At 36.7% G+C, this 72,089-nt stretch overlaps 1 pseudogene; it reads left to right on the top strand.

The window, feature by feature from the left end:
• Nucleotides 1-12,689: 12,689 nt before the first annotated feature.
• On the top strand, nucleotides 12,690-32,069 carry LOC132371278 (akirin-1-like; annotated as a pseudogene).
• Nucleotides 32,070-72,089: the final 40,020 nt, after the last annotated feature.

Genomic DNA, 72,089 nt, shown 5'->3' with positions numbered 1-72,089 from the left:
TTTATACATACAATCATATTTTCTGCAAAGAATAAGAATATTTAATTCTTTCTAATCTTAATGTCTTATAATGCAATGACTAGAACATCCAATATAATTCTGAATAAAAATAACAATAGTGGACATTCCCATCAAATTTATATCTTAGGAAAAACTTTTACTATCTCACTGCTGTAAAATTTGTACTATGGGGACTTCCCTGATGGCACAGTGTTTAAGAATCTGCCTGCCAGTGCATGGGACATGGGTTCGATCCCTGGTCCAGGAAGATCTCACAGCAGGCGGAGCAACTAAGCCCCTGTGCCACAACTACTCATCCTGTGCTCTAAAGCCTGCAAGCCACAACTACTGAGCCCACATGCCACAACTACTGAAGCACGTGCGCCTCGAGCCCATGGTCCAAAACAAAGAGAAGCCACTGCAATGAGAAGCCCACACACGGCAACGAAAAGTAGCCCCCGCTCGCCACAACTAGAGAAAGCCCGTGCCCAGCAATGAAGACCCAACACAGCCAATAAATAAATAAATAAATAATTGTATGACAAGTTAGAAGAGCTCTTTTGTGATTCATTTTTCTCCACATTCCCTGGAGGGCAGGTAATGCAGGATAAACAATGTTACAATAAGTAAAGATAAAGATTAAAATATCCTGTAAAGACAAGACATCCCTGGTTCCATATTGTTTATGGCAAACTAAACTATTATTTCTAGACTTCTGAGTCATGGATCCCTGTATAATATCATGTAAGCTCTAGATCTCTGGGCTATAAAACAGACATGTATTATAATCTAAATGATCCCTTCTCTGAGGAGTGCCCCATTAAAATTACTTAGTATATGAAAATACTAATATACTGGGCCAAGAGGAACACTGCTCGATGTCCCAGATCTCTCTCTCTCTCTCTCTGCTTCATCTGAACCTCCTCATTGCCTGTATCCTTGAAATGTTTAGTAAAGTTGGTACCGTATAACATTTCTGATTCATCTGAGTATGATTTGAAAATTTGATCCTGCTTAATGTTAAAATGGCCAGAAAGAAGGAAAATGGCTGTCATAATGTGATGCATTTTATCATAAATTACTTTTTCTACCTCTTTTGGGATAATCATGTGGGTTTCCTACTGTATTCTGTTAATGAGGTGATTTACACTAAATCGTTTTCAAATGTTAAACTGACCTTACATTCCTGGGATAAGCCACATCAGTTGTAATACGTGTGTGTTTGTGTGTTTCACTGCAATCTGATCACTCTGTGTCTCAACTGACATAGGTAATCTGTTAACATTTAATGTAATAACTGATATATTTGGATATATGTTGGGATTTAAATTTATCATCTCATCATTTGTTTTCTATGTCTATATTTTCTGTTATTTATTTATTTTGGACTAATCAAGTTATTATCATTGTTATCATTACTATTATTATTTCATTTTGTCTCCCCTTTAGCTTCTTAGTTTTACAACCTTTCATTATTCCTCTGGTGATTGCTGTAGATATTTTAGAACACAACCTTTAACTTATTACAGTTTACCTTAAATTAATAATCTTAAACTTCTCAAATAATGCAAAAGTATTACAGCATTTAACTCCATTTACATGATTTCTGCCTTATTGCTATGGTCACCATATATTTTAATTAAATGTGTATTTTAAAATCAGAAAAGACGTTATATTGTCATTGTTTTAAATAGCCAATACCCATTTTGAGTTAACCCTATATTTAATTTTCCTGTTTCTCTTTATTACATTTCTGTTTCTCTTACTACATTTTTGTGTTTCCTGCAAGGCTCATTTTCTTGATTGAAAAAAAAAATCCCTTTAATATTTAATACAAACAGCTTTTCTGATTACATATTCTCTTAGTGTTTCTTTGTGTGAAAATAGAATTCAGGGTTGGATGTTATTTAAGTGCTTTATAAATATGTGATTTCATTATCTTCCAGCTTTTGTTGTTTATGTTAAATAGTCTTTCATTAGTCTTATTTTACTTCTTTGAAAGTAATATGTCAGTTTTTCTCTGACTGCTTTAAAATTTTTCTCATGGTATTTGGTTGTCAGATAATAAATTTTGGATGCCTAGGTATGGTTTTCTCCATATATATCCTGCTTAGAGTTTAGACCATAGCATATCTATGGATTTGTTTGTTAGTATTAAAAGCTTATGTTTCAGTGCTTATTAAATATTAATTCTGTCAAATTCTGTCTCTTCTGCTTCTAGGCTCTCAAATATACATACATCAGAAATATTCACCATGTCCCATATGTGTCATATTTTATTTTAAGTTTTTTTCCTCCACATTTTTTTTTCTTGCTTTCCTTCAACCTGGATATTCTTTACTGACTGAACTTCCTCTTCTCTACTCTCTTCTGTCACATCTAATATTCCTTGAAGTACTTTTGTAAAATGCTTAATTATATTTATTGTATATTTTAGTATTGAATTTCCATCTGATTCACTTTTTTAGGAGATTATAGATCTTTGGTAAAATTTTCCCTATTTTTTTATGCCAGATTATCATAGTTTTATTTTCTGTGAAATAACTTCAATATCTAGATTTCTTATAGATTTTATTTCTTTTTTTTCTCTTGGTTTTGTATCCTTTGGTCTTGTTTATTGTTAAGGTTGGTAACTTTTTTATTGAATTGACAATATTTTGCAGGAAAAATATTATAGAGACTTGATGATATTATCTTCCTTTAGATAGTATTAAATTTACTTTTAGCAGAAGATAAAAAAAAGTAGGCAGATCACTTTGATCTAGCTGTGTTGGATTTTAGCCTTTCATTGGGCTGCACTCTCTCCAGTTTGCACTATTCTCAATGCTTACTCTTACTCCTAAAACACGGTAGTTACTCTGAGCAAAATTCTCTGTGGTCTAAGCTAAAATCTTGAAGTATTTAGCAAGACCCAACCTACATATTACCAACATTGTGAGATTATTTATATATGTGATCATATCTCTAACCACGTACCTGGTGATTTCTACTTGTTTTCATACAGTGTTCTTTGCACCTGCAGTATTCCTTGCACATACAAGAAACGACAAACACGCCAGGGAAAATTGTGAACAGTATTTTCCTTCCCTTTGAGATCTCAGCCCCTGAAAATCCTAAATGCCTTCACTGCCTGGAGATCCATGCTCTGTCTCCTCTGGTAAGAATGCTTCAGACCCTAAGCAACATGCTTTTGGATTGACCTTTAGGCCATGCATTAAGAATTATCTTTTCCTGAGGGAAAAGAATACGCGAACGTGAGAATCTGTGAGAAATACATCAGTGTATTTCAAATCTCTCTAGCAGAAAAGAAACCAAACCCCGCCCCCTTCAAGTTCTGTGTGCCTTAGTCAATCTCTTATGCTTTGAAACATTTCTTTTATATTTTGTGTCCTATTGTTCTGTTTTACATTCATGAAAGACCTAATCGGATATAAACTGTTCTGTCATGGCTAGATGCAGAAGCTATCATTATGACATTTTTATTGTCAAATTTCTCCTAAATAATAATACAACCAATGACCTCAGATTTGTTAAGTAAATTAAATAACACAGTAGATTCATTTACCCAAAGGGAAAGCTATAAAAGTCAAAAGTCAATTTTTATTTTTATTTTCATTATTTTTATACTCTCTGATTTCCCAAATATCTATAAACTGATGCCTCTGATTTTTGTGAGGGATGTAGAAATAAAAGAGACCTAATTTTCATCAATCTAATATCACGTCTATTTCAAAAAAAAAAGGTCATATGTTGTATGATTCCATTTGCTTGAAATATTCAGAATAGGTAAATATGTAAAGACGGAATGCAGACTGGTGGTTGTCAGGGACTGAGGGAAGGGTGAAGTGAAGAGTAAGTGCTTAATGGATATGAAGTTTTATTTAGGAATGATAGAAATGTTTTGAACTAGATAGATGTGATGGTTGCATAACATTGTAAATGTATTTAATGCTACTGAATTGCTCACTTTAAAATGGTTAATTGTAGCCAGGTCATGGAAGCAACCTAAATGCCCATTGACAGACGAATGGATAAAGATGTGGTACATATATACAATGGAATATTACTCAGCCATAAGAAGGAACGAAACTGGGTCATTTGTAGAGACGTGGATGAATCTAGAGACTGTCATACAGAGTGAAGTCAGAAAGAGAAAAACAAATATCGTATATTAACACATATATGTGGAACCTAGAAAAATGGTACAGATGAACCGGTTTGCAGGGCAGAAATTTAGACACAGATGTAGAGAACAAACGTACGGACACCAAGGGGGGAAAGCAGCGGAGGGGGGGGCGGGGGTGGTGGTGTTGTGATGAATTGGGAGATTGGGATTGACATATATACACTAATATGTATAAAATGGATAACTAATAAGAACCTACTGTATAAAAAATAAATAAAATAACATTCAAAAATTCAATAAAATAAAATGATTAATTGCATGTTATGTGAATTTTATCTCAAACACATTTTATATATGGACATATATTAAAGCTGTTATTACTTTCAAAAAATAAATAAAAGTGAGTTCTTTTAGAAGCAATAATAATAAATTACCAAAATCTGAAAAGCTACAGTAATCCTAGAACCATAAAGAAAATATAGAGAAAAAAAATTTTAATGAATTTTGTTTGAGGAAAAAGGCAAAGACTATCAAGGGCAAGGTACATAAGGAAAGACTTCTTTGAAGAAAATAACAAAAGGAATATTAGCTTGCAGTAGGACCTTGCATTGCTATTGTGGGAAACAAAGAAAAATATCAGTATTTAATATCATTCTGAGCCTTCTTATCAGTACTAATAACTCATTATAATAGGACAGTTAAGCTTTCTCATGATCCCCTGGTTAATACACAAAATTTCCAGAGAGAAAGGACATGGCATGTATGACTTTATCCATATGTAAAATGTCTTAGTACAAAATGACTATAGAAAAAAAGCCATGATTGAAAATATTCAATCAACAACTTCCACCACTTCCATATTCCATTATCTATCCCCAAATTATCCTCAGAAACTCACAATTTAGGCTTCCCAAATAACCTACACTTTATGAATACTAACATGATTTTTATATGTATGTGCATACCTGATCCCACAGACACAATCAGAAAGCGGCAACATTCATTGCTATTTAAGAACCTTCTAAGCACTATACAAATTGGCTACTTCACTACTTTTATCCAAGAAAAATTATTAAGTCAAACTAGAAATTGGCACAGATGCAGATATAACAGTCAATCCAGAGACAATATATGAGAAGACTTAGGTTAACTCCCTAGAGAGTTTAATAAGCAAGATAAGTTACAGGCTTCCACAGAATGCATTAGAGATATGTCATCCATTGGCAGATGCTTTTAAAATGAAAGCCTTGTTCGAAATGAGGGATCTGTGTGATACTAAAAGGATGCCAAGTAACACCAGAATGTCCTGGAATTGCAGAAACTACTTTTATCTCAACAGTGGGAGCATTTGACTTCTTGGAAGAGCAGTGGTTCTATCAAAAACATTGCTTGAAAATTATGGAAAAAAAAGAGAACAGTACAACATATTAATGCTCACCATATGACAAACCACATGCCATCTACATTCCTCAAGCCATATTTCCAAAGAACACTGATAGAACTAATGCAGAATATTGCAGCATATTTTATTTAGGAAAACTCATAGAACCAAATTTTTAGGTTATTTGTCACTATGGTTAGGATATTCCAGCAAGGCAGAGCAATTTGTCTGGTATAATCTATATACTAAGCATCTAAATATTTTTCATCACAAAAACCAGACCTTATCATGAATTTTAAGCTATAAAAGTGAGGTTTAAAACTAAAGAAAAATATCACCAGGAATCAAGTCATCTTCCTCAAGTCCTCATTTATTTCAGATTCTCACGGAAGTAATTAAAGAAATAAAAATATCAGGGAAAAGTCCGTACGGGCATTCTAAGCTTAAAAAGGGAATTATCCACTTTTCAAACACAGTATTGTATTAGTTTTCCACTGCTGTGTAACAACTTACCACCAATTTAGTGGCTTAAAATAGCACCCATTTGGTATCATATATCTACAGTCCAAGCCTGGCTTAATGGGAGTCTCTGCTTTGAATCTTGCAAAGCTAAAAATAAGGTGTCAGCCTGTCTTAATTCCTTTCTGGAGCATGTGTTTTTGTTTTCCCAAGCTTATTCAGCTTACACCCTTCCTTTTCTATATACTTGACCTTCTCTGTAGGAAGTTCAAAAAAGTTCTCAACATAGCTGCCCCTTTCTCCTGGGTTAGCAGGATAGTGTCTCTCTCATGCTTCAACTTCTTTTAAAGGGCTTGCCTGATTCGTCAGTCTCACCCAGGTTAATCTCACTTTTGATTAACTCAGAGTCAACTGACCCGTAATGTTGTAATAGGAGTGATATCCCATCATATACATAGGTCTTGCCCACTTTAAAGGGGAGACAATTTTATAGGGTGTGTTCTCCAAAGTATGGGAATCCTGGAAGCCATCTTAGAATTCTACCTACCATAAGATCTTAATGAAGAGTGCCCGGCAAGTAAGACAACATTTAGGGAGGAAGTAACTAGTCTTGGATCCATTGTATTTGAAATAAGTAGAAAGAATAAGTAGTGGCACCCATTATGAAATTCAGTTTGGTATGTAAAGGGACCACATATGAGAATGTTTTAGGGGGCCACTAAAAAGTACACCACGTGATAGAGCTCAGAGCTTGAATACAGAGACAGACAGGATCTCCCAGCAGAGTTTACAGTTCTTCCAAGACACTGGGATTCCCTAAAGAGGACAGGACTGATGAAGCTGGATTACTTTAACACATTCTTCTTCCTTTGCTTAAGAACTGGCCACCATCACCTTACCCATAATTCTAAGAACCCTAGAATTTTATGGCTTAACTTTATCACCAATTTCCTTGCTTTAACTTGTGCAATTACTCTTGCAGAGGGATGGTTAAAAGTGATTTTCCATCTATTACTCATATATTCACTGGTATATTATGCTGAGACTGAATGGGTGAATGAGGATGATTGCTTATTAAGGTTAACTCTAAAATTTCCTTACTTAACATCTCTATATAAACGTTTTATGACTTTAAATTTAGAAAGATTCACTTTCATTCTAAGTCTTTCAAATTTGCCTGGCCCTTGAACAAGCTAGGATCAAATTTGCTATTTTAACTATCTAAAAAAATAAGTAGAATATTGGATCCCAATATAAATGTATTATTAGGGTTTAATTTGAGAGATAATTAAGATTCATAGGTAAATCTTTTAAAAATTAAAACCCTTTCATCATTTCCGCTGGAGAGAAAAGAAGAATTATTTTTTCTATCATCTTAAAAATCCCCTTTTAGACAGCAAATATTTGAATTGCTAATCATTTCATTTTTGTTTACAAATACTTCTGTAGAAAAGTTAAAATAATAGAAGGATAATAGAATAATCTATTGTTTACATCATCACATTACAGAAACAGAACTACAGTTTAGAATTATTAAAAATAATCTACCTCACACTTATTTGCTATCAGAAAATTTAACATTCAAATAATAATAAGCTCTTCAAGTGAAGGCACTGAGACAAGATCAGTGCACATATGTAGAAATTATCCACATCTAACTTGTCTAAAGAAAGGATCCTCAGGTACAATAAATTACTTAATATCAATAAAATATCTTGAAAAATGTTGATTCCATCTTATCCTACAAGAGTTATGATTTTCTAATTCCATTTGTCTCTGGTTTTCAGAAAACCAGAAATCTTGCCCAGTGGAATGTTCAGATGAGTCAAGAGCAACCTAGCTTTCCATAAGTCTCTACCAGTTTGGTCTTAGCGTTTAAGAGCTCTGATGAGCAAAAAGAAAGTAAGAATAACTAGAGGGGCTTCCCTGGTGGCGCAGTGGTTGGGAATCTGCCTGCCAGTGCGGGGGACGTGGGTTCGAGTCCTGGTCTGGGAAGATCCCACATGCCCACATGCCGCGGAGCGACTAAGCCCGTGAGCCACAACCACTGAGCCTGCGCGTCTGGAGCCTGTGCTCCACAACAAGAGAGGCCGCAACAGTGAGAGGCCCGCGCACAGCGATGAAGAGTGGCCCCCGCTTGCCCCAACTAGAGAAAGCCCTCGCACAGAAACGAAGACCCAACACAGCCAAAAAATAAATATAAATAAATAAATTAATTTAAAAAAAGAAAAAAGAATAACTAGAAACATTAAAAATCAGCATAATTCCAGCCTCTAAGTAGTGGCAGAAGTGTATATTCTGGGCCAACAAGCAAAATTTTGCCAAAGCTCCCCACCCTCTGGCTCCAGTTAACCCTGCTAATACCATGGGGAAAAGAGGGGTAGGGGTGGGGGTAGGCTGCGTCCCCAAATACTCTGGACTTTGATGAAGGAGTTGGGCCATGAATGGTCCTCTCATGAAATAATTTTTCGTGTAGTAATTTGATTGTACTTTGTAGAATGACAATGCTGTAAGACAGAGATAGGATCCCAGGCAATAATTCCTTTAATCCTCAAAGGTTATCTGATGTCCTTCAGAGATGCCACTGAAAGGTCATCAGTAGTAATCAAGCTGGAAAGATTACTCTTGACTTTTTAGGAAGGATGAATTTCATTTTCATTTCATTTTCTAAATAAGAATCTACAGGACTTAGAAAAAGTCAACTCTTCTGAAGGATTAGATTCTTTTCGTGGTTCTTTATTGACCTCATTTTCAAAAGGCTGTTTGATTTCTAAGCCACAGTTTCTGTATGGTTGTTTTTACGTGCAATGATTCATCAACTGCCATGTGCCCCAGATAAATTTAACAACTGTTCACTATAACAGGCAGAGCCTTATTTTTAACAGAAATAATTGAAAAGGCACCAGGGGCTTCTTGAGAGCTCTGACTATGCCATTGCAAGAACACCATTTCCTGAATCAAGTCAATAATAGAGCAGCATGAGAAATAGGTTCTGAGCAACATAATTTTTCAGGGGAACAAGAGATACCATGTAATATTTGGAGTATACTTTGTGATCTTCAAAAAAAGGGGAAGTATATAAAATGTCCTTCCCAACCAAGTCCAGTTGTTTACCAGCAACATTTCAGGGCTCCATCTGCCTGTTCATGATTCCAATTATTGTAGGAAAATAACTCATGCCCTGCTCATTGAAATTCCTTGTTTTATTATATAGTGACAATATTATCTATTCTGAGCAATCTACTATTAACCCATACTGATCTGTGGGGCAATGATAATTACCACGGTATGAGAACTAGGTTTTAAAAGGCTTTGCTATTACTTTAAAATACATGCATGTGCTTTTTGTGACTCCTTTATTTCAGCTATTCAAGCAGGCAAGCATATACTCTAAATATGATAAGGGGAATGAGTTTATTTGAATGAAAATGTAATGTTTTGTAACAAACAAAGAAAAAGAATAAGTTTGTTCTTGCACATTTAGTTATTTATGTGAAGAAAAATGCACTCCTGAGAAAACTGGTAATGGGGACAGGCACAAGCAAAACATAATTCCAAAGCTGCAGTTTGAACAGCAGTTATTTTTATTGACTCTTGTGCGTAAAAATATGTAGTTCTTGATTTGTTGAAGATTGTGCCTTGAACCACTTGTTTTGTCACTTCAGTTCTTCATTTCTCTTGCTTTGCTTATACCTTCCTTTTCTTTTTTTTTTTTTTTTTTTTTCCCTACCTAATTCACTGTAAAGACTTATTACTGGGAGAGAAGATTGTAAAATGAAAAGTGGTATTGGTGAGAATAGGATTATTTTTCCTTCCTAAGGCTGAACTGTGACTTCACAGTGGCATAGTAGAAAAATGTAGGAATACCCTGTCCTAGTTTTCTAAGAAAATTGCTTTGGTACATTTTCTAAGATCAATTCATTAATAGTAGAGCTTGTTAAGAAACACTTTGCTACCCTTAGCCCATATTCTTTTAAAAATACAAATGAAATGGCCTGTCAGACTTTCCAGTCTGTTTTCTGACCAGATAACACTGTTAAATTATAAAGTTTCTTTTCATGGTTAACCTGTTTTTGCATGAACAACCTCAGTAAAATGGTTTACCAAGGATATCATAGTTATAACATGTCCATGGGGGTTGTGAAAATAAAAATACCCCAACTATCTCATAGTAGTCACCTCTGAAATTATACTATTTTATCCTGTTAAAACTGTTGCAAATGGGACAAATACACATTTTATTTTAAATAGCATTTTGCATTTTATTTTAAATAGCATTTTTCATTTTATTTTGCTTCTTTATCAATAATTGATAAATTTTGAGTGTTTATTTAATTCCTTATAATGATGCCATGGACACGCTATCATTCCTAAATTGTTAGTGCATGCTTATATAGAAACAAGAAATAAAATGGGTGACGCGAAGCATATTGAAAAGACTGCAAGTGACTTTTTGGATATGTAAATAGATAGCTGAATTAATTTCTGACCATCACAATGATAAATTATGTTCTTATTTCAAAGGCTTATGTCAAGTAAACAAAATTCTGTTTGCTCCCTTTCTTCTTACACTTTGGCTTCTTTCTCATAAGTTCTATGTCCTATTATTAGAAGAAAAATTAAATCCCTTGAATCTAAATTAGCCAAGTTATAAATCGTATTTTGTCATGAGTTTTCCAGGACTCCTAAATAGATCTAAAAGTAAGTATATTTTTATGTGTCATTTTATCAGTTATATAGATACATATTAACTTTTTGTTGGTAGTTCTCTTTACTATAGCAACAACAGAATCCCCTCTTTTTCCTACCAAGTTAACTGTCTGCCTATGCTATTTTTCTAGAAACCTGTGCTTAAGCTCAAGTTCTTAATAATTTGTTAATATTTAAAACAACACAATAAAACAACCAATATATGAATATTTCATGTAGTATATAGGCATACCTTGTCTCACTGCACTTTGCTTAACTGTGCTTCACAGATATTGAATGTTTTACAAATTGAAGGTTTCTGGCAAGCCTGCATTGAGCAAGACTATCTGCATCATTTTTCCAACAGCATTTGCTCACTTCATGTCTTTGTGTCACATTTTGGTAGTTCTCATAATATTTCAAAATTTTTTGTTATTGTTATATTTGTTATGGTGATCTGTGGCCACTGATCTTTGATGTTACTATTGTAATTGTTCTGGGGCACCATAAACTGTGCCCATAATAAGACAGCAAACTTGATAAATGTGTGTGTTCTGACTGCTCTACCAACTGGCCGTTCCCCCATCTCTCTCCCTCTGCTCAGGCCTTCCTATTCCCTGAGACACAACAATACTGAAATTAGGCCAATTAATAAACATACAATGTCCTCTAAGTAGTCAAGGGGAAGGATGAGGTACATGACTCTCACTTTAAATCAAAGCTAAAAAGGATTAAGCCTAGTGAGGAAGGTATGTCAAAAGCTCAGATAGGCTGAAAGCTAGGCCTCCCTCGTGCCAAACAGTTAGCCAAGTTGTGACTGCAAAGGAAACATTCTTGAAGGCAATTAAAAGTGCTACTCCAGTGAATGCACAAATGATAAGAAAGCAAAACAGCCTCATTGCTGGTAGAAGAAAGTTTTAGTGGTCTGTATAGAAGATCAAACCAGCTACAACATTCTCTTAAGCTGAACCATGATCCAGAGCAAGGCCCTAACTTCTCTTCAGTTCTATCAAGGCTGCAAAAGGTAAGGAAGCTGCAGAAGAAAAGTCTGAAGCTAGCAAAGTTTGGTTTATGAGCTTGATGGAAAGAAGCTGTTTTTGTAACATCAAAGTGCAAGGTGAAGCAGCAAGTGCTTATACAGAAGCTGCACCAAGTTATTCAGAAGATCTAACTAAGATAATGAATGAAGGTGGCTAGACTAAGCAACAGCCTTACATTGGAAGAAGATGTTATCTAGGACTTCCATAGCTAGAGAGTAGAGGTTAATGCCTGGCTTTGAAGGTGACTCTCCTGTTAGTGGCTAATGCAGCTGGTGACTTTAAGTTGAAGCCAATGCTCATTCACCATTCCTGAAAATCCCAGGGTCCTTAAGAATTATGCTAAATCTACTCTGCCTGTGCTCTATAAATGGAACAACAAAGCCTGAATGACAGCACATCTGTTTAAAACATGGTTTCCTGAATATTTTAGGCCCACTGTTTACTGCTCAGGAAAAAAAATCCTTTAAAAACATTACTGCTCACTGACAATGCACCTGGTCACCCAAGAGCTCTGATGGAGATGTACAATGAGCCTTATGTTGTTTTAATGCCTGCTAACACATCATCCATTCTGCAGCCCACGGATCAAGAAGTCATTTCTACTTTCAAGTCTTATTACTTAATAAGTACATTTCATAAGGCTATAGCTGCCATAGATAGTGATTCCTCTGATGGATCTGGCAAAATAAATTGAAAACCTTCTGGAAAGGATTCACAATTCTAGATGCCATTAAGAATATTTGTGATTCATTGGACGAGTTCAAAATATCAACATTAACAGGAACTTGGAAGAAGTTGAAACCAATGCACATGGATGACTTTGAAGGGTTCAAGACTTCAGTGGAGGAAGTAACTGCAGATGTGGTGGGAAAAGCAAGAGAACTAGAATTAGACGTGGAGCCTGAAGATGTGACTGAATTGATACAATCTTATGATAAAACTAACAGATGAGGAGGCACTTTTTATGGATGAGCAAACAAAGTGGTTTCTTGAAATGGAATCTACTTTTGGTGAAGCTGCTGTGAATATTGCTGAAATGACAATAAAGGATGAAGAATATTATATAAACTTAGTTGATAAAGTGGAAGCAGGGTTTGAAATGATTGACTCCAATTTTAAAAGAAGTTCTATTGTGGGTAAAATGCTACCAAATAGCATTACATGCTACAGAGAGATCCTTCGTGAAAGGGAGAGTCAACTGATGCCACAAATTTCATTGCTGTCTTGTTTTAAGAAGTCGCCACAGCCACCTCCGCCACCTTCAGCAACCACCGCCCTGACCAGTCAGCAGCCAGCAAAAAGATTATGACTCCCTGAAGGTTCAGATGACAGCACTTTTTAGCACTAAGGTATTCTTTAATTAAGGTAGGTACATTGGTTTTTTTAGACATAACACTATTGCACACGATAGACTACAGTACAATGTAAACATAACTTTTACATGCACTGGAAAACCGAAAATTTGTGTGACTGGCTTTATTTTGATATTCCCGTTATGACATATACCTATAAACATCTCATTTGAACCTCATAACAACCACAAAAGTTAAGTACATATTATTATTAAACCATTTGATAGATAAGAAAAGTGAGGTTATAAGAGGTAAATGTTATTTTTCTTAATGTCACTTAGCTGATAAATATCAGAAGAAGAACACAAATGCAGGTATTCAGACTCAAAATTTCAGTATGCACTAGTCTCTGATAGGATTTGCAAATATAAAGATGAATGAAATATGTCCTGTCCTTCAGGAGCACACAATCTGTTGGCATATAATTATGCTTAGTGTTCTGTGGGTGTGGGAAATGGTGGAAGCTTTTAATTCAGTTTGACCTAGTCTGAAAGAATTACTGAAAACTGTCATCCTGAACTGAGCCTTTAAGACTGAATAGGAGTTTGCCAGATAAAGTCTATTGGAATGGGATAGGGATATTCTTTCCCAAATAACAAAACAACATGAGGCAGGAAGGAGAGTAGACTCAATTTCAGAAAGATAGAAGAGGAATGAAATAGCAAGTGTCAGTAGATGAGCTGGAGAGTTAAGGTAACTGAGGAATTTGAATGAAAGGGTTTTTATCTGGTATGTTATAAGTAACTATTAAAGGGCTTTAAGAAAGTAAGGATGACATTGCATTTTTTCAATAGATTTCTGGTAAGTGTGAATATATTTGAGGAAATGAGCCTAGGGGCAGGAGGTCCAGTTAGTTGTCTATAAAAATTACCCAGTAAGAGATGTTAAAGGCCTGGATTAGGATAACAGGAGTAGGATTGGACAGGAAAAGATATTTGAACAAGATTAAGTGGGTAGGAGTTTACAAATGATTGGATTTGGGAATGAGTGATTCTAGGTTGATAGAGTGAATGGAAGATAATGGGATCCCCAACTGAATAAAGGAGCACATGTAAAGCCAGTTTTAGAAAAGAAAAAGTGCTTAATTTGGGACAGAATTAGTGATGTTAAACATGTTCTTATGAATTTAGACCTTCAGAACAGCAGGAGAAAAACTTGGTACTACATAAATTTGGAAGTCCCCTAAATATTTGTGAACATTAAAAATGAGAGTAAATTATATCTTCCAACAATTGCATATCACGTGAGAAGGGCAATGAGCAGAAAAAATAAATCTGAAGAACACTAAGAATTAAGTATCAGAGAAAAAAAAATCGGAAAATATGAGGAATAAATGGCACGGTATCAGTAGAGTTTCAAGAAGAAAGGGATGGTCAACAACTTCAAATATAGATAGTTTCAGTAACTGAAGGTGATATTTGGATTTGGCAAAGGTTAGAACTTTTTTGATAAAAAATCATCTTCAGGGGTTTCCCTGGTGGCGCAGTGGTTGAGAATCCGCCTGCCAATGCAGGGCACACGGGTTCGAGCCCTGGTCTGGGAAGATCCCACATGCCGCGGAGCAACTAAGCCCATGAGCCACAACTACTGAGCCTGCGCGTCTGGAGCTTGTGCTCCGCAACAAGAGAGGCCGCGACAGTGAGAGGCCTGCGCACCGTGATGAAGAGTGGCCCCCGCTCGCCACAACTAGAGAAAGCCCTTGCACAGAAACGAAGACCCAACACAGCCAAAAATAAATAAAATTTAAAAAAAAAATGGGACCTGGGAGGCATATTTAAAAAAAAAAAATCATCTTCAGAGGTTTGTTCTTCCTTTGAATCCTCTGGGGAAATTCTTCTTTCCCTAGCACTACAGAATGGTGATTGTTTTTCCTGCTTTATTAATTCTGCAATGAGGTGCAGAGAATGACGTCAGTAAGATAAGGATTCCCTGGCCCCCTCACTGTCCACTTCCGTCTTGGCAGTTTCCACTCTCAGTTTGAATCCCTGAATGGAAATATAATGCTCAATAAACAACTTCTGACTGTGGGATTTTTAAACCAAGCTAGTAAGTCACATGCAGTCTGTAATTCAGCTCTGTATGAATGGAGGACTACATATCCCAGAACACTGCTGCACGTAATCCACACACTCCTCTTGACTTTTTGCTTGTCGACAATGTTCTCTCTGTGTAGACTTTTCCTCCTAGGAGGTACTGCCATTATATTAACACCTATTTCTGTTCCTGGTGGTTAGTGCAGTGAATATACACTTTTTTTTTTTTTATTGCCTGGCACCTAAAGCCCCTCTTTAAAATGGAAACTTCGTCACCTTTTGAATCCCGGTGAGAGGAAGAGTTCAGAACTTCTACTGAAGTTGACGGTTTCAGCTACTTGCTCTCCCAGTGTTCAGATGACTTGCCTGATTTCTCTCAGATCCATTTCCTTCCTTCCTCTGCTCAGCTAGCTCTGTATCACAAGAAACTACAACAAACTTCTGGAGAGGTTAGGCCAATGGAAGGCACTGATGGAGGTTTGGAACTTGGAAGGCATGCAGAAGCTAGGCAGGGTAATTGTGTCTCTATTATTCTGTCTCAGGCAGCATCTCTGTCACATCTCGTCCATAGCTCAGTCTCCCAGGACAATTTATCCCTCAGGGTCTCAACTTTCTCTAGGCATTCCTTAACTTATTTTTAGTTCCAATCAAATCTCCCTCTCTTCTGAGCTCTGGTAACACCCATTTTTCCTCTAGCCCCAGGAGTGTTACTAGCTTCCTTTTGTTCCTTAATTTCTGGATGGGCCCACTGTCTTCCGTTTGGCTACTCAGCTCTTCCAACCCTGCATTACAGATCCAATATATTTGTAAGACTAAATGGTTTCTTGGTCTTATAACTAGACTAGACCCTGACTACCTCACTCAGCCTCCTCTGTAGCTGGGGTGCAGGTCTGTGTCTCAGAACCCATCAATCATACGCATTTACTCTGGACTTTGGAAAGGTTGCTGTTGCCATGATAAAGAGACAGCTAGACAGAGAACCCTCTCTGGCTGTTACATGAGTTTCAATGTTGGCTGCAGTGTTAGTGATGCTAGTGATGGTGTCCACTGCCCCATTCCATTATTTTCAGGGGTACAAGCTGCAGTGTCCTGTGGCTTGGAGCACTGTTACCTCCTCACCGAGTTTCTCAGCCTTCTAGGAAATTCTATACACTATGCTTCTAATAAATTCTTTGCCTAAGACAAGAGAATTAGTTTCTCTTGCTTGCCACTAAGAACACTGACTGATACTATTGAATCCTAGGAGTTACAGTCTTAAAACCAATATAGAATAAGAAAATGTAGGCAATTCCCTGGTGGTCCAGTGGTTAGTACTCTGCACTTTCACTGCCCGGGTTCGCTGGGGAACTAAGATCCCGCAAGACGCACGGCGCGTCTAAAAAAAACAAAATGTGAGAGAAATAGTTTTAAGAAATGAGCCTGATTCTGGCCAGCTCTGACAGTTCCAGTGCAATTCTACCTGACAGCATCCTTGAGTCCCAGATTTAGGGACAGCAATTTGGGATGTTCTGGGTCAGAAGGCAGAGCAGGTATAGTACAGAGGTATCTGTAAATCTCTCCAGACACCAACTTAGTTCTTCTCTTTAGTTTGTAGCATTGTTGCCCAGATTTGTGTATCTACATTCAGGGCTATTTCAGTGGAAATTTAGGAGATGACTTGGCATTGCTCATTAGCCAAAATGTCACTGCAGTGCCCAGTCCCTGTAAGTCATGCTGCAATTGTTTATTTGGCTGTCTCTCTAATGGGACAATGAGCTCCTTAGCAACAAACATTGTGTCACTTTGCTCCACATTCTAAGACCTAGCAGAGAACAGGAAAGATATTCAGCAAATATTTACTGAACAAATGAATGGATTCTGGAAAACCAGACTGAGAAACTAAAATTTTGTTCTGTTTTGTTTCTGAAAATACAGTCACTGAATTTAGAACATTGTGTTTGGAAAGAGTACACAATGCTTTTTAGTTCAGCTATTCTCCAGACTCCTCCAGGCTTCCTCCCTCATATTTCTTTACAATACCCCTCTTGTGATTGTTCAATAAAATGTCATCTCCACGAAAACCTTGTAAAGTGTCAGTTATTCCTTCCTCTGTGGTACAATATCACTTTGTAATTATGCTGATTATAAGAATTGTTGTATCAAACTGTGTAATTTGTCTAATTGTCTGTATCCTCTATTAGACTTGGAATATTTCAATGACCAGAACCATGGTGCAGAACCTGCATCAATCCTTTGCACAATCTCAGGCATATTTTAGGACCAAGGTTCTTCATAGATTAGTTGGAGGGATTCAATGAGACTGATTTTCTTTTTAATGCATGCAAAATTTCATGCAGACATATGCTCTTTTTTGAAGAAAAGGTCCATTTAGTGTTTTTAAATGTTTGTTGTATTTAATGTAATCAATCTACATATCAAATATGTTTTTGTTTGATTATATTTTAATTTTTTCAATACAAACTGCAATACATTACAACACTAAATCTGATACAGTGTTGTTTTCATGGGCATTCTTTCCATAGTAATATGTAAAATGTTGGGATAAAAGAAGAGAAAGAAAAACAAGGAGAAAATAATCTGTTCTCTAGATTATTGTTCTACAGATTATTATTTTTATTATAATGTTCTACCCCATCTCCTTTCTCTCCACTAGGCAAGGGATTTCTCCACACTGTGCTAAGATGTTACCTATTATGAAATGAGATGGAAAGAAAAGCACTGAAGTAATAGTTCTGACTTGACTCCACTGAGGCATTAAAGTCATTTCAACTAAATACTCAATTTAAAAATATATTGCTGATTTTTCTCACCAGAGTTTTTCAGTCCACAGTTCTTTATTTGAACTATTTGAGGTCAGATGGGTTTTCAAATGCTGTATTTTTTCTAAATACTAAAAAGGTAATAAAACGCATTTACTGCCTATTAAGCAGCACCCTAGCAGAATCTGGGACAGCATCCCAAGATCCAACACACTAAAAATGCTGTAGAAAACTGTATGGATATTCAGACTGAGAAAGATAAGTAAAGACTATAAATAAACCAATGTCATTCTTTGAAGTCAAATTTTGAAGCCAAATTAGGTCAGGTTTTGCAGCCAAAAAAAAATTAGTTTTCAGACTTATTTGGATCTTGGAAATCAAGGTTTGTATTCAACTTGCACTACTGGGCTCCTTATCATGAATTTTTCAATTGAATTATTTTTCTTAAACTATATCAACTTCAAACTCATAATGGAGCTTATGGAATGCTATCACTGCCAAAAGAATAGTAGGTGAAAAATAATGAGTTATAGGGAGTGTGGAGAGAAGAAAACTCAGCATCTTAAAATGTTAACTACTACAAAAATAATTCAGAGTTTTAGAATTTATGTATGTCACATACCTAAATACACAAACATGCACACAAATACCAGATAAGCAACAGCAAACATAGAGCACTAAATGGCATACAGGCATGGCCAAGGTTACTTTGGATGCTGTATGTTAGAGGTTGAATGAGAAAGTACGGGGGAAAAAATGGGATATGCAACAAGGAGATTGTCATGGTCCCCATAAACTTACCATAAGGATATCAGACTCACCAAGCAGTTTAAAAAAAAGAAAGGGCCAAAACCTTCTGAATATTCACAAATGTTCAGAACAGAGGTATTCACAAAACTTCTGCTTATTGTGGACTTAGTGGTTAAATAGTCTTTAGCAGAAAGTTAAGGTGCAGTTTCTGGGTCAGTCGTTCTAGTTAAAGTATCTCTTTTCCCTTGATTTTCACAGAAGGACCCGCTCTGAATGATGTTTTTAAAAACTATTGGGAAAAATTTCGCTGAGAAATTAAGAGATAAGCAAAATAAGCATCCTATTAAAAAGTAATTTCAGATGACTAGAAGCAAAATATACAACGACGAGGATGTGAAAAACGAAAGAGCGTTCTTTCATGCCTATCATGAACATTTTAAGTTAAATGCTTTTTTAAAAAAAATTTAATTGTACTGTCAACAATAAGGACCTTCTCAAGAGCATATTAATCAAAACATGGGGACCTAGTGCACTCATTAAAATGTTTCATTATTCAGACAACGTGTGTCACCTATTGATTATTATCAGTTACAATTCCTAACACAAAACTTAGTCACATTTAAAAATCAGGTTTAGCAAAGTCATTTTTGGTAATAATGTCCTTATAAAAGTATTTCAAAATCATAAATTTTATACATATATATATCCCTTCAATGGTATTATTTGCCTGAACTCAAATTATCAAGTGGATGTAACCAAACTAGCATGGGACACAACCAAATTCTACTTGCTCCTTACAGAGAGGCGAATCATACCGCTGGGATCTGTGATGCTGGAGACCATATTCTCCACTGATACAATTTTCCCCCAAATATCCATTCTTTTCCTCGGAATATCCCGCCATATTCTTTCATCATGAGTTATTAAAAGAAACCCCTCTGAGGAAACAGCAGTACCTATCAGATCACTGATGTGACGGCTTGAGCAGAGTGACAGATGGCACATGTGCTTTACACATTCTAAGAGTAACATAATTATAATCGATGATTGTCCTATCTTCCACATTTCCCCCAGGGAATACTTCTTTCCTTGTTTGACTTCTTTTCTTGTTTGCTCAGCCTCTCTCTGGAATTTTTACTTTTTCAATTCCCTGACTTCATATTGTTCCTTAATTCCATACCCCTTGTTCTTCTGCCTCCTTAGGAGTCCAGTCTAAAGCAAGCATATTAGAACGGGAAATTTAAATACAATGGCATTAGAAGATAACTAAATAAATGAATATAGCCTTTTCAAATGACAGGATTCTTGACTGAGAAACATTCTAAGATAAAATGCAGCTTACTAATTACCATAATTATGTTGTTTATATACATTAATATATGTATACAATGCGTGCAAGACTTTACTTGAACTAGCGTTCACTGTAAGCAAATATTAGCCAACACTTATTTTAAAAAGAGCTATATTAAAATTTAAAATGAAAATTAATACAAAACAGAAATAGAAAGAGACTCAGAAAAGGAAGAGAAAGAATGTGGATGGCATTTATAGAGAAAACAGTATCACTGAAATGGTTACTATATTGTATCATTTTGAAATCATAGTAGAAGATGCCGCTGATGACTCCACCCCCACAAGTCTGGGAAACAGAAATATCACAGATGTTTTTCAAGTAAATTGATGAAACACTGAAGCTTCTGAAAATTTCTGGATAGGAATGGTTTGTGGAAGTGGTTGCTCTCACCCTTTCCCCACCACTCTCAACACACACATCCACACACATATATACAACATGAAGTGTCATCATACCATTATTACAGCATATCAAGAAGCCGCTCTATGTTTGTTAGCTTAAACAAATGTATCATTGAACTCATCATTTTTATTATAAAATAATTCATCTCTCTTCATAGAGTTTCTACAGACGTCCATGAAATTTCTACGCCAAGAACTCAAGAATTTAATAGGCAACTCACTGATAAAAAAAAAATGAAAAGAGAAGATAAACTTTTTTTTGAGAAGCATAAAAAAGTACTAGTCTAAATTAATAGAGAAATTTCTACCTGCTGTGATCAGATTCATCTATTTAAATATTACTTAAGAATTCATTTTTAGGGCTTCCCTGGTGGCACAGTGGTTGGGAGTCTGCCTGCTAATGCAGGGGACGCGGGTTCGAACCCTGGTCTGGGAGGATCCCACATGCCGCAGAGCAGCTAGGCCCGTGAGCCACAATTACTGAGCCTGCGCGTCTGGAGCCTGTGCTCTGCAACAAGAGAGGCCACGATAGTGAGAGGCCCGGGCACCGCGATGAAGAGTGGCCCCCGCTTGCCACAACTGGAGAGAGCCCTCGCGCAGAAACGAAGACCCAACACAGCCATAAATAAATAAATAAGAATTTTTTAAAAAAAGAATTCATTTTTAAATTTCTATTATCAGGATTAGTTCCATTATGTAAACGCATAGTTCTTCTAAGAAAAGGTTTGACATTAGTGTATACAGTTCACAAAAGTGTTTGCTAATGATTCAGAATTTGCATGTAAATATGCATAGTGTTACAATGCTTGGGGAAAGGAAAAAGTGAAAATAAGAATACAGCTACCAGGGACTCCCCTGGTGGCGCAGTGGTTAAGAATCCGCCTGCCAGTGTAGGGGACACAGGTTCGAACCCTGGTCCGGGAAGATCCCACATGCCGTGGAGCAACTAAGACCATGCACCACAACTACTGAGCCTGTGCTCTAGAGTCCACAAGACACAACTACTGAGCCCGCGTGCCACAACTACTGAAGCCCACACACCTAGAGCCCATGCTCTGCAACAAAGAGAAGCCACCACAATGAGAAGCCCGCACACAAGGAAGAGTAGCCCCCACTCACCGCAACTAAAGAAAGCACACGTGCAGCAATGAAAACCCAACGCAGCCAAAATTAATTAATTAATCAATCAGTTAATTAAAAATAATACAACTACACATATTCTACTTGATATAAATCTCTGTCGATTCAACACTGTCTTATCAACTGATAGATGATAATGCCTTTGAACATATAGGCAATTGAGGGGAGCACACTGCAGAAAGTTAAAAATTGGTCTAATCCTAATTATTTTGATAGTTCAGTTGTAACCAATGCTATGCAGATTCCAGACAAGCACATGAAAATGAAGTGATGTGGAATATGTAGATAAACTGTCATGAAAAACCCATTAGGGGAAAAAAAATAAGATTACAGTCTCACCAAACACTGGCCCAAAAGGAGGGAATTTAAAAGAAGCTATAAACCTCCAAGTATTTAGACAAGTTATAAGTAAAAGTTTATGGTATGTTGGGTGAGTATCAAATAGGGATCACCACAGTAAGCAAGTTGTCCATTTAGCACAGAACTCTGAAGTCATGAAAAATGGATATTGTGTACTATCATTCCTGGTTGAAATTATTCCTGATAATCTGGAAGGTGAAATGAGTTTTTTTCAATTAGAATTTGTTGAAGCACATTTGATTGTGACAGATAAACTAGTATCTTTTCTTTTAATCTTTCAGCTGAACTCAAAATTCATCCACTTGAAAATTATCTTCCACTAAAAATCTATGCCTCTTCCTCCATCTTTCTATCCACCTCTAATGTTCTCCACGTCAGATTTCAGCACTATCTTCAGACAAGTTACTGTAACCCCACACCACTCTCTTTTAACAAGCTCTGCTCTGTCTTACCTATCTATACCAAATGTTTGAGGTTCTTCTGTAGGTTTATATTCTAGTAATTAGAGAAGAATATTAAAGATTGAGCATCTAAAAAAGTTATACAGTTGCTAAAAATAATAAAGTTCATAAATGAAGTTAGCTCATTATTTCCTTCCTTCTCCAACAGCATCTTAATTTACTTTGGAGCTACTCCTACATAGCACGTTTCTCTGTCTTCACTCACAGATGTTGCATAGTTTTCCCTACATTTGTAGGTTCTCACCCACTTCTCATATTCTCTCTCTTTCAGAACCAGTTCACACTGAGGTTTATTAATAATTGTCATAGATATAAAGTATAAAAGGCCTCAACTGAATTTCAGCATCACCTTTTTGCAAGAAGGACAGACATCTGAGGTCATTCCAGCAGAGATCTTAATTTACTTCATAAAGAAGAGTAGAACAACTGTCCTCTGGCATAATATTGTAATCTAATCACTGGAAATTCTGTTTTCCTCAGTTTCATCCGAAAGACCATTTAACAAACCTGAGTTTAGCTCACTTTTTTAAAATATGGAAAGGAACAAATATAAAGTTGGAAGCAACAAAACTATAAGCATTGTTAACTTATAAACTTCAAATGAAAAAAAGAATGTAAAAATATTTCAGATTCTGAAATATTTCACATTCAAAAAGCAATATATATTTCTATCATAATTAATATTTTTATCGTTGAAATTTTTAGACTTTAAAAAATCAGATATTCCAGTATAGTTTAATTGTCATTGTTTTTGATTATAACTAGATATTAATCACTATAAAGTCTTCAAATTTTTCCATTTAGTGGTGTCATTTTAGATTACTAAGTTAAAGTGGCTCTTTTACATGAAATCCTTAAGAGAGGAGATTATTAAAATATGGGTTAACTCATGTTCTTCATAAGTCTAAGAAGCAAGCAGAAAGAAGAGCAGGATAAAGTACACTTACAACATGAAAGAGCTGGAAATTATGAAGTGACTTGTAAGGGATTTTAAATCATACTATAAAAGGGACCCTTGAGTTAAGGAAAAAATTCAAATTAGTTATCCTATTAGAGACACAGTACAGGAAAAAATTGCAGATAGGGCAAATATTTTATTCATAACATGCTAACTAAAATTTTAAAAGCTGAAGTAATATCTTATACATATGCCTCAAAGATAAATATTAATGAATAAAAGAAATGTCCATACTGGTGAATGGGAAAAAAATCTATAGTAGCAAATCAGCCTTTGGGGTTTTTTTTGTTTGTTTCCTTTTCTTTTGTCTGCTATGTGATTTCAATAAAATTAAAACTCTTTGAGCATTTTTCCTATGCTCATATTTTATGACAATGTCTAAGTGAAGCGCAGCTGGCATGCTCCAAGCTCCCAGCCACCACTGATCACACCAATGGATCTAAACAGTCTTTCCTCTTCTCACACATGAGTAGAATCTCACTCTTTAGTGGACCAATACAACAACTGATTAATACATTTCTAATGAAATTTATATACCATTTTTATGTATTTATCTCATATCCTATCCCTGTGTATTCCCTACTGCCAAGAACAATAAGTTTAATTTAGTAACACTAAACTCAAGTAAATTAGTATGTCTAATTGACTCTAAGTTCTGATTTATAAAAAAAGCCTCTTCACTAACTGAATGTGTTTGTGTGTAGAACTTTTTGGGACCTTGTGCAAACTAAAGTCACAATGATATTTCCTATTACATATTCCTGAAAGGAAGCAACCTCAGTGATAAGAACAGAAGGGTCTAGCATAATGTTTGAGCAATGCAAATGAAAAAAAGTCAGTGTCACAATCCCTAAGTATTTATAACTTTGTGTGGAAATTATATTACTGTTAAGAAAACATTTTAAAATACACTGCCTGGTATCAAAGTATGTTTGATTAAAAGTGTTCATATTTTAGACTCAGAATGATGGATTCAAAAAGCATTTTATGAAGCACAATTTTTTTTTATTTAAAAGAATAAGTAAAACATAAAAGTTTAAGATATATGTTTGTTACCACACTGCTGCTTTTTATAGGGGATGAGTTGTGAGCTATTTGGATTAAGCTATGGAATGAATTAAAATTTAAAATGTCATTTTCAACCAATATCTTATTTATCTTTACAGTCCTTCTTGCCCAGTACATAGCATAGTGTTTCTTTTTCTTTTTTTCTTTTCTTTTTTTTTTTTTTTGCCATAATTGGTACCTCTAAATATTTTAAAATTAAAATCTGTTTAGGGAGTAAGAAAAGTTCATTTATTATAAATGATCAGAGATGGAGAAGTTTTAAAGATAGCTCTGTATCTATGTGACTGGGAAACAGAATCATCTGAAAAAAATAAACAAAAAAGTTTCTGGTGGACTGATTATTGACTGAAAGGCAACTTTATGTACTCTGCTCTGTGACTCCAGGGTTGAGAATTTGCAAACTGTATTTCCCAAATTCTCTGAAAATAGGAACCACTAGAAGGTATGTTGACTTTCTCCCCATGGTTTAAGATGCTCAACAAAACTGTTTATATTCCATCCCACTTAGAGAAAAAAACTTCCTTTTAGGGATGTCAACTAAATATTCTGCCTATTTTTGAACTTTATATAAATGTTTTATGGTTTGCTTCTTTAGCTCAACATTATGTTTGAATTATTCACCTATCTTGTTTAACACATAGCACTAGATTATTACTTTTCACATCTTTAAAAGATGTCATTATATAAATACATCACTAGTTTTTTTATTCAATGTAATGTTGATAGTCATTTGGGTTGTCACCAGTATTAAAGTATTCCAAACGTTACGTCTATGACCATTTGTGTTCACTGTTTAGCAGACTCTTCTACAAAGTGATTGTACAAATTTGCACACCAACTCAGCAACATATGAATATTCTAATAGCTCTATATCCTCTATAAGACTTTTTAAATGTTGGTCAAATTTGTAAGTGTGTAGAGTTATCATATGATAGTTTTAATCTGCATTTCCAAAAATATTAATAAGATTGAGAACTTTTTAATCATCTATAAGAAGTAAGTTGCAAGTTCAAGGGGACTAAATACATTAAACATGTTTAAAATTCTTGAGCTGCCCAGGAAGAGATAAAAGTACTAACTCACATATGAAAATTCAAGAATGCATACTGTAATTTGTACATATAGTAAAAGCACATACAATTACTTGGCTGCTAGAAGAAAAATAGAATAATAAAAATAATCAATTCGAAATACGTTAAGAAAGGTGAGAAAAAGGAACACAGCACAGGTGGGAAAAATTCAAAAAATTGTACAATGGCAAATTTAGATATTAAATACCAATTATTCTACTAAATATAAAATTCTATATATTCTAATTAAAATGCAAACATGTTAATAAAAATTTATTAACAATTAATGAAAAATAGTTTCCACAAGACATATAAAATGCATGGATTTAAAATTTGAGAATAAAAAGATAGAAAAACATATACCAGGTATAAACTAACCAAATGAAAGCTGAAATAGCTATATTAGTATCAGTGAAAAATAATTTCAAGTAACAGTGTAATAATATAAAGTCCTAAAAATAAATTTTATAATATAAAAATTTAGGGCTTCCCTGGTGGTGCAGTGGTTGAGAATCTGCCTGCCAATGCAGGGGACACGGGTTCGAGCCCTGGTCTGGGAAGATCCCACATGCCGCGGAGCAACTAAGCCCGTGAGCCACAACTACTGAGCCTGCGCGTCTGGAGCTTGTGCTCCTCAACAAGAGAGGCCGTGACAGTGAGAGGCCTGCGCACCGTGATGAAGAGCGGCCCCCGCTTGCCACAACTAGAGAAAGCCCTCGCACAGAAACGAAGACCCAACACAGCCAAAAATAAATAAATAAATAAATAAAAATTAAAAAAAAAATTTAATTCACCAAATATATGTAATATCCATAAATTTATATGCAACTAATAGCAAAGCCTCAAAACATATAAAGTAACAAAACAGAACCTTAAAAAATGGCATAAATAATTCCACAATTACACAAGATATTTTTAACCCATGTTTCTCAATAATTGAAAGGATAACCAGACAAATAGTAGTAAACATATAAAAGATTTGAAAAGTACTATTAACAAACTTCATCTAATCGACATAATATAGAACACTATTGGTAACAACTGAAGAACAAAATTTTTTGCAGAACAGAAATTCTTGCCAAACAAAATTCTCAAGTGAACATTAAATACTGATCAGATCTGAGCATATGCCTCACCAAAACCAAGTATCAATAAAAACTAAAGTACTGAAATCATCTGGAATATGTTCTCTGGCCAAGTGCAAAGTTAGATAACTTTTAATTCCTCATAAGTTTGGATATTAAGAAATGCACTTCTAAGTAATCAACTGGGTCAAAGAAAACATGACAAGAAAGAATTAGGAAATAATTTAAGTCACATTTTACCATTTTCCAATGTATGCAGGTGTGTGAAAAAATAGGGTATTAGATTAAAACAATTAAAACAACCATAATAAATATGTTTGGACCCTTAGGGAATTAAAAAAATAATATTATATTCAACAATACTATTATATAAATAAATTTTAAAAATTATTACATGGATATGATGATGTTTCAGTTAAATAGGAAAATATTCTTATTATTAGAGGAACATAGCTTTAATTTTTTTCAGAGGGTACTGTCATAAAATTTAAAATTATTTTCAAATAGTTCAGAAAATAATAGACCTATCTACTGATGAGAAAGAGAGGACAAATAAGACAAAAAGTTAACAATTTGTAAAAGGATACCTCTACTTCTTGTATTATTCTTTTTGTTTGCCTCCATCTTCACAATTTTTCTTTTTTTTTTAAAGATTTTCTTTTTGATGTGGACCATTTTTAAAGTCTTTATTGAATTTGTTACAATATTGCTTCTGTTTTATGTTTTGGTTTTTTGACCTTGAAGCATGTGGGATCTCAGCTTCCCAACCAGGGATCAAACCTGCACCCCCTGCATTGGAAGGCAAAGTCTTAACCACTGGACTGCCAGGGAAGTCCCCACAATTTTTCAAGTAAAATTTTAGTGAAATTTTTGAGGGATAAAGCTCAGGCTGTGGTCAGAGGCAAATTTATAACCTTCAAATAGAACTAGTGATGAAGAATAAAATGTAAAAATCTCAAGAATCTAACCAAGAAGTTAGAGAAAGAAAAGCAAATTATACATAAGACACAAGCAGAGATGAATAACTTAGAAAGCAAATATCCAAGAGAGGGTATAAACAAAGTCAAAATATGATTCTCTGAAAAGATTAATAAAACTGAAAAACCTCTGACAATATAAATAATATAAATGTAAAATGTAAATGTAAAACATAAAAAACCACCTTAGGAATAAAAAAGGTATAACTGTACATTCTACAAATATTAAAAACTAATTATTAAGGATAATTACAGATATTAATTCTACAGATATTAAAAAGTAATACTGTTATGGATTGAACTGTGTCCCCCAAACTTGATATGTTGAAGTCCTCTTTGCAGGTATAGTCAAGTTAAGATGAGGTTATTGGGGAGAGACCTAATAGAGTATGACTGGTGTCCTAATATAAGGGGAAGTTTGGACATAGAGACAGACATTCACAGAGGGAAAATAATGTGAAGAAACAGAGGGAATGCCACTTACAAGGAAAAACTGAGCTATCAGAAGCTACTAGAGAGGCATGAAACAGATTTTTTTCTTACAGCCTTCAGGAGAAGCCGATCCTGATAATGCCTTGATTTCAGACTCCTAGCATCCAGAACTGAGAAAATAAATTTCTAAGACACCAAGTTTGCAGTACTTTGTTATAGCATCCCTAGCAAACTAATACAGGTTGTATAAACATATTTTGCCAATAAATTTAAAATGTTGATAAAGTTGACAAATTCCAAGAAAGAAACAATAAAAATTAAAACAAAAATAAATATAAAATTAGAATAGTTTAATAATTTTAAGGAAGTGAAACCCAAAAATAAAACCTTCCCACAGAGACATTTCAGGGCTTAATCAGTAGATGGATTCAGTAATAAATCCCAGGAAATATTTCTGGAAAAAAACTATACAAATTTTTGGTTTTCAAATGTGATATGTTTTTTGCTCCCTAATATGTTGATATTGTGAATTACATCATTTGTTTTTCAAATGTATATCAGGCTTGAATTACCAGGATATATCCCTCTTTGTCATGATATATTATCCTTTTATATATTGCCGGATTTGATTTGCTAATATTGCGCAAAGGATTTTCTACATCTAAGTTTGTGAGGGACATTGTTCTATTAATCTTTCTTTGTAATGTCTTTGTTTGGTTTGGGTTTTGGCCTGATAAAAATGAATTGCAAAATGTTTTCTCTCTTCCTTTTCTTGGAAAAGTTAATGTAGAAATAGTAATATTTCTTTTTTGAATGTTAATTAGAATTTTCCAGTGAAGCCATTTGGTCCTGGAGATTTATTTCTTGAAAAATTTTATTTATTAATTTGGTTTCTTTAATAGACATACAATAATTCACATTATTTAATCTTGAGTAAGGTTGGTTTGTGTCTTTTAAGGAATTTGTCCATTTCATCTAAATTGTTAAATTTATGAGCATAAAGTTGGCTATAATATTTTCTTATCTTTTTAACATCTGTAGGATCTATAATAATATCCTTTTTTCATTTCTCATTTAATAATTTGTGCCTTCTCTTTTTTTCATGGTTATTCTTTCTAGAATTTTATTAATTTTTAATATTTTCAAAGTACCAGCTTTTGTTTTTTTTTAAATATCTCTTTTTTTTTCTGTCTTCAATTTCATTAATTTTTATTTTGTTATTTCTTTCCTTCAGCTTGCTTTAGGATTAATTTTTACCTTCATTCTTCTCACTCTCCAAAATGGTGGCCCCATCTTCCTTTCATGTGCTACTGTAGGTAAGGCAAGATTCAAATAACATCTTCTAAGAACCTGTATTTTCTTATACATCAGGGTAGTTGCCTGCCTAAGACCTCAGTTTTCTGATGGGTTCTAAAGTAATGACTTTGTAGATTATCTGGAGTGATGATGCTCTTTCCAGCTTTCTACATCCTGGGAAAAAGTCAGAAACTCTTTTAAAAAGTATTGTTCTCACTCCTTTTCAAATTAGATAATTTCTATTCATCTATCTTCAGGTTCACTGACACTTTTCTTTGTTACCTCTATTCTTCCATTAAGTTCATCCAGGGAATTTTGAAAATTTTAAATATTATTATATTTTTAAATTCTAAAATGTCCATTTGTTTCTTCTTTATAATTTCTACTTTTCAGCTGAGATTTCCTATCCTTTAATTTATCACAAGCACATGCCATATTAAGCACAGTTAATTTATATTCTTTTATGATAATTCCACCATTTGGGATATCGCAGTTGATTTTCTTCTCCTTTGAGAATAATGCCATTTTCCTGGTTCTTCTTATGTTAATTAATTTGGAATTTATCTTGGACATTGTGAAAATTGTGTGGTGGAGAATCTTGATTTTGTTATATTCTTCTGACAAGCTTTGATCTATTTTTTAGCAAGCAATTACCTTGATTAGGCTCCAATTGCAATCTCTGTCTCACTTGAAATAGGTAGCAACTCAATTTTAAGTATAATTTTTTTTTTTTTTTACCTTTTAGCCAGGATGCCTGCATGTGCTATTTTTAGACCAGGTAGAGACTTAGGTAGTGATTGTACACAGAACACAGGGTTCTCCTTCTATACTCTCTCCTTTCCAGGACACTCTTCTCATTCTCCAGCACAGGCAATGCACTTTTTATTACAAGTTCAGCTGTCTTTCTCTGTGCTGTGAACATGGCCCACCCTCAGGCCAAATCCACAAAAATGGACTAACCTATGTCAGGACTTTTCTTCAAGTATCAACTTCCCTCCAAAATCCGCCTTTTTTTGTTCACTCTCTGGAGCCCTCAGAGTGGTTGGTTTTTTGTATTAGTCCAGAGTTGATTCATATCATTTTGGAACAATTAGAATGGTAGAGGTTTACTCTGACAAATGGTCAGAGAACTCCACAAATTCTCTTTTTAATGCAATCTTCTATTTAGTCCATTAATGCATTCTAAAATTTGATGATAATCTCTTTCATTTCCAAATCTTTTGTTGCTTTTTCTTGTTATTCTTGTTGTTCTTGTTATTCTTTTATGATTGGGCTGATAATTTTTGATGGTTTCTTATTCCTTTTTATGTTTATGGTTTATGGTTTTTAAATCTATATTTTATTTCTTGAAGCAATTTTAAAACAATTATTTTATATTTTGTATTAAGTAATTCCAATATCAAGAGTTCTTAGAAATATACGTATGCTGTTTTGTTAATTTTGTTCACTCTTACTCATAGGGGCTTTATTCCTTGTACATTTGGTTAACTTTATTATGTGCTCATATTAGGCTTTTTAAAGGGAGATCATTTGCATTTGTTTCTGTCGCATGTCTTCCAGTTTTATAAACTCAGGGCCACTTCAGTTTTTCAGCTTAGGATTCTCTGGACCTTGAAATTAGAGTAAATTTAATTTACAATTAATGTAAGGAAGTCCTATGGTTACAAATTCTCAGAGTTTTTTATTTTCCCATTCTGAATCTGCGTAAAATAGACAAGTTATCTTGTCATTTTCCTTTGCTGGCAAGTTAGATTTTCTATCACCCTTTCATTGGCATTACAGCCATTTGAGAGTTCTTGCTTTATATGTGGGTCTCGATTCCAACTCGTCACTTTGTAAGAGTCCCAGACATTGTATTAATTTCACCAAAGAGTCTATAAAAATCAAGTCTAGTTCTTAGCAAAAGTAAATGTCCCAAAGCAGCCACAGATTCTATGTGTCCTTACTATTTTGGTTATGTTTCTCAACTTTTTAATCTCAGCTATCAATTTTATAGCCTATTTGCATTAATTTTTCTGCACCTAAATGTTTTATGATGACAGTGTTTTTCAGAATATCTAGTCACCCACCATATTGGTAGAAAAAGAAATTCTATACTTGGCTGCCGATGCTGGAGCCGCCATTGGAGCCGGCCTGGCTTGCGAGCTCCGCTGAGGAGCGGGAGGTTGGGCCGCAGTTACAGCGGCGTCGGCTCCCGGTGCCTGGCCCTTCGGCGGCACAGCGTGCGGGGCGACGTGGAAGCGGCCCATGGAGTTCGAAGCGGCGCTGCTGAGCCCCGGCTCCCCGAAGCGGCGGCGCTGCGCCCCTCTGCCGGCCGCACTCTGGGCCTCAGACCCCCGGACGCCGAGCCGCCACCGCTGCTTCAGGCGCAGCCCGCCCTGCCCGGCAGCGAGCGGCGCCTTCCAACTGCGGGGCAAATTTGTCAGAACATAAAACAAGAATATAGTCGTTATCAGAGGTGGAGACGTTTAGAAGTTGTTCTTAATCAGAGTGACTGACGCTTGTACTTAGGAAAGTCAGCCTCACTCAGCGCTCACAGCACCTAGTTCTCCAGGTTCCTCTTGGATGAAGAAGGACCAGCCCACCTTTACCCTCCGACAAGTTGGAATAATACGTGAGCGTCTCTTAAAAGACTATGAAGATAAAATTCGGGAGGAGTATGAGCAAATCCTCAATACCAAACCAGCAGAACAACATGAATCTTTTGTGAAATTCACACATTATCAGATTATGTGATGATATGGGACAAGGCCAACAAGCTACGTGTCCTGAAGCTTTCTTGCATATCTGGGTACCAGGTTTGACCTCAAGAGATGGCTGCTGTACACTTTTTGCAACTGGTTTGATATCACATTTCAGCTCCAACTTTGCATCCTGAGAACACTTAAATGTTTCTGCAGGTCCATTTTATACAACTTGAAAGACCTTAAAACTTTCCGGTTGCCACAAGCATATCTTTCTTTTCTGCTCATCCAATAAACAGCTGTGCCCTACTGTGATAGATTTTCCAAACAAAAATACCTGGAGCAGCAGTTTAGCAAAATATGCCCTCAGTGGCACTCAACAAATGGAGTTTCCCCAAGTACAGTTCTGTAAGAAGTGTGTGTGAGAGTGTGTGTATGTGTATTTTAAGTTATTATTTGTACTGTGCAAATTTTTTTGATTTTGGGGATTCTGGCTGTGAATTTGATGCACGACAATTATGGTTAAAAACATTTCCTTGGTCTACAGAAGATCATTAATGTTTTGTGACCATATAAGTTGTAACAGTGGATTGTTTTATGTGTAGGTATTATTGTTAAATACAGGGACTGTTTCCAGGCACAGAATTTGAGTCATAAGTTAGGATGGACATTAGATGTGATTATGACGACATAGCAAAGGTCTGTGGTCCTAGGTCTACAAATGCGTGATGAGGAATTAGAACAAACCCTAGACAGGCCATTTGAGACATGACTCTGCCTAGCTGTGTTAGAACATTACTTTGACTCCAAGCCTTAAAATACCCACGTGGAGTCTGTGCTCACCTCATTCACACAAGGAGCTCCCTGGACACTGAACCTCTAAGAAGGAAAGGAGTCTCCTCTGGAGCAGGAGAATCAGGGTTTGCTTGGGATCTTGACAAAGGTGAGCATGGGGCTGGGCCATGCCCTGGAGGCACTGCTACTTGGGAGGCGCCACTTCACCTTTGTATCAGTTATTAAAAATAGAATTTGGATCCTTTGGTCAGGTTCCCCCAGATTCTTTTAAGAGATGTCCAGGTTCAATTGCTTGAGTTTGTTTGGGCAACCCCCTGCCCGAAGTTGCTTACAGACTGTTCTTCATCTTATTTCCAAGGCTGAGGAACAGAAAGTAGCCTCTGTGGCTTCCCTGGTGGCGCAGTGGTTGAGGATCTGCCTGCCAATGCAGGGGACACGGGTTCGAGCCCTGGTCTGGGAAGATCCCACATGCCGCGGAGCAACTAAGCCCGTGCACCACAACTACTGAGCCTGCGCGTCTGGAGCCTGTGCCCCGCAACAAGAGAGACAGTGAAAGACCCACGCACCGCGATGAAGAGTGGCCCCCGCTTGCTGCAACTAGAGAAAGCCCTCGCACAGAAACGAAGACCCAACACAGCCAAAAATAAATAAATTAAAAAAAAAAAAAAAGAAAGTAGCCTCTGTTTTGAGCAGGTGGAAGTTAAGTACACATTTATTTTTTACTGTGACTTGTTCAAGACCATGTTTTTACAAAATCCCTTGTTTCCTTTATTATTTTTTCTGGAAAGGAAAGTTCTATTAAAATTGTTTTAGTTTGAATATAGAATAGATTTTTAATTAAGGCTTATTTTGAAAACAACTGAGTTTAATTCAAATGTATGCCAGTACCTTCCAAAGTAAGGTAATATTCAGAAACAGTTGTCCTGATCAGATGGCTTAGAGAAGTTCCTGGAATATTCACATTCGAAGATTCCTTATTAATGAATATCTTTGACTTAAATCTAGTCAAAAACTGGAACATTATTCTTTGTACATTTTTATTATATAGTGTTAACAAGCTTAGTTGCAAACAAATAAAATACTTAAGCTATTAAAAAAAAATTCTATACTTAAAAGAATTCATGATTCTCTGCCTACTCTTTCAATTTAGTATTTTCCTTATTCCCTTTAAATTAATAGAAAACATTGTGAAACTAGACAAATTGGTCTTACTACAAACTCTTGCTAACTCATCAATGATTTATTCATATCTACCTGATTGCCTTTTCTACTTTCTTTAAGTTCCCTATTCTTTTCAGCAAATACTCTAGTCTATTATTGTCTGAGGCCATTCAGTATTGTTTATTCTTCCAATTTTCCTGCCTCAAAATATCTGTATTTTGACACATTCTCTTTTCTTTACCTTCACTCTACAACATTGACACTTGTGCCCTACTTTCACCCTCCCTATCATCTTCATAACCATTATGCTTTAAAGAGTATTTTTGCCATGCTTTTGAATATTCAATATTTCCAAGGTATTTCACTATACAATATAATCCTTTTTTAAATTAATTAGTTTATTTATTTATTTATTTATTTACTTTTGGCTGTGTTGGGTCTTTGTTGCTGCGCGTGGGCTTTCTCTAGTTGTGGCGAGCAGGGGGGCTACTCTTCGTTGTGGTGCGCGGGCTTCTCACTGTGGTGGCTACTCTTGCTGCAGAGCACGGGCTCTAGGCACGCGGGCTTCAGTAGTTGTGGCACGCAGGCTCAGTAGTTGTGGCTTGCGGGCTCTAGAGCACAGGCTCAGTAGTTGTGGCGCACAGGCTTAGTTGCTCCGCGGCATGTGGGATCTTCCCGGACCAGGGCTCGAACCCATGTCCCCTGCATTGGCAGGCGGATTCTTAACCACTGCGCCACCAGGGAAGTCCTACAATATAGTCTTCACTCTTCTAAATCTCTTCTTGAACTTACTACCCCTTCAAGCAATACATTCCCCTTTCTCTACTTCAAATGTTTTGAGAAAGTAGTCTTCCCTTCATAATCACCCACTTCATTTGAAATTGTATTGACACAACTTCATCAATGATTCACTCCATCCAAGTCCTTTGGCCTTTTTCTCATATCCTTAGTCTTGCTGTAAATTATCGTACATAAACCTCATGTCACTAACTCTTCTACATTTTAGAAATCTCCATACTAATCTAGTTTCTCATTCTTGACCTTATCTAAAGTGTAGGCATTTCTCAAGTTTCCAGGTTTTTTTGTCAAGCCCCTATCCCCATAACTGTCTATACTACATCACTTATTGATCTCTTATCATCCCATACTTCAAGGTATTACCTCCATGAAATCAATTTCTAAATTTATAGCCCAAGGTGCCCCCTTTTCTGGTAGTCATTTAAGCAGAAACTGCCTAAGACATTCTTTATTTCTCCCTCTTTTAACATTGCCATCCGAGCAGTTGCCCCACTGAGACAATTCTACTTACACAAAACATTTTTCATTCCTACTGTCATCACTTTACACCACAATCACATCACCTAAAATCAGTCTCTCGTCTACTTCACTCTCTTCCCTCAATCCATTCTGCATATTAAACCTGAGTTAACTTTTCAAGGATATAGTGCTGATGTCACCATCATCATGCTCAGAAAAATTCTTGCATTGTTCCCAAAGTAGAAAAACTGATTGGCATCAGGGAATTCCATAATCTGAGCCCCATTTATCTCAAAAACAGTTTGTACTGATTCACTTTAGGCACTCTGGGCACCAATCAATCTAGACTCACCATTTGATCATAATATGTTTGTCAAGACTCTGATTTCAAGGAACAAAAACCCACTCAAGTAGTTCAAATAAAGGAGCATCTATTGAAAGGGCATAGTGTCTTTAAATAGCACCAGAACAGAGTTAAATCACATGAAACCTGGAGATGAGACTTGGGAAACTACTCAGGATTGAGGCAACCTCTTGAAACTTTCTTTGCTTCTCAGCAGCAAATATACCAAACATAGCTTTCACTCTCCTGACTCCACATGATATTTTTATGAACTCATCTCTATCATCCTACCTCAGTACCTTTGTTTCTTAGTTTTAAGTTCTGCAGGACAGACTCCAGTTGGCAATTGGCCAGCCAGCAGCATGACTATAGATAGGTACTATGTCCAGAGAAGGAGTCTTAAACTGTGCAGGCAATCAAAAATAAGTTAATTCAAGAACATACACTGTGTTTCCTGTTCCTGAGCTATTTTTTATATATGCCTTCTACTTGTGACTCTATGTACTCCCCCCAACCCCATCTTTCCAAATACCCAAAATTACTCATCCTCCAAGACTTCACACAAATACTACATCCTCCTTGAAGTTTTTCCTGATTTCTCAACTGAAAGTAATCGCTCCCTCCTCTGAACTCCCATAGCTCTTCCTCTGACTCTCTGTTGTGGCAAGTCTCATCTCCCAAATTCAGCTGAAAGGAGAAGCTATAGTATTCCCCAACGATGCTTAGATCAATACAAGAAACACAGTAACCACTCGATAAGTGTTTGCTGAACAGCAAAGAGTATTCTAAAGGATAATTAAAGGCAAGAAGTACTTCTAAACCTTAAACTGAAGTCTTTTTCAGAAAGTAGGTCATGTACTGTCATAAATATTCTTACAAGAGAGGAAATATTGATGGACATTAGAACATATCCAAAACCAATTCAATCTTAGTTAAAAGAAGATGAGACTGCATTTATGTCCTAGGTGGGAGACCCAAATGATAGATTTATTTTTAAGAAGAAAAACAAGAACAAACAAACAAAAAACTATCCAAACATTCAATAAGAATTCGCTGTATACTTAGAGGACACTACTCTTGTGTTGACACCTTACTTGTGGTAGTAACATTCTTTGTTTCCCAGCAACAAGCCTATCATTAGTTAACCATTCTATTACCTTCCCCTAAATAGAACAGTTGTTAAACTCTGTTGGATTGCTAATCAGTATATTATCTTCTTCAGAGAGGCAAACTGAAGCAACAAGACATATATTGCAATTCTTTAGTCTCCGCTAGTCATTTAAACTCTAAAGTATACACTTACTACTCACATTATCTAAGGAGAGAGATCCTGTGCTAGCTAGGGACTGCAATATATCATTAAGCAAAGGCTATGGAGCTACTAAAGCATCTCTGTACCAAAATGCTAAGATTCATTAAAATATTAAAGTATTAGCTATTATTGCACATGAGAATGGGGATAGAAAACCTCTCTGCTTCAGAAGAGTTGCTCAGTTCCTCTATAGGCTAAGAGTTTGGTGGAGTATTCTGTTAGCTTTTAGGATTAATATTTCAACATGACTTGATCTCTGCAAAGTTCATTCTGCTCATTCTGCTATTTTTACTCAATATTTTACCTCCTTATCCAGGTCCCTCTCTGGCTTATTAAAGCAGTTCATCTTTCTCACATATTTTGAATGATAATTTTGAACTGTACAAAATGAAATGTATTTCTGGTTTCTGTACTCAAGGGCTTTAACTGTGAGACATCTTCTCTATGATTCTTAGGTAAATAAAGATAAATAACCTCTCAGGGCATCATTCATTTATAAATTATAGTAGCCCTTCTGTTTCTAGGAATCCTCAAATAAATTGATATTGACGTCTATTCTTGCAATACTTCTGCTGCATATTTGTGTTTCCCTATCCAGACTAGAGTACTGTTTAGCATTATTATTTAAGGTGTTTGTATTTTGCCTAGCCAATATTTCATCATGGGATCCTTTTAATTGGATTTGTCCTAGGCTTATTGAATAAAATTCCAATGTAATTTTTCTTTGATTTTTTTTCCCCCCGAAGTAAATGTTTTGATTATAGTCAATGATGTCACCAAAGAATGACTTTAACCCCATAAACATCCATCAGCCTCTCCAAAGTTCCCTCTCCCAAAATAAGTATACAAGTATAAAGGACAGTTTTACTATGCAGATGCAGCTTCCAGAAACAACTCCTCAGGATGCGCCCTTTCCAACTAGATTATCCTTATCCCCTTCATACATATGCATCCTCTTCTAATACAGCTTTATACGCACTCTTTCTTTTGAAGAATATGAAGAGACAGCATTTTATCCAAGTTCATGCCTATCCTTTAGCATCACTCAGTGTCAAGCACCTATACCAGATACTCAATAACTGTATGTTTAACAAAATTATTTTTGGAGTTCATTTTTCCCCCCTGGGCTGAAAAATTTTGTATATGGAATGGTCCGTGTATATGTTGTCAATCTGACCACTGAATTGTACAATTAGATGTAATTACAATTTGATTCTATTAAAATTTGATGTAATTAAACATAGAACAAAATTTTAAACTTTTCCTTTAAAATAATGCTGAAATTAATTGTTTTCCCTAAGTGTAGCATACATAGGACTTGGCCAGATGTAACATCTTTTCCACCATTAATATGCAAAGGTACTAGTGAATCTTTAAGAAATGTAAAAAAGCATATCTTGCTTCAGGATTAATTTAATTACATTGCTTCTAGTGACTTGGTGTTATTAGTCCTTTAATTTTTCAGGTTAGGTCATGATATAAACCTAAATGAATGCCAAACAGAACCTTAGGATCCTGAAAATTCCCCTCAAAAAATAAGACTTCCATTGTCATTGGTTGACCCTCTTGTTACATGTATAATACCCTGTTTCTTCCTGCCTGCAGTGCTCTCTGCTTGCCCTTTTCTTTGTGAGGAATAATTTAGCCATCCCATTCTTAAATAGTTTGAGACCCTGTTTAAAGAAGACCTACCCTAATGAGCTTTTCTTAACTCATTATTTTCATCTTCCCTTGTCTTACCGTCACCAATTTGTGACAACATATATATTTTATTAAAGTTGTTTTAGATATCTGTCTCATTAAACCAGGAACTTATTGGGGTTAGTGACTTAGTTTTATTTTCTTTGTATTCCGAAAGCCTTGACTAATGGCTGGACAACAAAATGAACTCAATAAATCTATGCTGTAAGCATATCATTTTACATGTGTGAATATTTTAAAAGGTTGAGCTAATACTATGTCTATATTTAAAGCATATGCATATATTATAACAGTGATCTTTTCAAATGTCATTTTAGAAGCACCATGACAATAAGTGTCAATGGTGAATTGCTAGTTCAGGAGTAATTTCTGATTTAAAAATAAGATCACTCATCCTTGTCATCATTGTAAGGTAATTAATGTAAATTTCATTTGCATATTCTTGGCTCATTTCTTTTCACTCTTTAATCTTGTAATCACTCCTAGTAATACTCTGAAAAGGTGACCTTAGGAAGCAATTAACATATTTGTTTAGAATAACAGAATAATTGCTTGTTTATTAGTGTAGTGTTTGAACAAATAAACAATAGATTAACTGAGGAAGAATGGTTCTCAAACTAGAAAACTGGTGGACAATGCTAATACATGTCATCTTTTTAAAGAACAGGTAATGAATTTATTAAAATACTAAAGGAATATAAGCTTTTGGTAGAAACTGACAAATATTTAATGATTATACTTCAATACAGCATTTCTTTATCAACTTTTGTTTCTTTTTCCCTTCATTTTCTTCCTTGATATTTGTATCATATATTTCTGAAAATACTCATTTATACCTTAGGCTCACTCCTGTGACTTTTCAATGTTTTTTGCTATAATACTTCCTGTTTCCATAGATTCTAAAGTCTCTCTTCCATCATTTCCTCTTTCTCATTTCTTCTTGGTCTAGTTCTTATAAACTTCTTCCTCATTTTCACTTCCTATAACACTTTTCATTTTTTCTTGCATCTTCCATACCACTTGTCATATCTTCTTTTTCTCCTTTCTCTTGTATCACACTCTTCGTTGTAACTTGCAGTTATTTTCCTCTGTGTTGCATGCTTTTCTGATTCATCTGAGCCTATTATTCCTCATACTCAAAAACTCTACTTCTTTTTAGGAATGACCCTAATTCAGTTTCCCGTTCTTCAAGAGGCCACATCTAATTGCACCTGTTATTGACATCAGAAGAGATTCCTTTGCAAAGGAATCTTTCACATATTTCACAGACTTGAGTTTTTTTTCCATTTCTAGTGAAAATTCAGTTAATGAATTTAAGAAGATTCATCTGGAATTGATGATACATATCCTATCTTCAACAACCCCCATCCTATCTCAATCATTTCCATTTTAATGCCCAGAATATAACAATCCCAATTAGAAAGTTGATTTTTTTTTGTTTATTTTAAATTCAACAATAAAATACTAGTTAACACCAAACAATTAAAAACATCCCAGACATTTTTTTATTCACAGCTTATCCACTTTTATGAAAATCAAAATACTGGTATTAAAAACACATGTGGTGGGGCTTCCCTGGTGGCGCAGTGGTTGGGAATCCGCCTGCCAATGCAGGGGACACGGGTTCGAGCCCTGGTCCCGGAAGATCCCACATGCCGCGGAGCGGCTGGGCCCGTGAGCCACAATTGCTGAGCCTGCGCGTCTGGGGCCTGTGCTCCGCAACAAGAGAGGCCGCGATAGCGAGAGGCCCGCACACTGCAATGAAGAGTGGCCCCCACTTGCCACAACTGGCGAAAGCCCTCGCACAGAAACGAAGACCCAACACAGCCATAAATAAATAAAAATAAATTAAAAAAAAAAAAAAAAAAAACACATGTGGTCAGGTACACACTTCAATGTCCAAACAGATGCCACTTAATTCTTCTCAATGGGCTATAAAATGGCAATAGTTATTTTCAAAAATAGTTTACTTTAACAGAACATTTGCTATTTGCCAGGTGCTATCCTAAAAGTTTTAAATGTAGGAACTAAGTCTTCACTACAACACTATGAGGTGTATGTTATTTTTATCCTTGTTTGTACATATGAGAAAACTGGGATACAAAGAGCCTGAGTAACTTCTTCTGGGTCTCAGCCCAGGGTCATCCCAGACCCAGACAGCTTGCATTCAAGGCTGAATACATGAGATGCTCAAATACATGCCCGGCCTCCCATGTAGTCTATAGAGGTTGACAGGTACTCTTCGTTCAGTGAATACTCACTATGAGTAGACACAGTAAGTGACTAAAGTTAAGAATGTAGGTGAACATAAAGAGGCAGGATTGGTTGGTTTAGCTTTTCTCATCATGGTTCACAATGGCCAATTGTTGAATGCTGCTGAGGATCTCTCACAGTACTAGAACAAAAATATTTGCATGCTTTGTGGGAATTTGTTGACACAAATCATGTAAACACATATATAAATTAAATAATCCAAGATAATCAATACATATCTAAGTCTGAGTCATATACTGATTCAATGAAAATGTTAACAAAATTACAATTTTGCATTGATTGTAATGTTAAATGTTCGATTATATACACACATATTTACACAGAGGATTTTTCTGCATTAATATTTGTTTACATAAAGTTAAAAAAATAAATCAATTGCAAATATTTATAATTTTGTGTGTTGTTTTTTATTTTGGATTTCATGCAATTCAATGCATAGCCAATTCAAAATCAAATATATTATTCCTTATTGATGAAATATAACTGAAGATATCAAATAGAGAAGCCTGTGTTTACCACAACATATTTGTAAAACTGGTATATTTAAGTGTTTACTTATACAAATACACAGATTTTTAAATTGTTCCTTGCATGCATTATATAATCTCATTCCTATAACAACCCTTTGGGATAGGTTCTATTTTTATCACTGCTAGGAAGAATATTCACAATATTAAATAACAGCTATAGCAAGAGTATGGACCATTTAGAATGCAAGCCAACCATGATGGAGCAGAATTCTGAAGGATTCTTACTGAGTACAGTTCTGTGTTGGGGAGGACCAGGGGAGGGCATTCTTGAGGAGAACTCAGGTAGCCAGAGAAGTGGTGGGGGGAGGAGGCACTTAGAGGACTCAGGACATTAATTGTAACTGGTATGCCTCATAAAATGATTTTAATTTGTTCATAAAAACCTTGCCATTAGTTGCAAAGCTATTAAAATGTATATATTTCCATTAATTTTAATGGGAAAAATTATGATGCATTTCATCCCAACCCAAGACACTCAAACAACTTTCCAAGATAGAAAAATATGAACAATTTAAATAACACAAAATATTATTGTACTAAACAAGGAGGAAAATATGACTCAATAGTAGGTGGAGCTAAGTGGAAAAGGATACAAAGAAATCATACTGGGGAAGGAATGAAGAAATGAAGAGCCAGGTGATTGACTTTGACCCAGCTAAGCCTTTTGGGAGGTACATGGTTATTCTGCACTCAAATACAATTAAATATAGTTACAGTACAGAAAAACAACAACAATAAGAAGCACAAAATAAAAATAAAACCTGAGAGCACTTCAAAATAAATCAAATTTGTGTGGGCTCACAACAGAGAGACTGAGGTGTCAGAGAAGCATCTACCTCTTCATATCTCTCACTTGTGCTAATTATACAAAGCAAACATGCTAACACAGTGACTGGATATTATTTTATACTGTATTCTCTAACCAAAAGCTGATGTTTTTTTAAAAAATTAGTACATATGTCTTTGCCTGAAACTAATGTGTCAATATGGTAATATATTTATTTAGTAAAGTGTGGGATGGAAAAAGTATTATACTGAAATAAAGAGGTCATCTGAACAGTGGTGTAACTTTTTAAGAATCATTAAGACTCTTAAATGATTGAAGAGTTAGTAATCAATACAGCCATATGGGGCATAAAAGCTGAGTATTAGACCTGATCATTTCCATTTTCCATTGCAGCAAATGAGACTGAATTAGCCAAACCTCCGTCACAAAGGTAGTAAAATATAGAGTCAGAACTTCACCCCAATTCTGTCTCGTATCAAAGCCTATGTCCTAAATAATTGTGTTACGTATGAAGAATTTCCTTGTTGATGTCTATTGCCAACATTTGAATGATAAAAAAGAATTATACAATTTTTTATCAAAAAGTGGAGTAAGAAAATGATCAGATTTGCAAGGGTCTGCTTTGCAAATCTGATCATTTACAGGTGAAGTCAGTAGATTTTTCCTAAAATATTTCCACTGCTAAAACTCTGTTGCTAGTGACTGAAACTCTACCATCTGATAGTCTTTCAACTGGGCTTAGAAATTGTCCCTAATACAATGTATTCTGGGATAAAAGCTAAAGGAAGCTTTTATCATACATAAATACCACATGAGATTTAACTAATAAGTGTCTTTCCAGAGTAGTGCCATGGAAAGAATGCTGACGTACGGTTTTAGTTCTCTCTTGGCCACTTACTAACTGATTGGCATTGGTGATGTCACTTGACCTTTCTGAAGTGAGTTTGTTTATGTACTGGAGGTAACAATGCCTTCCTAATTACACTGCAGCTTTGCTGCAGAATATTCCATGTAATAAGGCAAGTTAATGTATTCTTAAAGCTACTTATCCCATCAACACGTAAGCTCTCAGTTCTGTTGGATGGAAAGGGGATAGATTCATATTCCACAGACAAAAGCTTTATTTGAAATAGTGAAATAAGAAGAAGCTGAAAAGGGTCTCTGGGTACCTGGTGTCAGGGTGGGGAGTGGAGAAATAGAGAGAGAGGTGCTAAAAAACAGAGAGAAGAAGGCAAACTTCATCTATTTTACAATTTTGTTTCTAGATGGCCATGAGATTTAATGTACAAGAAAACAGAAGTAAAACTAACTAAATGAAAAATAAAATGCAAGTTCTTTTTCATAACCTATCTACAGCTAAGTCTCTTGTTCCACTTACTCTGGAAATGTAAGCTCCTTTAAAATGGAAATCATTCTTGCATATTGTTTACAAATATAAATCAATTCTAACATACAGTCTAGGTTGGTTCTACAAAGAAAGAAGGGGGAAGGGAGGAAAGAAAGAAAGAGGAAAGGAGGGAAGGAAGGAAGAAAAAAAGGAGAGAGGGAGGGAAGGAAAGAGGAAAGAAGGAAGGGACAGAGGGAAGGAAAGATTTAAGTATGAATGCTATGAAATAGGCAATTTCTTGTTAAGAGTACCTCTGTGGACCCTGGCTTTAAATTTCTGCCATCACATTATTCCTCCTGTGTTATGGAATTTAACTTACCAACACTCATCCTGAATGCTGAGCCATTTAGAAATCATTCATTCATAGCTTAGAAAGCAAATAGGTCAGAATATTTTCAGAGTACAGATAAATTATGACTACCAACTTACCAAAGCCATCTCAGCTGGACTGCTGAATGGATCTAAATTAATCTCTGTCAATTTTAACCCATAGAAGATATGACCATTAGGCTTTTCTTCAATAAAAATCAGTTGCAGCAAAATAACTTTGCTTCATTAGTAAACAGTCATAACTTGAGCGCTATCTAGCTGCTAGTTAACAAGCAGTGTCTCATTCTAAAGGTACCCAGAGCACAAATCATAAAATATTGCAACTTATATTCTTCTAGTTTTATTTCAACATATAACTAAAGTTAATTTTAAGGAGACCGTATAACATAAACACAGCTATCACTGTGCTGTATTTACTATATCCAATGCTTTTACCTTTACTTTAATATCAAAAAAATTCCTTAAACTTGAGAAATGACAATCGTTTTTCTAACCATGAAATGTTAAAAATACCTCTTTTACAACTCATGATTCTAGTGAGAAATAAGAGAATATTCTATTCATTGTACTTCCCATGTGTTATTAGTAATTTATTGATCAGCCATAATTTTAAATGTCTGTAAATAGTAATACCTCTGACAACTCCCACCACTTTTTCTCTCCCAATTTGTTTAAAAAGTTTATAGATCTAAACATGAAATAATCTTTAATCTTTCTTCAAATTTCAGCCACATGAGTAGTACTCAGAGAGAGAAACTTGAGAGCACTCCTTATATCTAATAAGAAACAATATGGAAAATTGATAACTCCTACATAGCCATTGTTCCTTTAGACAGGAAGGAGACATATGTGAGAGAAAAAGAGAGAGATTTTTGTTGTCCAAAAATGCCAGTAGTATATTGTATTAGTAATGAATACATGAAAGAGTAATTGACTAAAAAGGCCAAGGCTCTGTCCCAAAAAACATCTTTACATGACCCCCAAAACTAGAGGATGCTAATGGAGGCCTGGACATCAGGATATCTATCATGTTCATACTAGCTCTTTCTTGTATCACAAGCCAATAAACCCACCAAAGCAAGCAGCCATTAATAATGCACGTAATGTGTTCCTTCCCTCAGTACCAGACTTCACTTACCCATTTGCATCAATGTATTTCCAGGAGGGGGAAACAAAAACTCACTGATGGCCCAACCACAAAATCAGAATCTCTCTTGAAGTAAATGTGAGTATATCCCACAACTTAACATGAAATTCTTTTTTTCACATAAAACATATTTCTGAAATTATTATTCATTTCAAAGTAAAAAATTTGAGTCTACAAATATAAAACTTCTGTTTATTTGCCTTTCAATCATATACATGTGATGTACATATGTATGTATGTGTGTATAAAAACATATGTATAGCTCCTCACTCTCATCCCCCATGTGAGGGGCAGGTGCTAATCATACCACAGAAGACCGGGTACCCTGGAAATGGCTGAGTCACAGGGTAACAGGAACCTGAGTGCCCACATGGCCATGTGGAAGGCCACTGTCAACCTGGAATATTTTCACTGGATTCTGAGTGAGCAAGTGTGGAGCTGTAACTCTGACTTCTCAGGAGGGGACAGTGGCCTGCAGAGCAGTACTGATATCTCTGGGAGCCTGATGAGCCTCATTCTGGGAAAGAGGAAGAAAACTGGAAACCGGAACCAACTGCTTCTACAACTAGCTGCTGCCACCAGTTGTTTCCACGAGCCTGCTGACAATATAAAATTTTGGCAAACTGACCTCCTTTGAAGAAGACTGGTTGCTAAGGAGTCTGGCCAAGGACAATTTTCGGATGTTGTAAGCAATCAAATACGTCATGCTGAGTTGAGGCTCATGGATAGTACAAACAAAAGAAAACTCTGTTGTTCCCTTGTGAAGATTGTCTAGGTGTCAGGAGAAGTCTGGAGGACAGAGAAAAGTTTATGAAAGTTCCTTTTCACAGGTCTCATCCAGTGATATTCTTCTATTCTTATGGACCTTGAATCCTTGTGATACAGAGCCAGGTATCACTTGGCTGCCTTCATCTGCATCAAAATCTTGCTGATATCAATTGCCAGAATAATATATCTCTGAAGACAAACTGAATCCCTCAGGAGAATGTTCCTACAGTTTTTGCTGTAGGCTCAGAAATGAGTCCAGGAGGGACCTTCAAGATGGTGGAGGAATAAGACATGGAGATCACGTTCCTCCCCACAAATACATCAGAAATACATCTACATGTGGAACAACTCCTACAGAACACCTATTGAACGCTGGCAGAAGACTTCAGACGTCCCAAAAGCCTTAGAAGCAGCAGACTAAATCTCCACAATCAACCTGATGTACCTTGCATCTGTGGAATACCTGAACACACAACGAATCATCCCAAAATTGAGGCGGTGGACTTTGGGAGTAACTGCAGACTTGGGGTTTGCTTTCTGTATCTAATTTGTTTCTGGTTTTATGTTTATCTTAGTATTTAGAGCTTATTATCATTGGTACATTTGTTTATTGATTTAGGTTGCTCTCTTTTTTTTTTAATATATATATATTTCTTTTTTCTCCTTTTGTGAGTGTGTGTGTGTATGCTTCTTTCTGTGATTTTGTCCGTATAGCTTTGCTTTTACCATTTGTCCTAGGGTTATGTCTGTCTGGTTTTTTGTGTGTCTGTTTTTTTTTTTAGTATAGTTTTTACCACTTGCTATCATTGGTGGATTTGCTTCTTGGTTTAGTTGCTCTCTTTTTTCTTTCTTTCTTATATTTATTACTTATTTATTTATTCATTTTTAATAATATATTTTTTTATTTCAATAACTTTATTTTATTTTATTTTTCTTTCTTTCTTTCTTTTTTATTCTCCTTTTTCTTCTGAGCCACGTGCTCAGAAGCACATGGCTGACAGAGTCTTGGTGCTCCGGCCAGGTGTCAGACCTGAGCCTCTGAGGTGAGAGAGCTCAGTTCAGGAAACTGGTCCACCAGAGACCTCCCAGCCCCACGTAATATCAAATGGGAAAAGATCTCTCAGAGATATCCATCTCAACGCTAAGACCCAGCTCCACTTGACGACCAGCAAGCTCCAGTGCTGAACACCCTATGCCAAACAACTAGCAAGACAGGAACACAAACCCACCCATTAGCAGAGAAGCTGCCTAAAATCATAATAAGGTCACAGACACCCAAAAACACAACACCGGACACGGTCCTGCCAACCAGAAAGACCAGATCCAGCATCATCCACGAGAACACAGGTACCAGTCCACTCCAACAGAAAGCCTACACAACCCACTGAACCAGCCTTAGCCACTGGGGACAGACACCAAAAACAATGGTTAACTACAAACCTGCAGCCTGAGAAAAGGAGACCCCAAACACAGTAAGTTAAGCAAAATGAGAAGACAGAGAAACACACAGCAGATGAAGGAGCAAGGAAAAAACCCACCAGACCTAACAAATGAAGAAGAAATAGGCAGTCTACCTGAAAAAAGAATTCAGAGTAATGATAGTAAAGATGATCCAAAAACTTGGAAATAGAGTGCAGAAAATACAAGAAACGTTTAACAAGGACCTAGAAGAACTAAAGAGCAAACAAACAGAGATGAACAACACAATAAATGAAATTAAAAATTCTCTAGAAGGGATCAATAGCAGAATAACTGAGGCAGAAGAATAGATAAGTGACCTGGAAGATAAAATAGTGGAACTAACTACTGCAGAGCAGAATAAAGAAAACAGAATGAAAAGAATTGAGAACATTCTCAGAGACCTCTGGGACAACATTAAACGCACCAACATTCGAATTATAGGGGTCCCAGAAGAAGAAGAGAAAAAGAAAGGGACTGAGAAAATATTTGAAGAGATTATAGTTGAAAACTTCCCTAACATGGGAAAGGAAATAGTTAATCAAGTCCAGGAAACACAGAGAGTCCCATACAGGATAAATCCAAGGAGAAACACGCCAAGACACATATTAATCAAACTATCAAAAATTAAATACAAAGAACAAATATTAAAAGCAGCAAGGGGAAAAAAAAAAGTAACACAAATATTTGCCAATGAAGCAACTGACAAAGGATTAATCTCCAAAATATACAGGCAGCTCATGCAGCTCAATATCAAAAATACAAACAACCCAATCCAAAAATGGGCAGAAGACCTGAATAGACATTTCTCCAAAGAAGATATACAGATTGCCAACAAACACATGAAAGAATGCTCAACATCACTAATCATTAGAGAAATGCGAATCAAAACTACAATGAGCTTATCACTTCACAGCAGTCAGAATTGCCATCATCAAAAAATCTACAAACAATAAATGCTGGAGAGGGTGTGAAGAAAAGAGAACCCTCTTGCACTGTTGGTGGGAATGTAAACTGATACAGCCACTATGGAGAACAGTATGGAGGTTCCTTAAAAAACTAAAAATAGAACTACCATAGGACCCAGCAATCCCACTACTGGGCATATGCCCTTTAGAAAACCGTAATTCAAAAAGAGTCGTGTACCACTATGTTCATTGCAGCTCTATTTACAATAGCCAGGACATGGAAGCAACCTAAGTGTCCATCGACAGATGAATGGATAAAGAAGATATGGCACATATATACAATGGAATATTACTCAGCCTTAAAAAGAAACAAAATTGAGTTGTTTGTAGTGAGGTGGATGGACCTAGAGACTGTCATACAGAGTGAAGTAAGTCAGAAAGAGAAAAACAACTACTGTATGCTAACACTTATATATGGAAACTAAAAAAAGAAAAAAATGGTTCTGAAGAACCTAGGGGCAGGACAGGAATAAAGACGCAGACATAGAGAATGGACTTGAGGACATGGGCAAAGGGAAGTATAAGGTGGGACGAAGTGAGAGAGTGGCATGGACATATATACACTACCAAATGTAAAATAGATAGCTAGTGGGGAGCAGCCACATAGCACTGGGAGATCAGCTCTGTGCTTTGTGTCCACCTAGAGGGGTGGGATAGGGAGGGTGGGAGGGAGACGAAGAGGGAGAAGATATGGGGATATATGTTTATGTATAGCTGATTCACTTTGTTATACAGCAGAAACTAACACACAACTGTAAAGCAATTATACTCCAATAAACATGTTAAAAAAGAAAAAAAAAGAAATAAAACATTAGCCCAGTCCCTGGCACATTGTAATATTAAAAAAAATTTTAGATATTATTTTTCCTATGATGATGGAATTTGTATAACCTATACCTCAGAAGACCTATCTATACCTTCCCACCTCAGGGTCATAACCAGTCCTGGGAGCCTTAATGAGATTTATGTCTATTATACAAGAGTCTTCAGATGGACAAGTTCTTTAGGCAAAGTCACAATCTGTCAATGACTGACCAAATGCTAACCCCCTAGAGAAGGCCAGAGTTAGCAGAACAGGGAAATCCAGCTCACAGTCTCCACTGGTAAGGAGCAGTAGTGATTCTTTTTTCCCTAACAAATCCATTCATAAACCATTTGGTCTCATTCAGTACAGGTTTACTATGTAAAGACATAGGTTTAAACCTCATCTAATCCCTCATGGTTATTAGTTCCACTTTACTGATGGGAAAAGGTCTAGAAAATGACAAAACAACCAATAAGAGCTGGGTCTGTCTGTATCCCTAGCCCAGGTTGTAACCACTCTGTACATTCCCCTCCCTCAGGAACTACTGTCCCAATAAATGTTCACTTTGTCACACTATCTAAATAAGCAAAAGCAAATTGTTTTTTTTTTTAAAAAAAGATGCACACACTAAAACAAAGTAATACAGTATAGAAATAAAAGGATAGGCAAGCAAATGGTAAGAAAATACAAAAATTTTTTGAAAAGTAAACAAGTGATATCATTAATTACACACAAGTTTTATTTTTAAGGACAAAAGCATTGAGCAACTGAACAGCATAAAAGGAAGATTATGTAATGATAAAAGAAAATTTATAGACTAGATGCTATTCTCATATATTTGTGTTTTAGAAAATAAAGTAGCTAATTTTATACAGTGAAAGTGATTTGAAATTGCAAAGTAAACTTAATAGTGTTACTAGCGTAGTAAGTGGTACTGAAAAAAACTTTTTAAAGAATTTTTAAGATCTACGTAAAAAATAAGACAGAGTATGACTAAATAATTACCAAGAAACAAACATGATTTTATAAAGTCTAGAGTTTATATAGATTACATACACACATATATATGCACACATATACATATATACACATACCTCTGGGGGGATGTGTGTGTATATGTATTTACATATATATATATATATATATATATATATATGTATCTCAAAAGTGAGAGAGAGAAGAGTGAGAAATTGGCATCCTATCAAAAGAGTATAAACCTTTTTCATATGTATGAAATTTTTCCAAAAAATAGAAATCTTCTTGGTTACAAAGTAAATCATAAAAATTTTTAAAAGTAGAGCTCTTACAGGTGGCATTTTTGTAATTTAATAAAGATAAAACTGAAACAATGATAAAATATTTTATTGCCTAAGTAATAAGAATCAATAGTCTCATTTAAAGCTTGGGTCAAAGAGGGAACAAAATTTAAATTTGAGACCAAATAAAAACCAATTGGTGGGGCTTTCCTGGTGGCGCAGTGGTTAAGAATCCGCCTGCCAATGCAGGGGACACGGGTTCGAGCCCTGGTCCCGGAAGATCCCACATGCCGCGGAGCAGCTAGGCCCGTGAGCCACAATTACTGAGCCTGCGCGTCTGGAGCCTGTGCTCCGCAACAAGAGAGGCCGCGATAGTGAGAGGCCCACGCACTGCGATGAAGAGTGGCCCCCACTTGCCACAACTGGAGAAAGCCCTCGCACAGGAACTAAGACCCAACACAGCCATAAATAAAAATAAATTAATTAATTAATTAAAAAAAAAAACCAATTGGGGGACTGCACTGGTGGCACAGTGGTTAAGAATCCGCCTGCCAATGCAGGGAACACAGGTTCGAGCCCTGGTCCGGGAAGATCCCACATACCATGGAGCAGCTAAGCCGGTGCGCCACAACTACTGAGCCTGCACTCTAAGGCCCATGAGCCACAACTACTGAGCCCACGTGCCACAACTACTGAAGCCCGTGTGCCTAGAGCCTGTGCTTTGCAACAAGAGAAGCCACCACAACGAGAAGCCCACACACCGCAACGAAGAGTAGCCCCCGTTCGCCACAACTAGAGAAAGCCTGCGTGCAGCAACGAAGACCCAACGCAGCCAAAAATAAATAATAAATAAATAAATACATTTATCAAAAAAAATAATTGGGAAAAAAAACCACTTTTCATGCTCAAACCTTTGAATATAGTCACATTTCCATTACACTATAATCAAATGGAATTTATAGTTATAAATCCATTTATTTATTCACCAAAAAAGAACAAAAGCCAAGCCATGAAAAGGACATTATAAGGACAGTTAATCCTGAAGGACTGGAAAATGTGAGAATGCAGAAAATAATTACCTAAAAAAATATAAAATATGCCTGTACTTATAAATAATAAGTTTTGTAAATGGTTATTAAATATATTTATAAGGCAACAATAGTAATAAATTAATAGCTAATATTTACTGAGTAACTACTGTGTGCCTGATATTACTCTAATATTTTTATATGTGCTATTTTACTTGATCTTCACAATATCCCCACTAGGCAGGTGCTTTTAGAGACACTAAAAAAAAGCAAAGGTTTCACGTATGCTGCCTCACACTCTGAGCAGTGGGTAAGGATAACAGAAGTTTTAGGTTGAGAGGACAGTCTCAGCCTAAATGAAGGATGTAGAGAGGAGGTGACACCATGACATTTAGTATCTGACTGTGCTACTTCAAAAGGCTTTTAAAGGCTTTTAAAGCCAACTATCCAAGATCATGGAGAAAATGTGTAAATCACAGTTACAGAAAAATTTCTGCAATTTTATAAAAAAGAAAGGATGAGGAATGAAGGACTAACACTTTTAAGATACAGACTCTTTCCAGTAGCAAAAATATATAAAACTTATGAATATGCAGTGAACTCCACAGAACAGTCCAAAAAGGTAAACACATTATATAATACAGGAGGATGAAATAGATTATGGCAAAACAATACAAACAGGTCTGTGATGAATTAGTTAGAAACTACTGTGCAATGTTTGAAGTATTTCTATTGATCTGTGTTGGAGAATCATTAATATGTATTATATGTAAATAAATTTAATAATAACTTGTGAGGATCAAATGAATGATGGACATGAGAGAAATCTGAAAGGATATTAAAGCACTAAACAGATGTAAAGTAATTTTAATCCCCCTCCTTAGTAAAGTCAGTTATTTGATCAAATCAGCAACAGATTTTTTAAAAAACATCAGCCCTAATTTATCTTTAAAGGGACCAAGAGATATCCAACAAAGTGTGTGTGTGTGTGTGTGTGTGTGTGTGTGTGTGTGTGTGTGTGTGTGTGTGAGAGAGAGAGAGAGAGAGAACATATTTGAAGGGAAAGGCTCTGGATTCAAACTTCACTAACTAGTTTAAGAAACTTGGTAATTACCCTCTAGAAACCTCAGTTTTATCAGAAAACTATGTTACCTGTTATCACTCAGATCATTTTTGCATGAGATTTTTTTTTTTAATTTTAAAGAATAAAATACAGTTGAAGAAATTCCATCCCTCTTTCATATCCCATCTCTTCCTCCCCAGAAATAATTGCTATTCTGAATTTGGGGTGTGTCCTTCCATTCATGGTTTTAAACATTTACCACATATATGTTTATTCATAAATAATAGGTAGTATTGTCTTATCTTTTTAAAATTGATATTAATGATACCTTAATATACCTTTTTCAATATTTTATTTCACTTTGCATTAGTTTTTCAAGTTTTATTCAAGTTGATACATATAAATCTAGTTCACTCATTTTAACATCTGAATTTTATTTGTACTACAACCCACTCCAGTAAGACTTATGGACTTTCCACTGGAATTGCTCTTTTCAGCATCATCAATTACCCTTATTTTGAAATTCAATGGACACTTTCTTCTGTAATCTTGAATTCCTTAGCAGAATTGAATCTAGTTGAATACTCTCCTCATTCCTGCTTTTCTTTTGGGTTATGTGAAACAATGCTCGCCCCGTTTTACTATACCTCTTTGAACTAATTTCAGTTTCCTGTGCTATCTATTCTCATCCAGATTCTAAATATTGAAGTTCCTCAGCAAGAGTCCCTCTCTTTCTTGCTCATTATTTTCCCACTGTAGAAGCAGCCTTACAAAGTTCTTGTATCACAATCAATGTTTTCCCATCTTAGACCCTTGGCATATCATTCATCCTATAGGCAATCTTATTCTTCACATTGACTGTCAGGTTCTCTTCAAGTCTCATCTTAGAAGTTATCACCTTAGAGAGCCTTCCCTGTCCACCTAACCTGTAGTAATCCCCATTCATTATTCTCTATCACAGAATTCTGTTTAATTATTTCATATCAACTAATGAGAAACTGATTCTGGCTAATATAAGGAAAAAATGTGTTTGGGATAATTTCCAAAATTGATTTAAAAAACTGGAGATCCAAGCTCAGTAAATAGGGAGGAACCTTAAGAGGCTAAATAGCCAGGCAACCTCAGTCCTGGTCACACTACAGAAGCAGTCCGGCCTTAGTGTTAATGCTATTCACTGCTGGACATTCATGCCACTCGTACTGGACTCTGGAGGCTGTTTTAGTATATCTTCTGCTCCTGGAATGAATCTGCCCTACTTCACACATCCTAGATTCAAGTTCTGGGTAGTTCCATCTGAATAAGGAAGTTACTTACCAATAAGACTCATTCAGCAGCAGATTTTTCAAACATAGAAAGGGTACTCAGATGCTAGATAAAAGAAAGAGGATAAATGAGTCCGGAAGTTCACTATCGCTACAAACTGTTTCATAATTGTATATCTATTGATTTATTTGCCTGACTATTTTCCATATTCCGTGGTTAGTGTGTTAGGTCCATATAGGCAAAACAATATTTGACTCATCACTCAGTACCTAGTTCCTGGAATTGACTGGGAAATGATAAGTGCATAATAAATACTTGTTCCACACCACTCAATATAGCACATTCTTGGTCATTTTTAAAAAATGACACACAACTAGTTAGAGTCTGTGTGTCAGTAAAGGATCTCCTTTGTTTTCAAACTGACTCTTTTACCTTTAGGAAAACATGTGGCTACATAGCTAATGCTTTAACTTCATGATTTTCTCTTTTGTGTTTATGAACGGTGAGGGCAGGAGGATGCACTTCGTACAACTAAATATCTGACCCTAATCAACAATCTTTTTTTAAGGAGAAACTAAAATAGGTTATTAGAATAAAAGCAAAGGTTTGGATGAACACATGTCTTCAGTGCTCTTTAGGTTTTGTTGATCTCCTTAAAAGTTTTCAAAAAAAAAAAAAAAGTTTTCAAGACATATTCTGTTCCAAAGTGCAGTGTTCAAGTGCCCTCTTTGAGCATTGATTTGATGGCATTTACTTTTACTGAAAAGAAGGGAGCAGAGGTAGGCTTCATTTTACAGCCATGTCCATTAGACTATGTCTTTGAAGAACTTCCTAAGACAAGGGAGAAAGGCTGTAATTTTATTTTCTCAAAAGATATAACGATAGATCCCTTCTCTCACCATACTGATGCTTATCTCACCAAACTAAAGGAAATAATGGCAAAATAAGATAGTTTAAACAGTATTTTAAACTCTACAAGTGATTACTTTTTCTTGATTTTACCTTAGTTTCAATGTGAAATAAAGGGCTTCCGAAGTTATTATACTAGCTCAGCAGAAAACATGTCAAATTATAAAGGTTGTTCTCAGGAAAAAAGTGGTGTTTACATGGCTTTTAATTTCTAGCGAAGTGAGAACCAAGTAAATTACAAAGTGCAGAAGTTTAAAAAACACAATTTTAAATGAACTGTGGGTAAGTTGAGGAATGGATGGCTGAATCAGATGTTAGCTAGATATTTAACTTTTTAAGAAAGTGTCAAACTGTTTTCCAAAGTGGTGGTATCTTTTTACTTTATCACCAGCTGTATATGAGGATTCCAGCTCTTCCAGATCCTTGTCAACACTTGGTATGGCCAGGCTTTTTAAACTTTAGCTATTCAAATAGGTTTGTAGAGGCAGCTCACTGTGCTTTTAATTTGTATTTCCCTAATAGCTAATGATGTGGAGGGTTTTTTTCATGTGCTTATTTACCACCCATATATCTTTTTTAGTGAAACGTCCGTTTAAAGTTTTTGCTCATTTTTCATTGGTGTTTTTTGTTTGTTTTCATATTACTGAATTTTGAAAGTTCCTTATATATTCTAAATACAAGTCATTTCCTAGGTCTGCGGCTTGCAAAGTCTGTGGTATATGAAGTCATATATCCATTCATAAAATTGTACATGGACAGTCATAACAGCTTTATTTATAATTCATAACTGGAAACAACTCAAATTTCCTTCAAGAGGTGATTGCGTAAATAAACTAATGTATCCATACAGAGGAATACTATTCAGCAATTAAAAGCAATAAATATTAACACATGTGGCAGCATGAATGAGTCTCAAAATAATTATGTAGAAACAAGACAGACAAAAATGTACTTACTATATGATTCTACTTACATAAAATTTGAGAAAATACAACCTAATCTATAGTGAAAGAAACAAAAGTATACTTTGCCTAGAGAGAGGGGTAGGGGTAGGTGGGATGAATTTGAAAGGCACATGAAGAATCTTTTGGGGGATAATGAACTTATTCATTATTTTAAAATATATAAATAGATATATTAAACCTTGTCAGATGATATGTGTTAAATGTGTGCAGTTTGTTTTTTTGTTAGTTATACCTCAATGAAGGTACTTAAAAAATATACTAGGGAATTCTTTATTAAAAGAAACCTAAAGTGAACAATTGTTTCCTAATGCAGATTACCCCTGCACTCTCGGCCTGCAAATATAGTATGTAGATTTTGGATTGGGTACAGTTCTCATCTGTGAGATGTTTGCCTCAGCACCTGGTTACTCATTGCCCTTGTGGCCCTCTTGAAAGGAGTGTAATGCTGTGTGTTTATTTTGCCTGTGGTGCTGCACCAGGACACCCTACCAACATCTTACCAAGGCCTTGTCAATCCGCATGAATCCCTTGGTCCTACAGCTGTCAATGCAAACATACCACATCTGTCTTTCATTCCTTCAGGAAGTGTCACCTGGTCAGCTGACGAGGGAGACCTCTACGTTAATTCTGTGAAAGCTTCTTTAGAGAGTTTGTTTCCCTTACTACACAGGGAACTACTACTACTATTGCTACTACTGCTACTACTACTGCACAATACAGCCCTAACCCGTGTAACAACAGGATTTTCTGCTCAATGTTTCTCTATTTTCCGCTCAATGTTTCTGTATTTTCCTATTCAATTCTGTAGCTGACGCAGACCTTTTTTGTTTTTGTTTTTAATTCAATCAGGTGTTTCTTTAGATTATCCTACCAAATACTTAATTAATGATTTTGTCTTGATTGTAACCTAGTTTTGTTTGACACTACACCAGACTTGTATTCTGGTTAACTAGCAACAGATATTTTATGCCGTCTCTGTTACTTATTATTTGTAATTAAATATTCACAGCTGAAAGCAATTTATTTTAATAGTGAAAGATTCCTGCTGAGGAACATATCCAGGATATCCTAGGGGAAAGGAGAATAGAAAGTCACCACTTGGGTGTGATTTCAGAGTGCCAAAAGGCCCTTATTTAAAAATATTGGAAATATTTCCCCTGGCTGTTACTACCACAGTGGCTGAATTTCCCATGACAGGCATTTTTCCTTACAGATCTTACCAAGAATCTATGTATATTTTTATGTGACAAAACATGGTGCTTTCTGGAAAATGAAGTATACCAGGTATCATTTTAGTACAGGTACATTTATAAGATTAAACAAAATTTGTATAGGTTTTATATTGAAAAATGATAAACCACCTATTGGCCCAACTTTTAGCAAAAAGAGACATAATAAACAAGCTTGATACCCAATTAACAAGTTTGCAAAGCTATTAATTTTAATTGTCTTTAATCTGTTTTGGGAAAAAAAATAAAATCACTTAGTATTTGATCATAGTTAGGGATAGCATTTATACATGTTATGCACTCAAGTATGTTAATCTGAACTCTTTCTCAAAATGGAAAAGTAATATTCAAAATCATAAAAGGATGAATCACGTGGCCTAACATTTTTACACTATACATATGTTTGGGTTTTTTTTAATATCTTTATTGGAGTATAATTGCTCTACAATGGTGTGTTAGTTTCTGCTCTATAACAAAGTGAATCAGCTATACATATACATATATCCCCATATCTCCTCCCTCCCGTGCCTCCCTCCCACCCTCCCCATCCCACCCCTCTAGGTGGTCACAAAGCACCGAGCTGATCTCCCTGTGCTATGCGGCTGCTTCCCACTAGCTATCTATTTTACATTTGGTAGTGTATATATGTCCATGCCACTCTCTTACTTCATCCCAACTTACCCTTCCCCCTACCTGCGTCCCCAAGTCCACTCTCTACATCCACGTCTGCATTCCTGTCCCGCCCCTAGGTTCCTCACAACCATCTTTTTTTCCTTTTAGATTCCATATATATGTGTTAGCATACGGTATTTGTTTTTCTTTTTCTGACTTACTTCACTCTGTATGACAGTCTCTAGGTCCATCCACCTCACTACAAATAACTCAATTTCACTTTTCACAGCCACTTTTTATGGCTGAGTAATATTCCATTGTATATATGTGCCACATCTTCTTTATCCATTCATCTGTCAATGGACATTTAGGCTGCTTCCATGTCCTGCCTATTGTAAATAGAGCTGCAGCGAAGATTGTGGTACATGACTCTTTTGAATTATGGTTTTCTCAGGGTATATGCCCAGTAGTGGGATTGCTGGGTCCTATGGTAGTTCTATTTGTAGTCTTTTAAGGAACCTCCATACTGTTCTCCATAGTGGCTGTATCAATTTACCTTCCCAACAGCAGTGCAAGAGACTTCCCTTTTCTCCACACCCTCTCTAGCATTTATTGTTTGTAGATTTTTTCATGATGGCCATTCTGACTGGTGTGAGGTGATACCTCATTGCAGTTTTCATTTGCATTTCTCTAATGATTAGTGATGTTGAGCATCCTTTCATGTGTCTGTTGGCAATCTGTATATCTTCTTTGGAGAAATGTCTATTTAGGTCTTCTGCCCATTTTTGGATTGGGTTGTTTGTTTTCTTGATATTGAGCTGAATGAGCCGCTTGTAAATTGTGGAGATTGATCTTTTGTCAGTTGCTTCATTTGCAAATATTTTCCCTTGCTGTGCAAAAGCTTTGAAATTTCATTAGGTCCCATTTGTTTATTTTTGTTTTTATTTCCATTTCTCTAGGAGGTGGGTCAAAAAGGATCTTGCTGTGACAAAAAGGATCTTGCTGTGATTTATGTCATAGAGTGTTCTGCCTATGTTTTCCTCTCAGAGTTTTACAGTGTCTCGCCTTACATTCAGGTCTTTAATCCATTTTGAGTTTATTTTTGTGTATGGTGTTAGGGAGTGTTCTAATTTCATTCTTTTACATGTAGCTGTCCAGTTTTTCCAGAACCACTTATTGAAGAGGCTGTCTTTTCTCCATTGTATATTCTTGTCTCCTTTATCAAAGATAAGGTGACCATATGTGTGTGGATTTATTCCTGGGCTTTCTATCCTGTTCCACTGATCTATATTTCTGTTTCTGTGCCAGTACAATACTGTCTTGATTACTGTAGCTTTGTAGTATAGTCTGAAGTCAGGGAGTCTGATTCCTCCAGCTCCGTTTTTCTTTCTCAAGATTGCGTTGGCTCTTTGGGGTCTTTTGTGTTTCCATACAAATTGTGAAATGTTTTGTTCTTGTTCTGTGAACAATGTCATTGGTAGCTTGATAGGGATTGCACTGAATCTGCAGATTGCTTTGGGTGGTATAGTCATTTTCACAATGTTGATTCTTCCAATCCAAGAACATGGTATATCTCCCCATCTGTTGGTATCATCTTTCTTTCATCAGTGTCTTATAGTTTTCTGCATACAGGTCTTTTGTCTCCTTAGGTAGGTATATTCCTAGGTATTTTATTCTATTTGTTGCAGTGGTAAATGGGAGTGTTTCCTTAATTTCTCTTCCAGATTTTTCATCATTAGTGTATATGAATGCAAGAGATTTCTGTGCATTAATTTTGTATCCTGCTACTTTACCAAATTCATTGATTAGCTCTAGTAGTTTTCTGGTAGCATCTTTAGGATTCTCTATGTATAGTATCATGTCATCTGCAAACAGTGACAGTTTTACTTTTTCTTTTCTGATTTGGATTCCTTTTATTTCTTTTTCTTCTCTGATGCTGTGGCTAAAACTTCCAAAACTATGTTGAATAATAGTGGTGAGAGTGAGCAACCTTGTCTTGTTCCTGATCTTAGTGGAAATGGTTTCAGTTTTTCACCATTGAGAACGATGTTGGCTGTGGGTGTGTCATATATGGCCTTTATCATGTTGAGATAAGCTCCCTCTGTGCCTACTTTCTGGAGGATTTTTATCATAAATGGGTGTTGAATTTTGTCAAAAGCTTTTTCTGCATCTATTGAGATGATCATATGGTTTTCCTCCTTCAATTTGTTAATATGGTGTATCACATTGATTGATTTGCATATATTGAAGAATCCTTGCATTCCTGGGATAAACCCCATTTGATCATGGTGTATGATGCTTTTAATGTGCTGTTGGATTCTGTTTGCTAGCATTTTGTTGAGGATTTTTGCATCTATGTTCATCAAGGATATTGGTCTGCAGTTTTCTTTCTTTATGACATCTTTTTCTGGTTTTGGTATCAGGGAGATGGTGGCTTTGTAGAATGAGTTTGGGAGTGTTCCTCCATCTGCTATATTTTGGGGCTTCCCTGGTGGCACAGTGGTTGAGAATCTGCCTGCTAATGCAGGGGACACGGGTTCAAGCCCTGGTCTGGGAAGATCCCACGTGCCACAGAGCAACTGGGCCCGTGAGCCACAATTACCGAGCCTGTGCGTCTGGAGCCTGTTCTCCGCAACAAGAGAGGCCGTGATAGTGTAAGGCCCACGCACCGTGATGAAGAGTGGCCCCCGCTTGCTGCAACTAGAGAAAGCCCTCACACAGAAACGAAGACCCAACACAGCCATAAATAAATAAATAAATAAATAACTGATTGAAGGACTTTATTTGGAAATACAAATATATGTTTAAAAAAAAAATGGAAAAGAGCAACCAAATCAATAATCAAATCTACCAATGATAATAAGCTCTAAATACTAAACTAAGATAAACATAAAATCAGAAACAAATTAGATGCAGAAAGCAAACCCCAAGTCTACATTTGCTCCCAAAGTCCTCTGCCACAATTTTGCGATGATTCGTTGTCTATTCAGGTATTCCACAGATGCAGGGTACATCAATTTGATTGTGGAGATTTAATCTGCTGCTCCTGAGGATGCTGGGAGAGATTTCCCTTTCTTTTCTTTGTTCACACAGCTCCTGGGGTTCAGCTTTGGATTTGGCCCCGCCTCTGCGCGTGGGTCACCTGAGGGCGTCTGTTCCCTGCCCTGACAGGACGGGGTAAAGTAGCAGCTGATTAGGGAGCTCTGGCTCACTTAGGCCAGGGGGAGGGAGGGGTACGGAATGCGGGGCAAGCCTGCGGCAGCAGAGGTTATCATGACGTTGCAACAGCCTGAGGTACGACGTGTGTCCTCCCAGGGAAGTTGTCCCTGGATCACGGGACCCTGGCAGTTGCGGGCTGCACAGGCTTCTTGGAGGGGAGGTGTGGATAGTGACCTGTGCTCACACACAGGTTTCTTGGTGGCTGCAGCAGCAGCCTTAGCGTTTCATGCCGGTCTCTGGTGTCCGAGCTGATAGCCGCAGCTCGTGCCTATCTCTGGAGCTCATTTAGGCAGTGCTCTGAATCCCCTCTCCTCACGCACCCTGAAACATTGGTCTCTTGCCTCTCAGGCAGTTCCAGACTTTTCCCTGGACTCCCTCCTGGCTAGCTCTTGTGCACTAGTCCCCTTCAGGCTGTGTTCACTCAGCCAACCCCAGTCCTCTCCCTGGGATCTGAATTCTGAAGCCTGAGCCTCAGCTCCCAGCCCCCATCTGCCCTGGTGGGTGAGCAGACAAGCCTCTCAGGCTGGTGAGTGCTGGTTAGCAACAATCCTCTGTGCGGGAATCTCTCCGCTTTGCCCTCTGCACCCCTGTTGCTGCGCTCTCCTCCGTGGCTCCAAAGCTTACCCCCCGCCCACCCACTGTCTCCGCCAATGAAGGGGCTTCCTAGTGTGTGGAAGCTTTTCCTCCTTCACAGCTCCTTCCCAGAGGTGCAGGTCCCATCCCTATTCTTTTGTCTCTGTTTTTTCTTTTTTCTTTTGCCCTACCCAGGTGCACGGGGAGTTTCTTGCCTTTGGGGAAGTCTGAGGTCTTCTCCCAGCGTTCAGTAGGTGTTCTGTAGGAGCTGTTCCACATGTAGATGTATTTTTGATATATTTGTGGGGAGGAAAGTGATCTCCACGTCTTACTCCTCCACCATCTTGAAGTTATCTCTAATGTTTCATTTTTTAATTTTTTTTGGCCATGCTGCACAGCTTGCAGGATCTTAGTTCTCTTGACCAGAGTTCGAACCTGCACCCCCTGCAGTGGTAGTGTGGAGTCTTAACCACTCTAGTGTGTTCATCTTTAATGAACATTTTCTAACTATTTTCACAGTATATGTGTTTTAACAGAAAAATGTAGATTATTCACATTTTGTATAATGATAAATTTAATTTTATTTCTTGATCTTACTTTATGTTTTCTATTCATTTCCTTGGTTACGTTTTTTTCCTCTTCCTTTTTTAAATTTTGCCTAGTTTTATAGAATCATTACACAACCCCCTTTTCCTCTTGTTACTCTGGAGAAGTTTTTCCTGCAATGTTTATCTTCTTATTCTGAGGACTCATTAAGGAATACATGTCTCTACTCTTATATGAAAGAAAGATGAGAACTGTTTTTCCCCACTCAGAGCTCTATTTCCAATTTGCTCTATTTCCACTCAGAGCTCTATTTCCAATTTGCTTTTCCCACCCAACAAGATGAGGCTTGGGGTGTCAGTACTTCTCCCAACCCACTCCAACCCAATGTCAGAAGAGACCTTCGCTGGCTCTTCTGTCTTTTCCTCTTCCCTCATCCCCAATCCTTGGTTTCATGGGATACAGTGAGATAGTTTAGCACTTTTCACTGCAGACCCTTATTAGGTTTGCTTTGCATGATGCCTCCTCTACTTTCAGAATCGTCATTTAGCCTCATTAATGTTTCTTCCCCTCCTTGTCTTCCATTCTCCTAAGGCCACTGCTGTGATTCATTCATCATTTGGGTGGAATTCTTAGCAAGGATTTTCTTCAGATGGACTGTGTGGGTCTTATATACTCTGAGTCTTTGCGTATCAACTAATATTTTTCTTTCCCCTTGACAGGTGAATTATATCTCATCCACGTGTAGGATTCTCGAGTTGCAGTCTTTTTCTTTCACTAGTCAGCAGAAGTTATTAAACTGTGCTTTTAGCTTCCAATATTAAAGATGAGAAGTCCAACGAAAGCTTGACTTTTTTCTTTGTATGTAACTTTTTTTCTTCTGTTGGGAGACTTATAAGAATTTTCTCTTTATTTTCTGAATCGGAAACTTCACTGGGATATACCTAAATATGTCTTTTTACATCAATCCTGTCTGGAACCTATTAAGTCCTTTCAATTAATAAACTAAAAATCATTATTCAAACTAGGGAAAATTTCCTTTGTCATTTCTTTAATTACGATAATTCCTCCATGTATTCATTATTCTCCTTCTAAATTTCTATTATCCAACACTTTCCCAAGTCTCTAATCTTTTCCTTCCTGATTTCAACGTCTTTGTATTTCCATTCAGAAATTTTTGTTATTTCTTCTATCTGATCTTCCAGGCCACTAAACTGGTTCTCAGTAGTGATCATCCTATTCTTTAAGATAATTTCTCAATGAAATATTAAGGAAATTTTCACACTTATACATAAGTTGAAAGAATACTATAATAACATACACACCTTCCCTTCCCACCTCCCACGTACCCACCACCTAGCTTTAACTACTACCAGCACATGGCCAATTTTGCTTCATGGAAACCCATACCCACTACCTCTTAACACAAATGGACTATTTTATAACAAATCTCAGACATCACATCCTCGCATCCTTAAATATATCAGGATCTAAGGTCATCTTTCAATGTCATCTTATGTCTTTATGTGTCCAATTATTTTGTTAAAGTTCTTATTGTCTCCTTCACGATTCCTATTTCAACAAGAGGCAACTGTTCTGGGTGCTCTATCTTCCTTTGTATACAAAAGGTTCTAGGCACCTGAGGTCAAGATGCTGCAATGCTTTACACTGTAGGCATTGCGTGTAATCAGCATTCTTATCTGCAGGCTCAGAAGACAAAAGTAACAAAATTCCATTATCTGCTTTCCTTCCTTTTTCCCCTTCTTTGACCTCTCAGTCTCTGCCTCTGTAAACTGGCAATCTGAGAGCTGGTAAACTGTCACTCTCTTATAGTGGAAAGAGGAAGAAACCTCTGTTCTATTCTCTCTTCAACTGCAAATCTGTGGTCTGCATGCCCCAGGATAGGGATGGGTTAAAGCCATCAGTTTCTGTCTTCTGTAAATCCTTAAGGTCCAAAAAGACTAGAAAGTCTTCCTCCCATGACCACTCATGAAAGATAGTGTTGCCCTTCCTCTCAGGGGTCAGTGGATCTCCACGGACCAGTTTTTTTCTGATAACCACAGAGTCTTGACTCTTGCCTCAGAGCTCTCTACTACCATCCCAGCGCTCAGTCAGTTCTAAAGGAGAACCAAGCCCTACGCCCCCAGTCCCATCTCCTTCTGAAAACTAGGGAGGCCATTTCTCTCATGAACTTGTCAGACTCCACCTGCCTGCTGGCCCTGGTATCTGTCCTTGTGGATGGACTGTAATTCACATTGGAGGATGATAAGGCAGTGCAGATGAATCACCATCTCTACAGAACCACTCTTCTTAGCCCTCTGTTCATAATACATTTTTTCTCAAACCACATGTCATTTTAAGGAGTCTGAAGCATACCAAATGTCTTGTGCCTAAAAATCTAAGCTTAAGCAAACATTACCAATATCAAGTCTCCATCCTATGTACCTTTCCTAAGCAGATATCACCTCTTGTAGAAAAGAGGATAAAGTATAAAGGGAACAAAATTTATTGAGGTTTTTCTGGCCTCTGTTTCTAAGAAAACTCATAATGTCTAAATGGAGGCTTTTATAAGGCTGATCACTAGTATATGGGCCCCACAGGAAGATGACTTGGTCCAACACAAGACTTGAGTATTAGAAACCTATATAGTATAATGGAATTATGCAGTCCTAGTACTTGAAAGTATATAAAGATCATCTGCATGCATACATGCACACACACACACACACACACACACACACACATTCTACCTCCTCTTCTATACTAAAGGAATCATGTGATTTTTCTCGAGGTGACTGATGCAAATTTCTCCAGGCCACCAATATGTGTTTTACAATGTACACAAGAAAATATCATTTTCTCTGAATACAGACTTGTCCAATTTGGTTGTCTGTTATATTTGGTTAAAAATATGTAACAAAATAGCACCATAGGTGTTCAATCATACAAAAGAATCCATCAAAATTAAGTCTGGCAAAAATAAGCATAATACATAGACAAGGTAAATCTATGCTTTAAGAAAAAACATTCTGTAGAAGTATTGTGGGCATTTTTTATAAGTATAGAGCAAAATTAGATGGATGACACTATCCACTTGCTAATATTTGAAATTGAAGTACCTAAATAAGCATAGAAAATCTGTGTCTACTCACCTGAATTGTTAAAATGCAACAGCTCAGGGGATTTATATTAGAATTAGATTGACCTTTATACCAATCAGAATATAATACATATGGGGAGGCTACGTTGAACCCTACAATATTTCTTCTTTGGCTTTGCCAGAGAAATTAAGTCCATATTATTTTCAAATAATGGAAGTAATTGCATGTGAGACCATAATAAAATCATAAAGAGAAAAAAGCAAGATACGTATATTAAAGTGAAGTGAAATGCAGAGTTAGGAAGGCACAGAGGGTTCTTTTGGAAACAGAATGATGGCTGGAGACATCTGTGTGTGTGATTGGCAACTAACATCAGCCATTATTTGTCATATCTGTTTCATCAGTGAATGAGAAGTCTCATAATTTTTAATGAAATTGACCAGATAAATTCCCAGCGTTCTCTATCAAAACTCTTATACAATATACTTGCTAAATTACAAGTCATCTCTTCAATACCTCTTTTACAATACAGTGTGGTGTACCTTTCAGGCGCTCTCAGTAAACTAATCTGATGACTATAAAGTTGAATTATGAAAAGGTAAAAACTATCTACAGCAGGACATACATTTATTTTTAAAGAAAAGAGTCTTACATCAAAGATGTCCATTTTTTATGTTTGATATGTAGAAGCTAAATATGGATACTACTTTAATAAATAATCTGAAATACAGAATAAGCCCCCATTTGTGTTAAATACATTTTTAGATTCCTAAGAATTCTTCAGTATTAATGAAATATTGTCATCAAAAGATATAGATCAATAATTGAAATAATACAGTTTTATTCTAATATCACAAATGGATGATATGTCCTAAAAACATCTGAAATTTAGCTTAAAAAAAAACACACAACCAAAAAGTCCACATGTCATTCCTGCATACTTTATGGAGCACAGGGTTATTTTATCCTATAATCTAGTGCATCTGTACTAGTATTTAGGACCATGGCCCATCTGAGAGATAGTTAATTTTTTCTCACCCATCTGGGACAGGCAGGCAGAGAGGAGCAAAGAAAGAATCCTATTGATGATCAGCTTCAGAACCAGTGCCTCCAACTGCCCATAAAAGAGAGATATAAAAAACAAAAACTGTGGCTGCTAGGCATGATTTTTTTTCACTATGGTATCAGGAGGTCATGGTATGAGCCAATTGCAAAATATAACAATGATTCTCATTTAAAAACAAAAATTGGGGTAAAGGACATAAACAGAAACTTAAAGAAATCTAAAGGGTAAAACACCACGAATTAAACATGTTTAAACTCATCTTAATAAACATAAATAAAAATAATAAAATATTGCTTCTTATCTTCCAGATTAGCAAATATAAAAAGACTGAAAATACCCAGCATTATAGAGGGCACAAAGAACTATCTATCCCATGTAGTGTCCGTAGGAAATTAAAGTGCCTTTTATCCTGGAAATTCTATCACTAAGAATATATCTTCCGGAGACACATCAGTAAGAGTACAGAAGCAAGAATATTCACAGAAGTATTTTTTAACACCAGAAGTTTGGAAACAATCTAAATTTCTATCAATTAGGAACTTAACTTTCCTGAGTTATCTAAGTTCCACTTAAGAAGGATCATGAATACCAATGTTCATTTGAGCCTGTGCATTTACAGCTCCCCATATACCCATGTGCTCCCCCAATATATCCATGGATTCCCCACACTTCCCAACACCCTTTCAGTTAAGCCAGGGAATATGACTAATTATGGACAATGGTGGTAAGCAGAAGTCATCAATGACATGTCCATGTTAAAGCATTTACAAGCCAGTGTGTGAACACCCAACTCCCCCTGCCGCTGACTTAGAAACTACATATTCTAAACAGCATGTCTGCAAGGCAACTGTCTGAATCATTGAGTTACTACTTGGAAAATAGCTACTGGACCCACAACAGACTGTGAGAACAAGAAACAAATAGGTTGTTAGGGAAATTTGGGGATACATTAATTACCATCATAGAGACTAGACTAACCTGAGTAATAAAAACATTATGGCAAAAGTGAGATACTGTTCTAAGAAAAAAAAAAAACGCTTAAATTTATGACACTGGCTTAGTTATCATGTGGAAGGTAGTGAGAAAACTATTCCCAGACAGCAGTGAGATACAGATTTATGCTGCACAGTAGCAAAATATTTAATAAAACTGAAGACTTGATAATTTGAAAGAGGCTATATAGCTAATGAACTTGTAGCTCTAGGCTGATGATCATGATGATTAAATAAACTTAATAGCATGTGTTAATTGCTAATTGATTGTGCATGGCAAGATATTACAAGAAAACAATGAGTTCAGGATAGAATTAGTAAATTCACAAGAAGAAATAAAAGATAACCTGGGGACTTGGAGACTTGGAAAAGACATGTCTTCTAGACATGAAGTATTTGGAAATGAAATTAAAGATGGCTTTGATTGGCACACGATGACCTGGGTTGTGCAGTAAGCTGAAAAGGAAGGTTGTGCCCCTGCAGCTCTGCCTTCATGGGTCTTTGCCAATTCTTAAGAACAGCAACAAATGAACAAATCATAGAGGTCAGTAACACTCAAGAATGTGACTATTTATTCCTGGACCCTACTCAAAGAACCTGGTCAGAGAGGTGATAATGGAGATCTAGAGGACCATCTTATCAGTGGATTACCATAAAACCAAACAGACACTTCAGTAGGAGCAAGGAGAAGAGCTCAAGGCAGTAGAGGGAGAATTTCCAAGTCAGAGCTACCCAGGAAAAGTCTGGAGAGTTAATGATTTGATGATAGCAAGATTCCAGAGAAAGCCACCTGATCATTCAATGTGTTCACCAAGCAAAATTTTGATATGTTCAGTAACAGCAAAGTGCTGATAGAGATACTCTATTTAAAAAGTATAAACACAGACATTTAATCTGAGTATAAGACCTCTTCCTTCAAAAAACAAGTAGACTGTGAATATGACTCCTGTAAAAAGGGAAGGATATATAATTTAGAATAAATGCTTACAAAGAAAAAAAAACTTTAAAATAAGTTCCAGTGAGATTAACTGACCTGGAAAATCAACACTTGATTACAAAAGTGAGAAAATATATATTGGAACAAATGCCTGTAGATATACAGGTCTTCTCTGTGATTCTGGAGCTGGGACTTGGCAAACTACATTTATTTATCAGCTGGCTTTGTATTTGATTCGGGTAAATGGAGTACTCAAAGGAGTCGATAAGGTGAGAGAAGTGAAAAGGATTTGCTTCTTTCTATGAGCTTACTGTTACTGGCAGCATTGTCTCAGCAACCGGTGCCAGTCTCGAGTATCTTTCAGCTCTTTCAGAACGAGCTTCATTGCACCCTCTCAATGGTTACCAGCAGAAGCCATCCAAACAGCAACTGTCCCCAGAGTCTGAACTCCAGCTCCATAAATTGCCTCCTCCAAGCTCCTGGTGAAGTACTAACAGCAGCTAAGTTGTGTCCCCTTCTAAGAGATTAGAGTCTTAAATGTGGGGCCTCTTCTCTGGGCTTTCAGGTTTGATAATGCAAACCTGTTTCTGCTTGGTCCTCCTACCCTAGGAGTAGCAACAGCTCCTGCAGTTCTTACCTTTGTGTTTCTTTCCTTTTTTGCTGTTTAATGCTTTAATTGCTGCAACACCTGCTAGCCAATTCCCTATATTTAACGCTCTCTTTTGAGATACTTAGTATGGTTTCTGTTATCCTGTCTGAATTCTGAATGATACAATGCATTGTATCAAAAGAGGTCCTACAAAGCAAGCCCTCAAAATAAAATTCTAGGACAATTAATTTTTACCTGGGCCGTGAAAACAGAGCTGGGTTCCTTTTTTAATAGAACAGGATGCTGGTAATCCATGATGTTCCATGGTATTCACAATTAATTAAAAGATCATCTGTGACTGATTGTGAAGGTCTGTCAATTCACGTGCTTTGAGATACTAAGGGGTGCTGCATGTTTCTGTCATGTAACTATAATTTAAAAACACTAGTGAGGAAGGGATAATTCTGCACTGCAAAGTTTGCAGAAAGAAATGGCAAGCTTGGGTTTTGAACATCCTGACTTCAAAGCAAAAGATGATTTCGCAGAATATTAATGGACAAGTGGTAGTACTTCCACTGAGAAGGTAAGTGGCAATTACTGAAATATGCCTCAAGAATGAAGTTGTGATGTGAATGTTTTGAACATGGATTTTGGGGGGTTTATTTACCAACGTGTAATTGATCATGGTATATTTAGAAGTAAAATACATAGGCAGCCTACTAAATATTACTTGCTATAGTCTGAATGTTTATATCTCCCCAAAATTCATATGTTGAAATCCTAATGTCCAACGTGGTATTAGCAGGTGGGGGCTTTGGTGATTAGATCAGGAGGGTGGAACCCTCATGAATGATATTAATGCACTTATAAAAGAGGCCCAAGAAAGCTCCCTTGCCCTTTCCACCATATTAGGACCCAATGAGAACTTTATGAATTGGAAGAAGGCCTTCACAAGAACCCAGCCATGCTAGCACCCTGATCCTGCACTTCCAGCCTCTAGAACTGTGAGAATTAAATTTATGTTGTTTATAAGCTACCCATCTATGGGTATACAGCCTGAACAGACTAAGCCATTACTTCATCTATATAACAGATTAAAAAACAAAAAATAGGTCTTGTGGCCAAAAACCAGACTTGAGTCACCACAATTGAAGTCATAGCTACTTACCTAGTTTACAGATCTAAGTTCACAGACCTAAAGCTTTTGACTGATGGGGAGGCTAGTTTCCCTTTAGGACTGACCCTGAATAACTGCCATACATACATACTATAAATCTTAGTCTGCTCAAAGGTATTTACCACCATTTACTTTGATGAGTGGTACACAGGAAAAGTGAAGTGCCTAGACCTTTAAAAATTTATTAAATACAGGCTCAAAATTGGTGTTTATCCCTGGAGGCCCAAAATACCACAATATTTTGCAAGTCAAAAGAGGCATGTGGTGGTAATTTGATATACGGTGTTTTCATTCAAGTCTGGATCATGACAACCTCAGTGGACCCAAGGACCCATATTATGATTATATTCCCATTTCCTGGATAAGTGATTTAAATAGATATACTCAGTAACTGGCAGAACCCACAGATTGGCTCTCTACCTCATGAAATAAAAGCAGGACAGGGCTTCCCTGGTGGCGCAGTGGTTAAGAATCCGCCTGCCAATGAGGGGACACGGGTTTGAGCCCTGGTCCGGGAAGATCCCACATGCCGCGGAGCAACTAAGCCCGTGTGCTACAACTACTTAGCCTGCGCTCTAGAGCCCACGAGCCACAACTACTGAGCCCACGTGCCACAACTATTGAAGCCCGCGCGCCTAGAGCCTGTGCTCCACAACAAAAGAGGCCACCGCAATGACAAGCCCGCGCACCACAATGAAGAGCAGCCCCCACTCGCTGCAACTAGAGAAAGCCCGCGGGCAGCAACGAAGACCCAACGCAGCCAAAAATAAATAAATAAATCTATTTTTAAAAAAGCAGGACAATGTGAAATCCCCTAGATTTTCCTCTACCATAATAGTAAAACATAGCTATAGCACAACTGGGAATTTGGAGAGATAGCCACCAGCAGTAAGAAGCTGGATCTCAGCAAATAACTATGCACTATCATAAACTTAATCAGGCGATTACACCAATTACAGCTTCTATTCTAGAAACAGTATGTTTATTTGAGCAGATTATCAAAGCCTCTGGTACCTGGTATGCAGCTGGTATAGGCGAATTTCTCTGCATTCTTCTTCCAGGCCGTGGGAGGTGGGGATGCAAGAAGCCATTTAGGGCAGTAGAACAAGTGACACAAGGGAGGAGTTCCAAGCATGCGTGTGCTGATACCTGAGACACATTTACCAGCTTCCCTCTGGTGCCTTGGCTCCCTGCAGCCAGGCTGGGCATCTGAAGCCCCCAGGCTTCCCGTGTCAAAGGGAGACTCCTTGCTGGGAAGAACACTGAGGCCACACCACACCATATTCTGGCTCTCTCTCCAGTCAGGATTATATCAGTAACAGCAGTCCAGAATATATTTTGCCTAATGGCGCTCTGCATTTTCTTTCCTTTTTTTTTTTTTTTTAATGACTAATAGTACGTTGACAGTTGATCTTGCGCTAGAAACTTGATATACCTGGAGTTCAGAATGAGTACAGACAACATTCTGCCAGGGGCTGCGGAGAAAGTCCAGGAGCGAGTGCTGGGAGGGTAGGCCGCCCAGGACTGTGCACTTCCTATCTGAGAATAAAGAAGGGCCGCCAGAGAAGCGATGTCGGCGTTCACTGAGTACTGCCTCCATTGCATAACGGCTTTAGTGCTCTCATTTCCACACGTGTCAACTTCATTATTTTTTTTTCGTTTTTTAAAAATTCAATCCATTTATTTAAATGTATATTGTACATAAGTCACAAATCCTCACTTCCGCCACTCCGCTAGAACTTTCCACAAAAGCCTCCATTTCTTCCTTGATCCTGTTTCTCACAAGTAGCACAACGTTACAGTCTGTGATTTGAGGGTTACAGCTGACAAACACCTGTTTGTTGGTCTTCCGGGCTAAGGCGGCGGCGAGTCCAGCGGAGGTCGCGTAGGAAGTGTCTCGAGGAGAAAGGAGGTCGCGTGGTAAGTGTCTCGAGAAGAAAGGAGGCGACCACCGGAGGGAGTCCTGGCGGTACAACGTGGCCAGGCGACTGTGCGCAGGTGCAGCTTGGCCCCGCCCACAGCAAGAGCTAGTGCGTCAGCCGTGACGTGGACGCACTGACGCACCGGCATCGAGCAGCGAGACGCCCAGGCGGACGGAGATCCCTCTAAGCCTCGCTGCAGGCTCGGCCCACAAGCGTCCTGAGCCTAGTCCCCGCCCCAGTCGCCGTCATGGCCAGACCCGAGCAAGCGAGCACCGAGAGGCCGAGCGCACCTCTGCTTAAGGTCAGGGCGCGGGTACCTGGTCCGCAGCTGTTGATGGACAATTGGTTTTTTTCCCTTTCAGTAACAGTGAAGAAACATGAAGTCGGCTTTTACCCACCGGGGTCGAAAGTAATTTAGAGCCAAATTAACTCTCCAGTTCTCTACCAAACTCTAGTCTGACTGGGTGTGAGTCTGAATGAAATCCTACAGATTACATTTCTTCGCTACATTGATGACATGAAAATTGGACCTGATGAGTAGGAAGCAGGAATTACCTCAGATGATTTAATGAGACACATGTTAACAGGAAGTGGGAGAGATAAATCGAACGAAATTTCAGGGGTTAATTACTTCATTGATGTTTCTGGGATCTAGTTACTGGGATAGTCCCTCCAAAGTGAAAGATAAATTACTGCATTTTCACTTTTTTGGTATTGAACAAGAGGTACAATGGTTAGAAGTCATTT

Source organism: Balaenoptera ricei, chromosome 9 (genome assembly GCF_028023285.1).
Source record: "Balaenoptera ricei isolate mBalRic1 chromosome 9, mBalRic1.hap2, whole genome shotgun sequence".
Taxonomy (NCBI): Eukaryota; Metazoa; Chordata; class Mammalia; order Artiodactyla; family Balaenopteridae; genus Balaenoptera; species Balaenoptera ricei.
Note: the sequence above shows the minus strand (reverse complement) of the source record. Positions and strands in the feature narration are given on the sequence as shown.